Genomic DNA, 72089 nt, shown 5'->3' with positions numbered 1-72089 from the left:
GGAGGAAAGCCAGTTAGAACCACATAGACCAGGTTAGCCTAGAACTCAGAGACCCAACTGCCTCTGCCTCCTTAGTGCTGAGAATAAAGGCATCAAAGACTGATTCCACCATGCCAGCCTGAGATTGGCACTTAAAAAGACCTGAATCAATGGACATAGAAAGACATTAGAATCCAAACATTGACTGACTTTCCCTCCTTCTCTTTTTCTCTAGATGAAGTAAACAGTCAATGGATGCATTTATATCTGCCCAATATTATTTGTAATAATCTTAAACCATCAGCCTAATTACTGTTTAAAGACATCCTGGGTATTTTGAAAAGTGAATGGCTCCTATTTAGGAAGCAAATGGTACTTTCCCAGTCTATCCAGAAAACTGTGCATGTTTTCTGCACTAAACTATTACTTTAAAGATTTAGGTCTGCAAGAATAGCTTTCCTATGTTTATCTGTTTTTAGAAACTTCATCTGAAAATCCAATCAATGCATTTGGCAGGCAGTAGGTTTCACTTTGTTCCAAAAATTTTGCTATGAGTAATAGTTCATTAGACCTAAGAGGATCTTAACTTCACTTAATCTTGTTCTTGAAGGATTTTATAACACTTTGCTAAATTAAAAGTTCTTTCCAAAAATCTGTGTTCATTCCCTAGGACTGCCCAACTATCATTATCATAAAGTGCTTCAGACAGTGTATTTGGTGTCTCACAATTCTAGAGACTAGAAGTCTCAAGTCAAGGTGTTGGCAGCACCATACTCTCCCGGAAAAACAAAGTCGGAATCTTTTCTTGCCTTCTCCAATCTTCTAAACACTGCCTACAAAGGCTGGCTTGTGGATACCTGGTTTCCAGTCATGCCCTGTACCTTTTTCTGACCCTTACACCTGTGCTGTTTGTTTGTGGATGAACTGCAGGTGAGAGACTTTTTTTTTTAATTCAGTTTTATTGTGTGTGTTGCCTGCAACATATTTACACTACTGGAACTGGAGCTACAGACAGTTGTGAGCTGCCATGTAGGTGCAGGGAATGGAACCTGTTCTGCAAGAACAACACACTCTTAACTGCTGTCTCTTGAGACAGACGGAATTAAATTTTTAAAGTATAAAGACCTCAGTGCATTTGGGGATTGCTCCTCAGCAGCTATCCATCACTACCACATAGGAGCCACTGTTCTACCCAGCTCCTGCCCTCCCCAGACACGATTCGGAATCTCTCTCATACCCTCAAAGCTAAGACTTCTTGACTTTGGCAACTTGGAGTCTCTGATAATTAATCTAGAAGCACCTAGAAAACCATCCTCTGGGCAAATTTGTGAGGAGTTTCTAGATTAAGTTATGACTTGGAAAGACCCACTCTAAGTGTGGGTGACCCTCTTATGTGCTGGGATCCTGGGTTAAATAGAAAGAAGAATGCAAGTTAAGCATCTGCATTTAACCCTCTGTGCATCCCAACTAAGGATGCAATGGAACCCACTGCCTTACATTCCTGATGCCATAAGTTCCCTGCCAGGATGGACTATAACTCAAATTGTGAGCAAAAGTAAACCCTTCTTTGAAGCTGATGTCCTAGTTTAACTGATAACCTGACACAGTCTACATTTCTCTGAGAAGAGAGTCGCAACCGAGGGACTGTCCAGATCAGATGTGCCTTTGGGCATGTCTTAGGGAATGGGAATTATTTTGTTAATTAATATAGAAGAGCCCAGCCCAGTGTGAGTAGTCCTATCTCCTAAGCAGATGATCCTGAGCTGTACAAGGATGCACTTGAGCGAGCCAGCAAGCAGTGTTCCACCATGGTTTCTGCTTCAAGTTCCTGCTTGAGTTACTGCCCTGACTCGTCTCAGTGATGGGCTAAGACCTGTAAGTGGGAATAAGCCATTTCCTCTCCTAAATTGCTTTTAGTCAGGGCATTTAATCACAGCCACATAATGAAGCATTGCATCACAGCCATGAGGAAAGTTGCTAAGAGCAATGAGATGCAGCCTTCCATGACCCCTGATAACCAGGTGCAGTCATAGTTCTCAGAGCCCCAGCCTAGAAAGCAAAAGCCAAGGGAATGCCAGCCAGAGACATCAAAGCCAGCCACAGCCAAAACACAATGCACTGAATTCCCTGCCGTCTAGCTCCATTATTTTAAAACTTCTGCTCCCTTCCTAGGCAAGATGATAAACTTGATATTTTAAAACTGGTTTCTTCAATACAATGAGTTACTGGCACAAGATGTATTGATCTGAGTCTTAAAGGGTCTTGCATTGGGGGAGAGGGGACAGGTCTCGCTTTTTTTAAGACCAGAGACTATCGCCAGATGTGTGTGGGAGTGGGCCAGATGTTCCATACCACCCTGAATGAAGCCTATCTGGAAAGCACCTGCCTCTCCAGATTCAGCTTCCACATTGTACCATGAGAAGGTTTGATGGCATTGTTTGCTACCTCCATCAATGGAGGCTCAAACAGTTTAGCCTCATGCATCTGTCTGGTTTGTGTGAATGCCAGGTTTTCATTGAAGGGGTCTGCTCTCTCCCATAGACAGGGGACAGTCTGTATCATTCCACCCCACATTTCCCACCACATCCCGCCCCATCCCAAGTGTGCCTGCATTCCCTCATGCATACAGCACAGTCCACAACACTTAGTACATGGGAAGATGCTCACAGAGGCCACTGCCCATTGGAAGGGGAACAGGCAGCAAGAATTACACTGAAACTGACTGACCAATGTGGACACACACAGTGCTGTCTACCACTAGCACACTGTTAAGACACAGGGAGAGCCTGGAGAGGTGGCCCAGTGATGTAGAACACTGGCCGCTCTTGCAGAGTTCCTGGGTTTGACTCCTAGCACCCATGTAGAGCTCACAACCACCTATTAACTCCAGTTCCAAGGGATATAGCATTCTTATGATTACATGTCCCAGGTGACTATATGATCTCTATGATCATCTGGGACCGTGTTATGCATGCATACATGTAGACAAGATGTAAAATTCTAAAACAAAAAAATAGACTTTGACATGTATTCACAAATATCCTAAAAATTGGATCCCTTACAACTTCAGCAATCCCTTTGAAACATTGGCATCACCAATATGTCAACCTATGCTCTTCCCACACACTGAGATATCACATACATACACACACACATACACACACAAACACTTCCACTGGACTCTAAGGGTTTTTGTCTCATTTTGTAAAAACATATAGGGGTGGAAAAGAGCAGCTTGTAGACTGAGGCACACTCTTTTACCTAATCCAGAACTCACCAACACTCCAGCTTGCTGTGGGAATTTCCTTTCCCTGCCTCTCATTGCTGGTATTACAGGTGGGCTGCCATAACTACCCAGATTTCATGTGAGTTCTGGGGATGTGAATTCTGCTTGTATACTTTCATGACATACTGAGCCATCTCCACAGAACCCCTCTGCTTTTTCACTTGGTCTAGCTTTGGACTTCACTAAGAGCTGTGATTACAGATATTTGCCATGCCTGGCTTAAGACCTCAGTTTGTACACTGTATGTAGAGATAGATACTCGGACTATGGCATGCTACTTGTGCAAAGGCAAATTTCTGTTGTTCCCTGAACAATAGGACTGATAACATCAGCTGGTAGGAACCACATGAACAAGGACTCCAACTCACACTGCATGGCCATGGCTGGGGAAAATTCTAGTTATATGATCTCAATTCTCATATTTTAGGATAAATTCCTTAGGGACATAAAGTAGGAAGCACAGTTCACAGCTGACAGTCATGAGGGGCGCAGGCTCCCATGGTGGGATTCCTCTACTCACTGGGGTTTTTCCATATGGAAGAAAACTAGCACCTAAACATGGGTTTTGGACTGGTCAGGGGCCAGTGAGAGCTGTTCTCACAGCATCAGAGACATCACAGACGGAAAATGCGCCTCAGTCATCCCGTTCAGTCCCGGGAAGGGCATTCTCTACCCAGTCCACATGCAGCCACAGCATCAGCGCATCCACCCTGTCCCAGGGGAGATCTTGCAGTCAAACAGCTCCCCAAGTTGTAAATTTCCTTTCACTCATTTTCTTGTTACATTTTAAGAGGGTTATTTTTTAATAAAAAGAAAAAGTTTAAAAAGTTTCCTGCTTTTTTGTCTTGTTGTTGAGCACTCCATCCATCATCACCAGAGTAGATGTGACCACTTGCCCAGGGTGTCCCCCTTCCCTGCCCCATGAAGAGGCTTCTAGACTGCTGGCAGTCTATGTATCACAGAAGGAAGAGAGGGGGAGAATCCACTCCTGTCATGCTCCAGACTATTTGTATACAGTTCTGTCCTAATTGTCTGTAGTCTTTCCATCTCGGGTGGCCTTAGAGTTTAGCATGTGTGGAAGCCAGTATTCAGCTGTGGGGAGTCATCAGGCATGTTGGGGCAAGTCTTTCCAGTGCTGTGTGACTGCTGTCACCCATGCTCCTGCCAGTAACGCCTCCCTATCTCTGTAAGAAAGGCCAATAAACACATTGCTCCCCAAGTTGGCTTTGGGGGAAAAACAAAACAACAAAAACAGCACTTTGGTTTTATCATGGGCACCCTCTCAGGAGGAGCTTGCACATTTCTTTATGTCTCCCCAGGGAAAGAGTTCCTGAACTGAGCTTTAAAGATGACAGTTTCCTGTATGGGAAAATGCTCCTGGTTAAGACATACATTCAGGTCCTTGAATTCTTTGAATGAGTTATGCTGTCTTCAGACACTAATAGTGAGAGGGAACACATTTTCACAGAAATACCTAGAATCACAGTTTCCTTGAAGTAAAGTAGTTTGCAGGGGATATTCATCACCTTCTGGCAACACACCATCCCAGCCAGACTTCTTCCCCCAGCCCTGTGTAAAACCTTGCTTCATGTGATTTATCTTTCTCTCGAGCCAAAAGGATGATCACCAAGGAAGTGAACTTCTGTGAGGCTTGTCCTCCATGTCTGTGGCTTCTATACCCCACACACCACCAGACGCTCTGCCATTCCCCCTCTACTACAGCTCTTAGAAACTGTCCACTTAGCCAGTCTCTTATGACTCTCTTTGGCCTGGTTCTCAGTCAAATAGTATAGATACCTCCTTTTACACAAAGTGATTGTATAAAAATCCCCGTACCATGTCCGCAGAAGAGGAGTAATCTTGGGTTCTCCAAAAGGTAGCCTTTGTATACAACTAGACTCTAACTACAGATGTGTGTGTGTGTGATCCTGGCAGTAGGACCCGTTCCCATCCCTATTGGACCTCGTTCCCACAGCCAGCCACCACCTCTTCCCAGAATACTTGCAAAGCAAGGTTATGGTTCTCAGCTGTTGGCTCAGTCTCAGCAGACGGACAGAGGTGTGTGTGTGTGTGTGTGTGTGTGTGTGTGTGTGTGTGTGTGTGTTAAGGATCAGGTGACCAGGAGCAAGCCTGTTGACGATATCCCTCCCTAGCTACCAGGAATGTGTGTGCTGACCTGTGAATTTCTCCTACCAGGAGCAAAGCTTATACAAAGTTAAGGACTGAGTGGTGCATGCATGTGTGCATACATACCTACCTGTGTGTGTGCATACCTGTGTGTGCTCCTGCATACGTGCGTGTCAGATGGCTCAAAACATCCTGAGAAGACAGAGAAAATACTACTCATAGATTCTTTAAAAGGATGGGCCAAACTGGGCACGGTGGCACATGCCATCAATCTCAGCACTTGTGAAGCACAGAAACTGGTTTTCATAAAAACCCTGACCAAACAAACAAATATAAAACTAAAAGAGCCTGGAAAAGGAAACAATTGGCTGAATAGGAGCAGCAGCGCCCTCCCCACAAGGATGCCCACCAGAGGGGAGTGCTCATTGTTGTGAATATGGCGGCGAGGCTCACTGGGTCTGCTGTTGTCTGTCTGTATTATTTTCATCATGTGTTTAAGCTATTATTCCAGAGCTATTCAAAACTTAACTGGAGGCTTTTCTTTCCCTGGCCACTAGGTGGTGCCAAAACCCCAGTTGGTGTCCCACTTCAACTGGGGAAACTAGAAAGGAAGCCCAAATGTAGAACAGGGTGGGGGAGACAAATGTCCTGGACCCCAAATCTAGTCTTGGAGTAGTTCCGAAAAGCAGCCTCGTTAAGCTCTGGCAGCCAGGGCCTCTCGTTCATGGAGCTGCCTGGTGCTACCCACCACTCTGACCCTTCTCTCCAATTCCCGGGTTCTTTCTCTTTGTGCGACTGGCTGCTCTTCCCCTCAGGAAGTGAGAGCTGTTTACTGCTTCTGCATCCACAAAGAGGCCTTTCCCCAGAGGTGGCCAAGAGCGGCTCACTCACCGTGTTTACTAGGGCTGGCTGTAAATCCTTCAATACCAGGTCGTCCTATGTGCAACGGGGCATGATGAAGGGGATCGTTCACTGTCCCGGGGAAACTGACTTTCTGTGCATGCTATTGTGAATTCTGAAGGGGACAACGGTATGGGCAGTGGGGCAGGCCTGGTCACTGGGGGATCTGTCATAGGACAGGCTTGTAATTGGCCTCAGGCTGCTGCCATCCCAGGACAAACAGAAAGCCCAGGCACAAGAGAAAGGAACAGCAAAGCCTGATTCCCTGAGAGCAATTATAGTCTGCTTGTGAGATAGTAAACAGCTGCTTCCCACCTGCCTGAAGGCACAGGGCTCAGAGATCTTACCTGCAGCTTCCCCTCCTGGGAGGTAAAAGACAGCACCCACCTAACAGTCAGGGCAGGGCAGGTGGGGGAGCCTTTTCCTCACCCAGCACAAAGGGCCTGACCAACATTCCTACAACCACAGACAGAATACAGATCAGCAAGACAAAAGTGTAATGAATTTACTTAATGACAGATTTATGGATGCCAGAGCCATAGAAAGGAAGCCCCAAAGACTGTGGGGAAATCCCTCACATTTATGCTGCACTGTGATGAGGGATGGACAGCCAGGTTGGAATGTGAGCAGAGGTCAGATGGAGTGAACGTACAAAACCTACAGCATCCCCTTCCTTCCCACACACCGAGGAGATGGGATACTTCCAGGTTTTAGGCTTCTTTGAGGGGAAAGGAGAACTGGTTTCTAGATCTCTGGGGGAGAGGGACAGGTCAGGTGACACATTAGAGAGGGCAGATCCCATTGTTTTGAGAGTCTTTCCTGGGCCACACTGCCTGCCCTGCTGGCTCAACCCTGGCCCAGGGGAAATTCCTCCATGTGCAATTTCCATCCATGTGCTGAGGGAGGAGCTGAAGGGCACCTTCCTCCAGGAGCCCCTTCTGAAAGGCAAGGGACATCAGCTTAGCTATTGTCACAGAGTACCAGAGTCCACTGACAGTAACACCTTCCAGCAGTGGAAGACAGAATCGAGGACCAAGGTGAGCTAACTCCACAGATGCCATCCTGCAGGACACAAAGAGCTCTGCAGCCCCCTTACTCATCATCTTAGATAACTGGTAACTACAGCTTGTCAAGTTGGCATAAAGTAAGTCAATATAACCAACCCCTTTGCCAGCCTGACACACAAACATCGCCGGCAAGCCATCTGTCCTTTCTTGTTCATCCAAGACCACACATTAATATAAATATCATAATATAAAATATTTAATACACTTTAAAAGTCCCAGTCTTTACAAATTTAAAAACTTTAAAATGCAGTGTACTTATAAATCCAACATCTTTTTTAAAGCCTAAAATCTCTCTTAAAATTCAGTTGCGCAGGTGGGTCTCTGTGAGCTCCAAGACAGCCAGGGCTACACAGAGAAATCCTGTCTTGAAAAACAAACAAACAAAACAAAACGAAACACATAAACAAATAAACAAAACAAGGAAAAAATTTCAATCTCTCAACTTTGGGCTCCTGTAAAAAAGTAAATACTTTCTTACTTCAAGAGGGAAGAACCAGGACATAGTCACAATCTGATCAAAGCAAACCAAACTCCAACTGTGTAAATAAGTCAATGTCTAATGTCTAGGGTCCACTCATGATCTTCTGGGCTCCTCCAAAGGGCTCGGGCCACTTCTCCGGCTCCGCCCTCTGCGGCACAAACAGCTGTCTTCTGGGCTCCAGCTGGCTCCCCTCCACAGCCGCTGCTGTTCTTGGTGGTCGTCTGGTGCTACTGCCATCTCCAAAATGCTGGGGTCTTCTGCTGCAACCGGGCTGCACTTTAGACAACAGCCTCTCCTTGGGTCTCTCAGCACCAAGCCTCAGTGTTATCCATGACTCCTTCATGATTTCAAAACTAGTACACCTGGTGACTCTTACATGACGGCTACCAGTATTAGGTGCAGCCTTGACCATCACCAGACACAACTTTTCATGTGCGGACTCTCAGGAAATACTTCTCAGAAGATTTTGCCTCAGTGATGCTGGCTTCTTCTTAATCACTGCTGGTTTCTCAGCTCCAGCCCACCAGCATCAGCTGTCCCAGTCATGCAAAGGTTTTACATTAATGGTATGTCACTTGTTAATCATAGCTGACTCTTCAGCCCCAGCTGACCAGACACCACAAATTTTTCACACAAATGGCCCAGTAGAGTCTTTGCTTCCCCTCTGAAACTTCTTAAGACTGGTCTCCATAGTCTACACTGCTCTGAATATTCTTATCTTCCACAAAGTCCTTCCACAAACCTCCCCAAAACAGATGCTTCCCATCTGTCACAATGGGCTGGGCCCTCCCGAATCAATCACTAATTAAGAAAATGCACTACAGGCTTTCGTACAGGCTGACATTAGAGGCATTTTCTCAATTGAGGCTCCCTCCTGTCTGATAACTATAGTTTGTGTCAAGCTGACATAAAATTAGCCACCATGCTCCCAGACCAGTGGTTCTCAACCTGTGCTGTGGGTTAAGATCCCTTTGGGGTCACATAACAAATAAATATTTGCATTATGATTCATAATAGTAGCAAAACTATAGTTATGAAGTAACAACAGAATACTTTAATGGTTGGGGATCACCATAACACAAGGAACTATAATAAAGGGTCTCAGCACTAGGAAGTTTGAGAACTACTGCTCTTAGTGTTAGGAACTAGCAGCCAGCTGACCCCCGTCCCCGACGATGGGTGGAACGCTCATGGCCATGTCATCACTACATCAGCCTTACCTGGCGGCTCAAGCTTTACCTGGCTGCCAGAGGACTCAGTTACGCATGCGCAAGGCCCCCTTTTAAAGCAAGCGTGCCAAGCGTGCCTCTCTCTCTGGTCTCTCTCTTGCCCCCTCTTGCTCTCTCTTGCTCCCCCTCTCTCTTGCTCTCTCTCTCTCTCTCTCTCTCTCTCTCTCTCTCTCTCTCTCTCTCTCTTGCTTTCGGTTGGCCACCAGCTATCCCCTCTTTCTCTCCCTTCTCTCAATAAACTCCACGTGGGCTCTGAGTCTTGTGTTTGTGTTTCTTAGGCATTAGTTGCATCAAAAGAACAACACTTAGACCCACTGACCCTATTTAATTCTCAAATACATGTTCAAATATCACTGGGTTGGGAGCTTGACCTTCAATATGGGAATTCTAGAGTGGACACAAGAGTTTGGTCGCCCCCCCCCCCCATCATTAGATTAAGAAGCACCAGTAACAAAGGGGAGATCAACTGAGCCTGGGAAGGGTGACAAGAAGCCTTTGTGGCAAATGACCCTTGAGGTGGGTTTTGAGAGACAGATAGGAGTGGTCCAAAGGGAAGCGCATTGAATGAAAAGATCATGCTAGTGTTTAGGCAGCATCAATCTTTCTTAATTATTCAGAATAAAACAGGAACAGTTGAATTAATAATTCAAGAACTTAACTTGGCTCTTACTCCATGTTGCTCCAAGAACAGCTGCACTTCTCCTATAATAGATTTCAGATGTCTAGACAGATAGATGGAATCCTAGCTGCTTTCAGAATGCCAGTGACAAGAGGCATACACAGACCTTGGCAATTTGCAGACGGGAGAGGTGCGAGAGCATCTAGTCTGTCTCTATCCATGTCTGGCTGCCACAGGCTCCTCGTGGGCTTGGCTCACCTGTGATGCTATTGAAGCTTGGACTGAAACCCCAGCAGAGACAGAAAGCAGAGGGGCCTTTCCAGTACCACTGGGTCACAGCAGCCTTCAGAAGCGGTGAGTGCAGAGTGTCTGCAGGGACACCCACGTATTTTATGGACAGCTTCCTTCCCCCTAGTGGGCATCTTGATCTCTGGACTAGCTTGCTCCGCTTGCTTTAAAAAAAAAAGTGTCAAAGACTGGGAGACTCACGTAGTCATTTGTGTTAGAAGATGGAAGTCCGAGCCCATGATACCACCAGGGCTGCTTTCTCCTAGGCCCTCTCAAGCCAGGGGTAGTTGCCACGTCTCCCTCTGTCTTCGTATGGGCTCCCCTCTGACTAGTCTGACTGCATTATGGGCACCCTGACAACCTCATTTAAACCCTGGAAAGACCGCCTCCAGATCCAGCATGTGCTGAGGGATTTGAGAGTTGGGGCTTCAACATGCAGGAGGGTTCTGGTTATAGTTAGCAACTTCACAATGGTAGAGCCAAGCCCGAGCTCCTGGCTTGTCGGCCTGTCTGTCACATCTGCTCCCTACACTGAAAAGTCTTCTCTCCAAGATCTTCTCTCTATTGGACAACTTCAGGGCATATAAAAGAGGCCTAACATTTTTGAGACAGGGAACTGTGAGGATTAGGCTTGGAGGGCTAGGCTGGGCTAGAAGCTGGCTGGGTTCTGAATACCCACCATGCTGGAGGTCTTCAGGAACTTCCACTAGACTCCACAAACACCTCCTTTGGGGAAAGGCTTGGCCAGGGTCTGGGTGCCTTGCCTGTCCTACACTCCATGGAATGGAACTCCTGCTGAAAACTTCAACTCCTTTCCATTCTATGAACAAGCCAGAGTAGGATGAGTGACTGAGCCAGGTGGTGGTGTGCACACCCTTAATCCTACCACTTGGGAGGCACAGGCATGTAGATCTCAGTGAGTTTGAGGCCAGCCTGGTCTACCAAGTGAATTCCAGGACACAGAGGGGAAGACCCAGGACCAAACAAGACAATGCTACAGACATGAAGAGTGGGCATATGTTGTAGAATGCTATTTTAATGTGTGTTGCTTTTGTTTATGCTCTAGATCATTTGTTTAATGATGCAAAGATGTGTTTGATTAAATAAAATTCATCTGTAGTCCAGAGGCTGGGTCAGCAACTAGCTGACAGGAAGTTGTAGGGAGGAACCAGGTGTAGAAGGGCTTATAATGAGGGTCGAGAAAAAGAACAAGAACTTCTTGGGAGATGCAAAGAGGTGAGTTGCTTGCTATTTAGCCTCTCTGGGAAGCAGGATTCTACCTCGACCTTTGAATCTTGAGTTCTTTAGTGGAACAGAAATTTAAATATGTTTCCTTAGTAGCTTTGAAAGGGTCAGTACCTGAGGGAATAGGAGGTTTCCTCAGGCTCCAGCTCTTGCAGCCTAGCTGTTGCTGGTAGCAGCAGAGTGGCAGTTGGTGAACAGGATACCATAGCCTAAAAGGCAACAACCATTAAAAAGAAAAACAATAGGGATACGCTGCTTGGGGATTGATCTTTGTGTGCCCAAACAAGTTTCACTTCACTTAACAAAGTCTGGTTTGCAGTTGTGACATACCACATTAGACCAGCATAGAAGAAAATCTGAAACAAAATATTAGGAGCAGTAGGGCATGATGGTACATGTCTACTGTTATTAACATTCAAGGAACTGAGGCAGGAGGAGCATGAGTTTAAGGCTGGCCTAGGCTATCCAACAAAAGCCTGTCTCAAAACAAAAAAAAGTTATACGCTTGAGAAATGAAATAAAGTCTTACAGCATATGTGAGCAAAGGGGTTTGCAACAAATGCTGGAGTTGCAATCAACTTGCAGCCCATTTCCTACTGGCCTTCCTGTCACAGAATTGCTGGAGCCAACAGCTGGTGCTTGCCGATCAAAACGGGGAGGGACACAATGCAAACACATTACACAGATTGTGTCGATGGATCCTTAAAGTAAGCCTGACCTTAGTGATGTCATCAGTTCCTCCTTTCCAGAATTAAGGAAATTGAGGCAAACATATGAAGACAGTTGATAGCTTGCCTTGCTGGCTGGTGATAAAACAGGGATCCAGCCCTATCAGCTCCAGAACCTATTTCCACAATTCCTAACCTACACGAAGCCTCCCCCAAATTGCCCCCACAAACTAGAGATACTGAAAGTTAGAGCATGAAGCTAGAGAGATGGTGATTAAGTGCACTAAATGCTCTTTCAGGGTACCCAAGTTCAGTTCCCAGCATCCATTCCAGGCAGCTCACAACAGCAAGGGGATATGATGGCCTCTGCTGGCCTGTATGGGCCTACACCCCTGTGCACATACCCACTTTCATCACTTAATTAAAAAAAAAAAATAGATGTGCCACCTAATGTGCCACCATTCCCTGGAGATATCTATCCTTCAGTCCTCAAAAGCACCATGCTCATGGGATCTACCAAAATCTGAACCAGGTGCATGGCAGAGGAGATGAAGATGGATGTTTGCACACTCTGGTGTTGATGAGACAGTGGAGTTCACTTTCTTTCGCCATACCGAGTACTCACCAAGCTTGCCTTACAGTAGGCAAGAAATGTCATGTGATTATCTGGTACCTAACGCAGAGCAGGCAGAGCAGGCACTCTACAGACACTGGGAGGGAAACAGTTCTGAAGTGGTCACAGAACAGTATGGTTACACAGTTCCACTATTTTTGCCTTTCTCACTAAGATTAAACTTCTTAATCTCAATAAGATTAAACTTCAACTACTATAAATCTGTCCTGAATGGTTAGTGAAAACTACTCAGAGCAAACCAAAGCCAACTGAAGAGGGAGAACAAAGTAATGGAAATCTCATTAGATCTTGTAGATGTTTCAGAACTTTGGGGTACATACAGTTCACATTATCGAAATGGTAGCTTTACAAAAATTATTATAGCTCTCCTCCATTGGATTTGAAAAGTGACCTTTAAGAACCCAAATAGGCCAGGGCATGGTGACACATACCTTTAGTCCCAGCATTTAGGAGGCACAGGCAGCCTGATCTAAGACAACAAGAGTTATGTAGAGAGATCATGTCTCAAAAAACAAAAAGATAAACCCAAACAGATGTTGAAGAGCACTTTAAATAGTCATGGTGAATTCTGCCACAGTCAAGAACAACAGAGTGGGCTTGAGAGGACTCAGTAACGTGCTTGGCCTGGAAGGGTGAGGACATGAGGAGTTTGGATCCCCAGCACTCATGTAAAAAAAAGGTGAGCAACAATATTGGGGAGGCAGAGCTGCTGGGACTTGTGGGCCAGTACTGCTGAATCAATGAATTCCAGATTTGGTGACACTGTCTCAAAAAGTAAGATGGAAATCAGTTACTCCAAGGTGGCCTTGAACTCACTATCTAGCTGAAGATGACCTTGAACTTCTAATCCTTCTGCATCTACACGATGGGCACTTGGAATTAGTGTTACCACAGCATGTTTATGTGGTGCTGGGAATCAAATCAGGGTGTTCTATGTTAGGCAAGCTCTGTACCAACTCAGCCACATCCCCAGTCTGCTCTATTGGTTTGACTGTGGTAAAATTCACCATATCCATTCAAAAGTAATTGTCAGTGTTTATACTCAGAAGACTGCAAACAATGCCACTATTCTCAGAACATTTTCATCCCTCAGACCTTCAATTTTACTCAGGGTAGCAATGCTGAAGCTTTCATTTTTCAACTTCCCTTGCAGCTAAATAAAGCTTTGCGAATAAGTTCTAGTCAGTAGCTGTAAGCAGAAACATAAGAAACTCTCCAGAAATGCCTCAGAGGGAAACAGGCATCCCTTTGTCCTTTTCTGTGTCTTTTGCTAGCTCTAATTAGAGGTAATGCTGGGGCTCTGGCAACCACTATAGACTATGAAGTACATTTTGTGAGGCTGAGGCTAGTGGTACAGTCAGATGAGAACATAGGTCCCGAGTAATAGGTGAATTCAGCTCTATGCTGCTTCTGCAAAAGAAATGACCTGTGCAATCCATTCATGCTGGGACAGGGGTGGGGGGAGGGCTGGGGAGTGTATACAGTGGGACCCCAACCCAACTTCACCAGGAAGATTGTCTGCTTTTAAAAGCAGTTCCTTCAGAATCCTCCTAAGTATCTGTTTCAGTGATCATGTGTGGGGTTTACCATGGTCTGAATGTCTCTCCAAAATTCAAGCAGTGAAAACTTAGCAATTTCACATGGTTGAAAAGAAGGGTCTTTGGAAGGGTTAGGTACTAGGTGGAGCCCTCATGAATGAAGTAATGCCATTAAGGGACTTGGGATAGCTGGGTCCCTTTTCCCTTTGGCCTCCCACAGCTCAACAAGAAGGCTCTTACTATATTACAGGAGCTGGCACCTTGATCAGCACTGCTAGCCACCGAAACTACACTGGGTTTCTCTGGGAGAAATGGGGTGGAGGCAGAGACAGAGACACAGACATTCCAGCTCTTCAATGTAAATCAGATTCTCTCAGTTCTATTATACAGAGAAAAGATGGTTGCCACACTAGTTGTTGTTTTTCATTCCAGCAATGGCGCGAAGATCATGGCAGGGCTAGGAGACAGGAGGAGTTTTTCTGTTATTTCTGCAACATACTGAAGAGACACTGCAGGTAAGAAAGTGGACGCGAAGCAGTCTTGGACAAATAGAAATATGGTAGATGTCCACAAAATTATCAAAAATGACTCCTGGTCCAGACAGAAAGTAACCCATGCAGACATAGAACAGAAGCTGATGTATAGATATGGTTTTTAAATGACAAGAAAAATGTTTAATAACAAATATTTCTGGCAATTCTGAGTTCTAATATATACGAGAAAATAGTGAACAATATTTACCCACACGCTTCTGACAAGTAGAGCTGAGCTGAGACTTTACACATAGATCTGCGCTCCATGGGAGTTCTTACCACCCTGATCTCCCATGAGACTTTACACATAGGATCTGCACTCCATGGGAGTTCTTACCACCCTGACCTCCCATGAGACTTTACACATAGGATCTGCACTCCATAGGAGTTCTTACCACCCTGACCTCCCATGAGACTTTACACATAGGATCTGCACTCCATAGGTCTTACCACCCTGATCTCCCATGAGACTTTACACATAGGATCTGCACTCCATAGGAGGTCTTACCACCCTGACCTCCCATGAGACTTTACACATAGGATCTGCACTCCATAGGAGGTCTTACCACCCTGACCTCCCATGAGACTTTACACATAGGATCTGCACTCCATAGGAGGTCTTACCACCCTGACCTCCCATGAGACTTTACACATAGGATCTGCACTCCATAGGAGGTCTTACCACCCTGACCTCCCATGAGACTTTACACATAGGATCTGCACTCCATAGGAGGTCTTACCACCCTGACCTCCCATGAGACTTTACACATAGGATCTGCACTCCATAGGAGGTCTTACCACCCTGACCTCCCATGAGACTTTACACATAGGATCTGCACTCCATAGGAGGTCTTACCACCCTGACCTCCCATGAGACTTTACACATAGGATCTGCACTCCATAGGAGGTCTTACCACCCTGACCTCCCATGAGACTTTACACATAGGATCTGCACTCCATAGGAGGTCTTACCACCCTGACCTCCCATGAGACTTTACACATAGGATCTGCACTCCATAGGAGGTCTTACCACCCTGACCTCCCATGAGACTTTACACATAGGATCTGCACTCCATAGGAGGTCTTACCACCCTGACCTCCCATGAGACTTTACACATAGGATCTGCACTCCATAGGAGGTCTTACCACCCTGACCTCCCATGAGACTTTACACATAGGATCTGCACTCCATAGGAGGTCTTACCACCCTGACCTCCCATGAGACTTTACACATAGGATCTGCACTCCATAGGAGGTCTTACCACCCTGACCTCCCATGAGACTTTACACATAGGATCTGCACTCCATAGGAGGTCTTACCACCCTGACCTCCCATGAGACTTTACACATAGGATCTGCACTCCATAGGAGGTCTTACCACCCTGACCTCCCATGAGACTTTACACATAGGATCTGCACTCCATAGGAGGTCTTACCACCCTGACCTCCCATGAGACTTTACACATAGGATCTGCACTCCATAGGAGGTCTTACCACCCTGACCTCCCATGAGACTTTACACATAGGATCTGCACTCCATAGGAGGTCTTACCACCCTGACCTCCCATGAGACTTTACACATAGGATCTGCACTCCATAGGAGGTCTTACCACCCTGACCTCCCATGAGACTTTACACATAGGATCTGCACTCCATAGGAGGTCTTACCACCCTGACCTCCCATGAGACTTTACACATAGGATCTGCACTCCATAGGAGGTCTTACCACCCTGACCTCCCATGAGACTTTACACATAGGATCTGCACTCCATAGGAGGTCTTACCACCCTGACCTCCCATGAGACTTTACACATAGGATCTGCACTCCATAGGAGGTCTTACCACCCTGACCTCCCATGAGACTTTACACATAGGATCTGCACTCCATAGGTCTTACCACCCTGATCTCCCAACAGAATTCCTGTACTCCCCACTATAGCTCCGACAGGCATGCACTGAAGGCTACATCAGCACAGACTTAGTCTAGGATTTACCTTTAGTGCCAAACAGTGGGAGGAACCCTCAGATGTTATTGCAGGCACCTTGCCATTCCCTTCATCTATGCTCTCACCATGAGCAGTCATGCCCCACCCAGCCAGCCCTGAAGGTTCACCTATCCAGCAGTGGTGGCCATGAGGCTTGCCATACTCCACACCACTTACTCGGAATCTTAAAACAAAACCTACACTCTGTGCCATAACTAGGATCATCCACTTTCACACCCCATTGTTTCTTTGTGAAAGAGGAAAGGATTAGATTACTTCACTGTGGTTTTGATGTGACTTTATTCAAGCTCTGTCTGCCCTGAAAGTCATCTATGAAGACAGATGACTCTATATCAACAGTGTTCTTTCTATGCTCTATATCTGCTGTTTTATCTGGTCTCAACAATCCTTTGTGGCTAACATCTTAGCAAGGTTCTACAAGTGACAAACATGGGGCACAGTTTATTTAAAGTTGTCTGAGGTTGGATGGCTAACCAGTGGTAGAAGGACCCAGCATTTGGTGGCCTGCTTGCAGACTCACTACTCATGGTTCACACAGGGTGGTGCCTAAAAGAGGTTCAGCATTTCCTGGCACACAATGAGCACTCAGCAATCTCCAACAAAATACATCTCGAAGATTCATAGCTACACCTGGTGATAAGACATACATATACACATTTTATGTAACAATGTAACTTTTTGTCACCAGATTTATTTATTTATATATATATATATATATATGTCAAAAAAACTGAGGTCAAGTTTTCCCTTTGTGCTGAATTAAGAAGCACCAGTGAACCCAGTGACACTTTCAGAATTCATGAGGAAATGCAGTAACAAGTACTTCTTGATTGTGTTAGAACTTTCATCATTTGATCACCTCAGAAAACATTGTGCCAGTAGCATTCCTGCTTTATTTTATATATGAGGGTTTATGAAATGTAGAATATACCTTTGTTATGTATTTATAAACCACAAACTAATAGTCTGGATGAAACACTGGCCTGCCTCATCACCAAAAGGCATGTACTGAGCACCTGATCTGACATCAGATTTCTAGTTGCAGCAGCTCTTCCTGGGAGCTTCTCTGCTTGGGTAACAATCAAGTGTAGTTAAATTACATACATAATCCATGTATGTCTCCCCATTTACCAAAAGTAACAGATCTACCTCAGCATACACAAACTAAAAAAAGTATCAAATGAAATCTTTTAATTTTTTTATAATTTTTTTATATGTGCTTGTGTTTTGCCTGCATGTGTGTCTGTGTAAGGGTGTCAGATCCCCTGAAACTGGAGTTATAAACAGTAACTTCAGTTACTGTCACATGGGTGCTGGGATCTCTGGAAGAGCAGCCAGTACTCTTAACCTCTTTCGCCATCTCTCCCACCCCTCAAACGAAATCTTAACAAAAATGCTGCAATTAAATTCAAAGTGATTCTCTAGATTACTTCTTTTGTCTATGTGGCCAGGTTGAAGAGGATTTTAGTAGAGTCCAGGCTCGTCTGGAACTTGCAGCTCTCCTGGGTTTCTTAAGTACCCTGAATGCAGCCACATGCCACAACACCCAGATTTTATCCATGACATCTGAATGAAACATTTTAACTTCAATCACACAAACATTTTACCTACATAATATCAAACTATCAAATATACCAAATGTTACTTTCATCAAAGTACTGATTTTCACACTAATGCTTTGCAAATTCTATGGAACTGGTAATATTTTCAGCCAGCCAATCTTTAGTCTAAAAAGAAAAAAAAGGAGAAACCAGCCTGCCCATAGATAGGCTAACATTCCACAAACCAGTGCTGAAGCACCAGTCAGGAAACCTTACACCTAGTCTTTAATCTCAGCACCTCGAAAACAATTTGTAAGATCAAAACTCATTTTTAGTATTTTACACTAGATTTTACTATCTTGTGAGACATTTCTATCCTTTCGAATGTAGAACCTCGTACACAATTAGGAGTCAGCTACTTTATGCCTATAATTTGGCAGATTTTAATTTCTAGTTAGGTCATTTGGTCGATAAAGCATGTAATATTATAAAGGAAAAGAAATAATGTGTATATAAAGAAAAACTGATGCTAACCTAAGTGAAAATGAAAATCGTATAGAAATGAAATATGGAGGAAGCCATAGTGTCTAAGAATTAGCCAGGTTGGCACTTTTATTTATAGCCTTATTGAGTGACACCTGATATGCTTCCTAGGGGTTTACCTGCTGACCAATGAACCGTCAACCACAAACACAGGGCACACATCCTCTAAAGTAGGAAAATTAGCATTGCTTCATAATTTGGGTATTTCAATGTATTAAAAAAACAAAACAAAACTTTGCCCAATATTTTAAAAATATTGTGGCTTTATAAAGTCAGAAAGCAGGCAAATCACTAAACCTTTTTCATGCTAGAAACAGGTAGACACCTGAGTCATAGAAGGTTAGGCAGCACAGACATGAGAGCGGTGAGAGATTTTATTTGTTTCCTTACTCCCATCCAAATACCTTCTGAGAAACATAAAAGCATGCACACTGATGGTATTATAAAGGAGAGCTATTGGAGCCCCTAAGCTGCAACTCAACAGTAATATAAATAAAATCTTAAATTACGTGAAAGGCTTCACATGTAGGTTGTCAATTTTCATAAAACAGTTATGCCAAGTCAAAATTAACATGTTTAAGAGACGCCTTTAATTTTTCAAACATTTTGATACAATTTACTTCCAATTACCACTTTTTATAGACTTCTCTTGAGAATAAGTACAGTGATAATGTTCAAAAGATCACATGTAGACCACTTGCCCTGTTTAAAAAGAATCAGTTATATCCCTGTGATTCCAATGGTACTGTCTTTTAAAATTCAAATGCACAGCACACACATAATATTTAAAGATTTGTTTTAATTTGTGTGTGTAAGCATGTGCATGTGTCTGCCCATGGAAGACAGAGAATGTTTCAATTCCAACTGGTCTGGAAAATGGGCTTTCGTGAGCCTCCAAGCAGGTGCTGGGAACCTAACCCTCTGCAAGAGTGCTCTCTTAATGGCTGAGCTGTCTCCCCAGTCCCCAGCCATCCTTTAGCCTCATAACTTGTACTTATTTTGATCTTGTCAAAAAATGCTCTACTAGGACCGCTAGAAAATGGATTTAACAGAGATGTGAGGTTGATCTCAACTTCACTTTTTAAGTAGAAGATGATTACAATTCGGCACAATACCATGATGAACAAGTTTATTTGTTTTTAGGATACTATATTCTGTGGATGTGTGTGTATTGTCTATGAATATACATATCCATATGTGAACATACACATCCATATGTGAATATACATATCCATATGTGAACATACACATCCCTAGTGAATATACATATCCATATATGAATATACAAATGCACAGACACCAAGTGACAGCACGTGACTCTTCAAAGATGTTTGAAATGGCTCATTTTCTGGTTTTAAGAAGACAAATATAAGAGGCAAAATTTCCCTCAACTTAAAATTTATTGTGATTTAAATGGTCTATTTCAACTTGATCATTGGTATAATTTTGTGACAAAAATCTGTATGAAATATGCAGAAATGTTACCTTAAAGGACTAGTAGGCAATCACACTTAAATTATAACATAAAAATACAGCAAATCAAACTTTAGAAAGCCTCCTTCCATAGGATACACCATTCTATGACTGAGAACAGTGTGATTTGGTCCTGGAAGGTAGCTCTCATTCACAGGTGATATGTATCAACAGTGTGACTCCACAAAAACTGAAGAGAAATAACATTTACCCAATCCTGATGTTTCTTGACATAAACAAATGCAAGGCGCTTCTGTAGTAGCCAAGGAGGCTAACCCACAGGAGTCAAGGGGAATGCCCCTTTGAGCCAGGCAGCACTGCCTGCACCCGAGCAATGAACAGCACCACTAGAGGACACCAAGCCAGAGGGCAAGGGCTAGAACAAGCAGCAAGCAACCATGAGTGCACACGTTCCAGACCAAATGCAGTGCCAAAGCAAAGGGAGACAGGCAGAAGGCACGTGCTAGGACAGATAGTCAGGATACTGGCAGACTTCCAGCACCTAGAGTTCTGTAAATGTCCCTTTCAATATGAAAATAACAGGGACCCTTGTGTTTATAAGCAGTCCAGCACAGATGCTGGGAGGCACTAACTCAGTAGCTCAGGCGCTGGGCTATTTAAAGTTCTGCCAGATGAGACAGAGTCATAATGGAGCTTCAACTCCATATGGACACTTTACACATTATTCTCTGTAGAATAGGGGTATGCAAACTAATCAATTTTAATAAATATTAGAAATGTTTGTTATTTTGCAAATATAAAGAAAATTAGCTAAATAGAGCAATATAATAAAAATATACACTAGACAGATTCTTTTCATCATGAATACTTTTCACCTTTTTCTTTGAACATTTCAACACATAATTACAGTATCTTTCATTGACTTGCAGAATTTAACGAAAACCCAGTATCACTTAGCTTCGAAATATAAAATACTTTAGTGATAAGAGTTTGAGCTGCCAAGTAATCAAAATGGAAGGTAATGGATAGTGAAATATGTTATAAAGTAATGTTAAAATTCAGCCATCTGAATTATAAACATCAAATTATACAATCCAAATAATTTTCACAAGTGGACATTAGTTCATGAAGAACATAAAAAAATAGCATAACTCCACTTAGCTTACATGTTTCCAGCAACTCCAACACCTGAAAAGCCAGCCGTGTGTGTTTGCCCCAAATCAATTGCATGTTGGCTGTGGTCACTAATTCTATTTTATCCAGTGTTCAATCAACAAGACTTTTTAAAAAAACTTCTTATTTAATTCAGGAAACAATGTGATGTAATGTGTAGCCATCAGTAAGAGACAATGACTGGAGCACGCTACTTGCTTATGTTTTAATAACAAACCAGAGGCAGCCAAGGAGGGTTCCATACAACCAGGTGCCCACATACAGTTTCCTTCCAGACTCTGTCATGAGCATGACAGCAGTCAGACTACCCAAGATCAACACTGATGGTAAAGTCTTCTTGACACTTAGTCTGGAATGAACACTTTCCCCAGGAAATTTGTTTCTTCTTTCTGGATCTGGTGAATCATAGAATTCTATAAGCAACCTATGGCCAGAATGAAAAACAGAATTGATACTTCCACTTTTAGGCACTTTGGTGTTGAAACAAACAAACAAACAAAAAAGTCATCTACTGGATACTAAATACTTGCTGAGCAAGTACAGTTCCTTAGAAAACCCAGGTGAGTGAGGAGCCATCAGAGGTGGCAAGGCAGGATGCTCACTATTAGTTTACAGGATTGTTGTAGTCTATCCTTACCATAAGGGAAGCGAAACTCAGAAAACTTGGTTTAAGCCTTTGATGAGGACTTTGGGGATATATATATGATATGTTTATTTACTTTTATGTGAATGGGTGGTTTGTTTGTGTGTGTACCATGTGCATGTCTGGTGCCTGCCTGCAGAAGCCATTGAAAAAGGACTTAACATACAATTGTGAATCACCATATGGGTGCTGGGAAACAAACCCAGGTCCTCCGGAAGAGCTGCCAATGTTCTTAACTGCTGGGCCACCACTCTAGCCCCATTTTTTTTTTTTTTTTTTTTAAACCTTTCCATCTGTAAGAAGTTATAGCAACCTGATTCATATGACTAATGACCTACCAGCTTCACTTCTTCCTCCCATAAAAAGTAAAGAAAAGGGTTGAGGCTGTAGCTCACCAGTAGAGTGCTTGCCCCTGTGTGAGCCCCTGGATCCCATCTCACAAAAATAAGCTTTCAAAGAAGTTAAAGGAAAGAAATTCTTATGTTTTTGGTTGTGAGCCTAGCCTTTAACGGCTGAGCCATCTCTCCAGCCCAGGAAAGAAATTCTTACAATATACATTGAGTTTTCATCCTGTGGCAGTTTGAATAAGAATGTCCTCCACAGGTGTGGCCCTGTGGAGAAAGTGTGTCACTGGGGGTGGGCTTAAGGTTTCAAAATCCCATGCCAGGTCCACTCTCCCTCAATCTCTCTCTACTGCCTATGGGTAAGGATGTAACTATCAACTATGTTTTCAGCACCATGCCTATCTGCTGCTCCCATGCTCCTCATGATGATAATGGACTAAATCTCTGAAGTTGTAAGAAGTCCCTAATAAATTCTTTTTCCTATAAGAGCTGCTTTGGTCATGGTATCTCTTCACAGCAACAGAGCAATGACTAAAACACCTCCCAAAAGTTCTTATTCCCATATAATTATAAAAACAGGAGAGAAAAATAAAGAATGCAGTTTGTTAATTCTCCCCTCTGACTTAAACATGAAAGGTTATAGCAGCAGGACAGGACATACCGCACAGAAAGTACTCCTATTTCCTTATGGGAACATTCACAGATGACGAGTTTGATGTAGAGTATTTTAAGATGTGTTACATTCATTTATGCCGTGGACCATTTGTGTAATGATGTAAAGATGTGTTGCATTCTTTTATGTTGCATTTGTTTAACTCTGAAGCTGTGTTACTTTGCTGGTCTAATTAAGAGTTAAATGGTCAATAGCAAGGCAAGAGAAAGAGAAAGGGAGCTGTCAGGCAGAGAGAATAAATAGGAAGAGAAATCTGGGAAGAAAAGATTGAGGTACAAAAGAAAGGACAACTCCAGGGGCAGCCACCCAGCTACACAGCAAGCCATGGAGTAAGAAGTAAAGAAAGTACACAGAAATAGAAAAGGGTAAAAGTCAAGTGGCATAAGGTAGATGGGATAATTTAAGGAAAGCTGGCTAGAAACAAGCTAAGCTAAGGCTGGGCAATCATAAGAAAAAATAATGAGAGAGGAGAGAGAGGAGAGAGAGAGAGAGAGAGAGAGAGAGAGAGAGAGAGAGAGAGAGAGAGAGAGAGAGAGAGAGAGAGAGAGAGAGAGAGAGAGAGAAACCCCCACATATGTTTAAGTGTCTATAACACAAACAGGTGGGTATTAAACACTGCCCAGGCAGGTAGGCCACCACGACATAAGCTTTACAGTGACTCATAACAGTGTAAAACGTGAGCATGTAAGAATAGAGTAAGAGTTAACTTGAGTTCATAAAAAATATTCTTGAAACAATACAAACTTTAGTTTCACTTTAGCTGTGCCATTAGCTTTAGAAAAAGCCGCCTAGTTGACCATGTTAGAGTTGTCATTGTACAGACACCATCAGTGCACTGATGTAGAAATGTTGAACTTAATTGTTATACAAGGACAATACACCATTAAACATGTTACACAGGAAGTATGTAAGGTCTTGTTTATGCATGTTTGATTAGTATTTCCTAAATAATGAAAACACCTCTTTTTCAAACTGTTTACTATTGTGAAATTTAGTTGAACTGCAGTTTATGAATGCTGGAAATGTTACCACTTACTTATCTTTTATCTCAAAACGCTCATGAAGCCATTTTTTCATGTGTTCTTGTTCCTCTGGAACTTCATTTTTGTCTATACGATCAAAGTGAATATGAAGTTTGGGACACTGTTTGCAGAGAAAATCTAACAAAAAAGAAAAAAGATTTCAGGTCTTACTATTCTAGAATTCATGATTACATAATGTAACACAGTGAAAACAAAGCAATAAAGACCCAGAAAAGTTGGGAAAAAACTATAAACTTATGACTTGCAGTATTAAACTCCTTATCAGTATACAACACTTACTTAAACCTGTGTCAACTATCACTGGCTTCTAGCAGCTGTACTGGAGAAGCACCCATGCCTCCTCTAGATACAGAAATGCCATAATGAAACCTATCACTTTATATACTAACTTAAAAATTAAGTTGAAAAATAGCTACATTAAAATCGTTTACATTTTACTGCTTTTTTTCTCTTTCATTGTCAAAGTCAGTTCCTTCCTCAAAGTATGTAAGAAAACTGGCTGGCTTTGATAATCAAACTGCTTCATGTTCCTATTGTTTAACAGGAAAATTATTTAATACAAGGGAGTGTGGGGTCAGGGAGACTGCAGATTTCTTTAAAAATATCACACTGTGGTGTGGTGTGCAGACATTTCTCTGAGTGTGTCTTCCTTCTGCCTCTTCCTCCTTAGTGCTGGGATTCTGAGAGCTCTTTTGTATGTGGTGAGTATGCACGACTCTCCTCTCTCTAAAGTGAATACCCTGAAAGGGGCTGGAGTCCTCCACCACTCCTCTGTTCACATGCTCAAATGCTGAATTTGTGACTACAGTTACCTAAACTATTCTCACTCAAAGCCTTTTGCTTGTATGACACAGAGTATAGTTCTGAGTCCTTAAAGGGCACGGTTTCTTCTTGTACAACAATACAAATGTCCTTTCCAACATACTATAAATTAGGCTCAACACCAAAAAAAAAAAAAAAAAAAGGGTGTGTGTGGGGGTGGCATGGAGCCGGGTGTAGTGGCTCGAGTTCAAGGCTAGCTTGGTTTACATAGTGAGTTCCAGGAGGGTCAGAGGAATCCTGTATGGAAAAATAAAACCAAACCAAGCCAAACAAGACAAAAAACAAAAACAAAAACAAAAAAAAAACAAAACAAAAAAAAAAACCACACACAAAAAAGGCTACACTGACCATCACTTTACTCTGGCACTACTTGCTGAGCAGTTTGTCCTCACATCTTTGTAGATCTTTCCAGTCTCATATGTGAACCTCTGGCAGAAAGAAGCCAGGTTAATGATCTCTACAGACTTATCAGAAATGTGAAATTTAGAATTATGAGTCAAATTTCAAATCTATACATTAGTAACCACCAGTAAATGAAATAAAGGAGGCCAACTTCAGGGCTAGACAGTCTTAACACAGGGGTAGCTCAATCAGAAGGATTGCAAATTGAAGTCTAGAGCTAAATAGCAAGACATCATACCTCCCCAGGAAAGCAATGAGTATACTCACTAATTAAAAAGAAAGAAGAGTTTATACCTTACCTGTATCATGTACTATTTAAGCCTCTAATATAAAAAAAAATGTGGACTTACCAGTCATGGACGGTGAGATTGAGTATTTTCCTGACCCTTTCTCATTCCCTTCGTAAACCACAGTGACATCATAAATTGCATCCAAATGACTCTTCATAGAATCAAAAGCAACATGAGTTGCCTTTACTCTTGGTGTCAGCACGTGTTTTAATACTGGAAGGCCTAGAAAGCAGGTGGATTCAGTGTGGTCATGATTAGGAATATATTAAGTTCAACATCTAAATTACTTATCAGCTACCACAAATAAACAGGGATTAAAGTTTATCGCCCTATGCTCACACTTATGAGCTAGCTATTGAGGTTAGAATGTTCTCTTGCATTGCCATCTTTACTTAGGGCAAAATGCACAGAATATATTCATTAAACATCAACACGAAGGAGACACCTGATGGAAGCTGGGGAAGGCTACTCCTCAGGAAGCTTATTACCCAGTGAGACCCCTTCTCTTGGGTTAGCCCTGGCAGGAAAGACACCACTGAGGGTAACAGCATCTTGCCAACTACTCAGTTTTTAGAAGTAGAATTCATCATTGCCTCTACTCTCTTCTGCTGCTCCCTCTCCTTGACTTGAGTATGCACTGAGAATTTCACAGGAAACACCAGGTCTCTCTATAATTTCAACATCGACTAGGGAGAACCCAATTTGAAGTTTCTACTGCCTCTTTCCAGGGAAAGTGGCTACATAAGGAAGAACAGCTACAACATGGTGGGACTGTCCAAAGAAGAATTTTTAAAATGCAGGGTGATGTGGGAAAGAAAATGATTCCCACAACCACATATCTGACTTCAGTCCCAAGGGCAGAAGGAGAGTAATTTATTCACAAACTTGTACCAAGGTCTGAAAATGCAAATAAGCTGGGAAACTTTTCTTGTTAGCTAAGTCCTTCTTTGCTATTATAGGCCATCCAATCTCAGGACTTTTACAGAATCACCCTGTCAAGTTTGCAGGCTGTATATCACCTTGACCAGATTGATTGATCAGTTGGTTGATTGATTGACTGACTGATTAGTGGATGGATGGATAGACCCAGGCTGGCCTCAGATTTATGATCCTCCTACCTTAGATCCCAGGCACTGGGGTCATAGGTATGCACTATCATTTCTGGCTTAACAGTATTTTCAATAGATGATTAGGCCTGGAAGCCCAAAAAAGCACATGAAACGTGGTATCAACATATGAGAAGAAAAATCTTAGAGCAAATTCTTGCCTATCTGCACCTAGTAACATCCAGTCCACTAATGTCTAATTATTATAGCCACACACTTTATCTTGACTTAAAGTCAGATTTTTTGACTGCCTTTGCTCTTCCGAGGTAAAACAAGGATGTCTGGTCTAAGATGTGAATGCAAAAGGTTACTTGGCATAGAATGTGGTTGCTGCATGTCCTGCCTGAACAACAGAATACTTAACTCGGGAGATAGTTACTTGATGTTTTGGGTATTGAAAAGGTAATTATGCTTGCTTGTTTTTGTATCTTGGTAAGGAAGTTTTTTGCCTTCTCCCCTTTTTTTGATGGGAATATACAAAGACTATGCACAATAAACACGGACATTCAGTATTAACTGGATTGCCCTCCTGACTCTATCCTGTGTCTCTAGGTTTTTTCTTCAGTATCTTTACCTGCTGTGCCTCAAACCACACTCCCCTTCTCAGGTATGAACCAGGCAAGTCAGCTGGATCTGAATGAGGCCCCCCAAAGACAGGTTCTTACAGATGGCCCCTCAATGTGGAGCATAAACAAAGTCTAGTTACTACATAGAACTAAGACAAAGCCTGGCCCTTCTGTGATTTCACAGAAGGAAATTCTCATCCTAAGTCAGACAGCACACTGTCCTCCTCTTGTCTTCATGTAGAAAAAACTATGATTTCTAACCAAGTGCTTCTAAATTCTGAAGCATACCCTATCCTGAAACTTGAAGTCATTAGCTAACTGATCCTTCCTAGTGTGTTTATCCAATTCCTAGATATAATCTTAAAGGACTTGTATGAAAATACCACAATTGACCCTTATTTTATGGACTAATTTTAAAGACTAATAATTAAGAAATGAAAATTGTCTCAAAAATGTAGACAAAAATATCCTTGTTGATATCTAGTTCCTGCTCTGGTATCTCTCTGCTTTGTTTTCCTCTACAGGTCTCCTCAATTATTCTGTTCTATAAACCACACTTCAGAAATAGGGTAAATGGGGTCAAAAGCACAGATATACTTGTCATGTGTGATGTAACTAGAGGGCTGATTAAAGACAACCTACCTTCCCTGTAGGACTAAAGGGATTCTACTACACCCTTTGGTCAAGGTTCGCCCTCAGAGACATAGTGGTGGCTGGGTAACTAGACACAAGTTAGAGAAACTTTGGGAATAGGGGCTGTCAATTAAGAAAATGCCTCCCAAAGAATATGCCTGTAGGCCAACCTATAATGCCTTTTTTTTTTTTTTTTTTTTAATTGATAGGTGACATGGGAAGAGCCAGCTCACTGTGGGAGATATTACATCTAGGATGGTAGTCCTGGGTTCCATAAGCCAATAAGCAACACTCCTCCATAGCCTCTGCATCAGTGCCTGCCTCCAGGTTCCTGGCTGTTTGAATTTCTGCTGTCTACCCTCCAACATGGACTATGATGTAGAACTGTGAGCTGAAACAAACCCTTTTCTCCCCTGGTTGCTTTAGGCCAGGGTATTTTATCAGAGCAATGGAAATCCTAAGGTGGCAGAGAGTTTATCAAGTTTAATGGCCAGAGAAATGAGAAAACAAATAAGGTTGTTGAAGTCTCAGAAATGAGAGGCAAAAACAAATGGGCTTAATGGGGCTAGCAAGATGGCACATGGGTTTTCTTCATAACACATACTTCTTAAACATACAGCTATGGTACATAATGAGTTCTGTCTTCGCAGAGTGAGCAAATCCCACCTTCTTGATCTTCTAATATACTTCTCAATATTAGCTGAGCCATTACTAACAGACTTGCGTGCAGTGGCGCCTCATCTGCACTCTCCGATTATTACACATACACTTCTATTTCTGTATATGATACACATATATTTGTGTATGTTTTTTTTAGGTTACATACCAGTCTTTATACTGAGTCACTCGCAAAAGTGCACTTTCTTGGAATAATTGGTTACTTATATTTTAACTTAATTCACAGCATGGGAATATGAGCCATAGCAATGTGAACTAACCTCTGTGACACACACTAAGAATCTGCTTAACTCTAAAAGATCAGTCATTCTTTCATTCAGTTCTTATAAGAAAAACACATTCTCATGGGCTGGAAAGATGGCTCAGGGGTTAGGAGCACTGACTGCTCTTCCAGAGGTCCTGAGTTCAATTTCCAGCAATCATACAGTGATTCACAACCATCTATATTGAGATTTAGTGCCCTCTTTTGACATACACACAGAAGACTGTATACATAATAAGTAATCTTAAAAAGAAAAAGAAAGACAGTCAGACTTATTCTCCATGAAAAAGCTAAAGAAAAGATCATTCTTCTCCTCAAAAAGTATTTTTCTGAATATAGTTAAATTTTTACTTACCCCTTTGAGCAGCAAATGCCTGACTGGCTGAAAGTAGTTTTGTCTGTGTTTTATTATACCTTGTTCCCTCTGGGAAAATCACAAGGTACATCTGTGGGGCACAAATAAACTTTAGTGTGTGTGAGTTCATTGTTGTGACCACTGTCTTAGCAATTCAAATTGTTACTGCTGCAGCAGGGTTTCATACGCTCAGAAACTGTGTATTCACTTACAAATGACCTTTACTTTGTAGAGATTCAATTAAGGCTGACCACAACAAAGACTATAACAATACACAGCTCTACATTTATGGTAAAGTCAATCTTTAAAAATATGAAACTGTTTAGGAAACAGTTTTAAAACATGCTAATAGTCACTAATATAAAATATGGACGCAAAATGCTGCTGTGATTAATGACTACGCCCTCCAATTCCCCAAAATAAACCATGACATGTTTGCACATATTAACTTTACATGTTAGTGGAAGCTGCCATATGCCTGCACAAACACAGAGTGCATTATCATATCCAACCTCTAGTCTTCCTCATTTATAGGGGGGTAGCTAGCAAGGCTAACAGTACATCTATCTTAAAACTGCTTATGAAATTTAGTATTTGCATTTCAAAAGGCTCATACAGTATTCTACTACATAGAGCTCTCTGGGTGCATTTTACATGACTTACTTTAAGTTACCTCATACTCATTACATTAAACTGAAAATACAGTATCTGCAATCAAAATGAAGTAGCAAGATAGATAATAAGTCATCAACTGATGGAAGTTTATATACTTAATATCTTGGGAAAGTAAAAAATAAAATTAAGGCCATGTAATAAGAAAACTCCTACTTGAGAAGTGAGTGGTGTAAAACACTTAATTTGCCAATAGACAAACTCATTAGGAAAACAGAATAATATAGAAAAATAATAGGATAGGGATTCATCAGACAACCATGTTCAAATGATCCCTAATACTATTTCCCTACACAGCTAATATAAGAAGCAATGTTTTTTTTTTCCCCCTGAGCAATCTGTGGATATAAAAGTTCTTCTAGATGAACCTACAGAATATAAAATTGTTCATGAAACAAGCTAGCAAAGAAATGCGGTGACTCATCTAAAAGCTGGTATCCTGTGCAGCAGCATCCCTGCAAGTTTCCATTCGCTTTGTCCCCAAATGCTGGCATTGTGAAGAGCCCCCAGCTGTGGCATTATGCTGAAGGAAGTCACTGAGGGGCAGGCCTCAAGAATTACAACCCAGTTCCACTTCCTGTCCCACCCAGATGTGAGCAAACAGTATCATCCTCTGGTGGCCTCAGCTATGTTACAATGCCACCAACAAGGCAAGGGTCAAAATCAAGCTTTCCCTTAAGCTGCTGCTTATTAGAAATTTATCTGGGGCTCTAAGCAGAGTGGGTAATATAGAACATAGCACAGAGAGTGGTGTTGTTGCTATGGTAAACCTGACTCCATGGCTCTTAGGCATTTTGGTCTTAGGCCTTCAGAGATGTTTGAGGATAGAATTTGGAAGATTTTGTAGCTATTATGTAGAGCACCCCTAAAACACTGTAACCAGAGCTTGACTGGCCAATCTGATGGCAGCTTAGAATATCAGGATGAGAGAAATGCAAACAGTGGGCCAGGTTCATGATGGTTCAGAAGAAACAGTGAAGATAGAGGTTGTGCCAAGAGACTCCTGTTGTTACATTCTAGAAAGAAGCTGACTGCATTTTACCCATTTCCTGATAATATGAGTTAGGCTGAATTAAAAAGCAACAGATTAATTTGGTAAGGGAACTCTCAAGACAATAGTATCCAGGTTCTGGTATTACTACTGCTCACCACTCTTGGTCAGACTTACAAGGAGAAAGAACAGAAAGATGTGGGGGGAAATGTGTGGTTTGGGAATGAAAGGAGAGTGAGCAAGTTACAGACAAGGGAAATGTGAAGGAATCAGCTATACTAGATACAGGTTAATGCTGGTACAAGAAAACCTCATGTTCTAAGATGCCCTCAGGGCAAAAGACTCCATCCATGGAAGGGTTCAGCCTATAAAAAAAAAAAAAAAAAACAAAGTAATTTGAGTTCAGAGTTTGAACTGAGAAAGCCTCAGCAGGGATTGTCTCCTCAAAAACACTCAGGAAAGCATTTTTTGAAGTTACATTTCAAAGGCCAGTGAAGTCCAAGGGGACCAGGCTGTTTTCTTGAAATAGCATCAGATCTTGGTAGCAGCATCAAGTAACATTAAGAGTAAAGTCTCCTGAAAGCCCATCAGACAAACATGTAGCAGGGTTGGATTCCCTGCATGGAACTCCATAGTGGGCTGTTCTTTTCAGAGACGAAACAGAGAAGGAATGATCTGGGGGAGAGGGGAGATGTGTGTATGAGGGTAACTGGGAAGAGTGGAGGGAAGGGAAACTGCTGATGGGATATATTGTATGAGAGAAGAATAAATTTAAAAGGAATCAGGCAAAATAACTGTTTCTAGGGCAGTTGCCAAGGATGAGCTACTTCCAAGTCTTATTCCAACAATCTTTTTCTGAGTTTGTCTGTTATACTATGTAAATAAGGTCAACTACTCCATTAATTGAAAATCATGATTTTTTTTCTTTGTACCTCCTCCTGTATTCATAGTATTTCTCTTCCCCCCTTTATTAAAAATAGATTCATCTTGGCAGTGGTGGCAAGCCCACTTAAGAGGCAGACAAAGGCGGATCTCTGAGTTCGAGGCCAACCTAGTATACAGAATAAGTTCCAAGACAGCCAGGGGTAGACAAAGAAACCCTGTCTCAAAATAAATAAATAAATAGAAAATAAGTAAACAAAAGTTTTTAAAGTTGGCTACATGAACTAACTTCTTTGCCACTAACCAAACATTGGTTTTTGTTTGTTTTTTATCTTCTTTAGTTGTCATGGACATGAGTCAGGTGGTCACAGAGTAGGAGATTAAACCTGAAGTGTGCCAGGCAAGAAAAGAAAGACCAAAGGGCAGCCTGAAGCGTCTGGGCTCTCTTCTCAACTGAGACTAGTTGGGCTGGTCACAGAGAAAGCCTGACCAGCTACATCACACAGACTATTTTCAGGCTTTTTGCTACTACCAACATTTATTTCCTTATCTGTTGAGCTCCTACTGAAAGATGCAGTTTCACTCTTGAAATAGAAGACTGAAATTCTTTTTCCCCCTTTATGGGGAAAAGTTCTATAAAATATTCACTTTATATGATTTTTCATTAGGAGACTCTTTGCTTTGTTTTTTGTAAACCTTAAATTATTCAATAAAAATCCAAATATACACAAACAGGAAGCAGTTACTCTTCTAAAACTAATTCTAACATGAAGACTAGCTCTTTGGTTCTCACATGTAAGGCTGTCAATGAACCGCCATCCTCTGTAGACTAAAAGACATATGCTTGCTCTTCCTGAGCCTAGAAAAAATCCTATAATCGTCAGTAGCGATCTTTCCTGACATCCAAGAAGATAGTTTATCATGGGTAAAATGCTTTCAAATGACTTAGAGTTTAATTTCTTAACTTGTAAACCGAGTTAAGGAATGGGAATGGCACTCTTACTGGTGTTCCAGCATTCACGTAGCTCTGAAGTTTGTTTCTCATTTCTTTTTCATTAAATTTGGCACTTCGTTTTACATAAATTCCTCCATGCTGGTACATAAAAAAGAAAAAAAAAATTACCCTTTAAAAAGCTAATCATCACAGTCACAAAAAGGGCAACTTTACTCCCAATGAGTAAAAAATAAAATTACATTTCAAACTCAAGCTACAGTTAAGATTTAAATATTACCATCTCTACAATTTGTAACCAAAAATTCTATTTCTTCAGAACACAAGTAAAACTCTGTGCTGCACTGTCCTGGAAAGTACACAAACATTTAATTTTGTCAGCAGTTAAAATATTCTTTCTTTCTTTAAAAACTTTTATTCAAAAACTTTTGTGATGGATCTTAACTCATTGATTTCTACTGTCATTAAAAGTATTCTTAAAATGTTCACACTCCCAGGACCGGAGAGATGGCTCAGTGGGTAAGAGAACTTGTTAACATTTCAGAAGACCAGGGTTGGGTTCCCAGCACTCACACGGTCACAACCATCTCTAACAGTTGCAGGGAATTTGGTGTCTTCTGACCTCCACAAGCACCAGGGATACATATACACAGACACTCAATCATAAAACAATTTAAAAACAATAAACAAAAGATGCCACTAGCCAGGACGAAAGGACATACTTTTTTTGTAATGTTTACAGTTACAACCTTTAGGAAATTAAAATATGGACTAAACACCAGAAATACTATACACAAAACACTCAGTCACGTAAAATAAATTAAAAACAATAAAGGAAGGAAGAAATGAAGTGGGAAGGGAGGGAGACAGGGAGGGAGGAAGGAAGGAAGGAAGGAAGGAAGGAAGGAAGGAAGGAAGGAAGGAAGGAAAGAAGGAAGGAAGGAAAAGGGCTACTGACTAGGAGGGAAGGGCATAAAAAAATGTCTATACTTACAACCTTTAAGGAATTAAAAAATGGACTGAACTACAGAGATTCATGTGACATCGTTACAGACTAATTTTTGTTCCCCCCAAATCTTATATTGAAGCCCCAACTTCCACAGTAACTATAGAGATAAGGTCTGTAAGAAAATAATTACAGTTAAGTGAAATATACTACTTAGGGCCCTGCTAGTGGAACACACACCAAGAATGCATACATGTGGAAAAAAGGCCAGCTCAGAAAACAGGGAGAAGGCAGACTTCAAGCCAAAAATGTAAGCCTTAGGAAAAAGCAGCACCACCCACAACCTGATCATAAGGAGACTTTCAATCTTCAAAACTGTGAGATATGTACTCCTTCACATGGAACACTTCATATATATACTGAGCTCAGTATCTGGTTTTATTTTCTACAGATCACTAACTACTTCTGAATGAATTTATTTTTTTAACTTTTAAAAAGTAATTTATTTTTATTTTATTTTATGTGCATTGGTGTTTTTGCCTTCATGTATGTCTGTGTGTGTTGGATACCCTGGAACTATAGATACAGACAGTTGTGAGCTGCCATGTGGGTGTTGGCAATTGAACCCAGATCCTCTGAAAATGCAGTCAGTACTCTTGTCCACTGAGACATCTCTCCAGCCCCTTCTTAATCTTAACATGATTGACTGTCAAATTCTATACCTTTTAATTTTCTATGTGACTTCTAGGTATTTGTATTTCTGCTACTCCATTTAACTATTTGGAAAACCAGACATGTAGAGATTCACCATTAAGAGTAAGAGCTGTGGAGACAGCTTAGTTGAGAAAGCATTTGTCTCAAAAGTATGAGAACTCAAGTTTGGATCCCTAGAATCCATGAAAATAACTGGGCACAGCAATTCATACTTGTAATCTCAGTAACAAGGAGGCAGGAGGCAGAGACAGGTAGATCCTGGAGCTCACATGGCAAAGACTAGGAGACTGTCTCAAACAAAAAGTGGAAGGTGCTTGAGCAGTAACACCCACAATTGTGCCCAAAAGTGTCCCCTGACCTCTATATGATCAATATGTGCATGTGAACATGCACATGTGTGCATGCACACACAGAATTCTAAATAAAAATACTTAAATTTAAGATAAACCATTAAATGCCATTCTGTATTGAGGATGTAACTGACTCAGCAGAAGGCTATTTGCTAGCACACATGAGGTTCCATGTTTAATCACTAGTACCATAAAACAAAGAAAATCAGGTATATTTTCATTAAATTGTATTCAATTTGAAATGAAAGAGCAAAAATAAAGGTTACCTGAGCAAAGTAAAACCCATACAATGGAAGCCATTTTAACCTGTCTTTCAGCACGTAACGCACATGTCCAAGGGCATCCTGTCGTGCAGCCAGCATGTCCGCAATAATCCAATCAACTGTAAGACAGAACTCAGTCAGGACATCACCAGCCAAAGTCAACTCCAACCTTCCCTTTGAAGAAACAAAAACTCTTCTTCATGGCACCTGTCTTCACAATACAACTGAAAACACGACTATGGGGGCAGAGGTAGAAGGATCACAAGCTCAAAGGCAACCTGGTCAACAGAGCAAGTTCAGACCCAGCAGAGCAACACAAGACCTGGTTTTAAAATAGTTTTTTTTTTTTTTTTCTTTAAACATTTTTTTTTTAATTAATTTACTTTATATTCCAATCCTGGGTCCCTTCCCTCTTCTCCTCCTGCTGCCCCACCCAACTCCCATCTGCTCCTCAGAATGGGTAAGGCCTCCCCTAGGAAGTCTACTAAGTCTGTCCCATCATCTCATTGAGGCAGGACAAAGGCACCTCCCCACACCCCTGTGTCTACGCTGGGCGATGTATCTCTCTATATAGAATGGTTTCCACTAAGTCAGTTTGTGCATTGCAGTTAGGTCTTGGATCCACTACCAGTGGCCTCATATATTGTCCCAGTCACACCATTGTCACCTACATTAAGGGAGTCTAGTTTAGTCTTATGCAGGTTTCCCATTTGTCAGACCTGAGTCAGTGATTTGTCACTAGCTCAGCTCAGCTGACTCTGTGGGTTTCCCCATCATGGTCTTGACTCCTTTGTTCATATTATCTCTCTTCCCTCACTTTGATTGTACTCTAGGAGCTTGGCTCACTGGTTAGTTGTGGATTTCTGCATCTGCTTCCTTCTGTTTCTGTAAGAGGGGTCTAGCTTCTCTGGGATTGTTGACTGTAGGCTAGGTATCTTTTGTTTTTTGTTTGTTTTTGTTTCCCCCCTATTTTTTGTAATTGTTTGATCCCGCAAATTTCAGAGAATACACAGATAATCCCATTATCTTGATATTCTCTGAGTGAAAAAAATCTATTTTAATTTATGATGACCTAAAATCCTGGTGCCATGTCTAAAGGCAATAGGAGGAACAGTCATCAAATTAAAAATTTTTCATTTTTTCAGGAGCCCACCTTCTGGTGGCCTGCTCAGAGCCTCCTGGGGACCGTGGGGGGTGGGGGACACTGGGTGGCCTCTCAAGTATGTCCCAGCAAACCAGCCCATCCAGAGTCTGCCAGAGCCCTAGTCCAGCCACCACCCATTGGAAGAGGAGAGCCATCAGACTGTTGGTCCTGCTTGCACCCACTGGAAGAGAACCTTGGTCCCATACCCATCAGGAGAGGGAGAGACCTGACCGGTATGCACTGGAAGGGATGGGTAGAATACAGTGTAAGAACACAGTGAACAACAGAAAGATCAAAATGATGCCACCAGAGTCTAGAGACTCCACACAAGCAAGACCCAAACATCTGAACACAGATGAATCAGAAGAGAATGACCCTAAAAACATCTTCATGAAGATAATAGAGACCCTAAAAGAGGAAATGAGAAAATCCTTTAAAGAAATAGAAGAAAAGACAAACCAAAAACTGCAAGAAACAATTCAAACAGTACAAGGTTTGAAAGCCAAAATAGAGATAATTAAAAAAAAACACAGTCTGAGGGAAAGCTGGAAATAGAAAAGCTGGGTAAACGATCAGGAACTACAGATGAAAGCATAACCAACAGACTACAAGAGATGGAAGAGACAATCTCAGGCACTGAAGATACACTAGGAGAAATAGATTCATCGACCAAAGAAACTCTTAAGTCCAACAAATCCCTAACACAAAATATTCAGGAAATATGGAACACCATGAAAAGGCCAACCTAAGAATAATAGGTATAGAAGAAGGTAAAGAAACCCAACTCAAAGATACAGAAAATATATTCAACAAAATTATAGAAGAAAACTTTCCCAACCTAAAGATAGACTGCCAATGAAAGTACAAGAAGCTTACAGAACACCAAACAGAGTGGACCATTAAAAGAAAAGTCCCCTTGACACATAATAACCAAAACACTAAACATACAGAATAAAGAAAGAATATTAAGAACAGCAAAGGAAGAAGGTTAAGTAACATATAAAGGCAAATCTATCAGAATTATATCTGACTTCTCCATGGAAACTCTGAAGGGCAGAAGGTCCTGGATAGATATTCTGCCAACATTAAGAGACCACTGATGCCAGTCTAGACTATTATACCCAGCAAAGCTTTCGATCACTATAGATGGAGAAACCAAGATACCCATGACAAAACCAGATTTAAACAATACATATCAACTAATCCAGCCCTACAGAAAGTTCTGAAAGGAGAACTCCAACCCAAGGAAGTAAAAAACATAGGCAATAGATAATCCCACTTTACCAACAGCCAAAAGAAAATTGGGGGGAAATCCACACACAATACCACCACCACCAACAAACAAGAATTAATAATCAATGGTCATTAATGGCTTTAATTCTCCTATAAAATGATGCAGGCTAGCAGAACGAATACAAAGACAATCCATCCTTCTGCTGCATATAAGAAACACACCTCAACTTCAAAGATAGATGTTACCTCAGAGTTAAGGGTTGGGAAAAGATTTTCCAATCAAATGGACCCAAGAAAAAGGCTGGTGTAGCAATCCTAATATCTAACAAATTAGACTTTAAATTAAAATCAATCAAAAGAGATGGAAAGGTCATTTCTTATTCATCACAGGAGAATTCCATCAAGATGAAGTCTCAATTCTGAACATCCATGACCCAAATACAAAGGCACCCACATTCATAAAAGAAACATTACTAAAACCCAAATCCCACATAAAACCTCATACACTTATAGTGGGAGATTTCAACAACCCAATCTCAACACCAGAAATGTTCATCAGACAGAAACTTAACAAAGAAACAAAGGAACTAACAAAAGTTAGGATTTAACAGACATTTATAGAACATTCCATCCAAACACAAAAGAATATACCTTCTTCTCAGCACCACATGAACCTTCTCTAAAATCAACCACATACTCGGCAATATAGCAAACCTCAATAGGTACAAAAAAACTGGAATAACCCCCTGTATCTTATCAGACCACTATGCTTTAAAGTTAGAATTCAACAACAACACAAATTGCAGAAACCCTACAAACTCATAGAAATTGAACAATGTGCAATTGAACCATTCCTGGGTCACGGAAGAAATAAAGAAAAAAATTAAAGACTTAGAATTCAATGAGAATGAAGATACAACATACCAAACTTAAGGGACACTTTGAAAGCAGCGCTAAGAGGAAAGTTCATAGCATTAAGTGCCCACATGAAGAAACTGGAGAATAGTCAAAATAGAGAATTAGCAGCACAACTGGAAGCTCTAGAATAAAAAGAAGCAAACTCACCCAGGAGGATTACACACCAGGAAATAATTAAATTGAGGGCTGAAATTAATAAAGTAGAAATTAAGAAAACAATACAAAGAATCAGTGTAACAAAGAGATGGTTCATCAAGAAAAATCAACAAGATAAACAAACCTTTATCCAAACTAACCAAAAGGCACAGAGAGAACATCCTAATTAACAAGCTCAGAAACGAAAAGGGGGACATAACAACGGACACTGAGGAAATCCAGAGAATCTTCATGTCATACTTTGAAAATCTGTACTCCGCAAAATTCAAAAATTTAATAAAAATGGACATTTTTCTGGATAGATATCACTTACCAAAATTAAATCAAGAACAGATAAGCAATTTAAATAGACCCATAATCCCTAATAAAAGAGAAGCAGTCATCAAAAGTCTCCCAACCAAAAAAGAAAGTCCAGGACAAGATGGTTTCAGTGTAGAATTCTACCAGAAATTCAAACAATAGCTAATATCAATATTCCTCAAAGTGTTCCCCACAATAGAGCAGAAGGGACATTGCTAAACTCTTTTTACGAGGTTACAATTACCTTGGCACCAAAGCTACACAAAGACATAACTAAGAAAGATAAATACAGACCAATATCCCTCATGAACACTGATATAAAAATACTCAATAAAATACTGGCAAATCAAATCTAAGAATACATCAGAGAAATCATCCAACATGACCAAGTAGGCTTCATCCCAGGGATGCAGGGATGGTTCAACATACAAAAATCCATCAATGTAATTCATCATATAAACAAACTAAAAAAGAAAAAAACTACAAGATCATTCACTAGATGCTAAAAAAGCCTTTGACAAAATCCAACACCCCTTCATGATAAAGGTCTTAGAGAGATCAGGGATAACAGGAACATACCTAAACATAATAAAAGCAAACCAACAGTCAACATCAAACTAAATGGGTAGAAAGTCATTGTGATTCCTCTAAAATCAGGAACAAGACAAGGCTGTCCACTCTCTCCTTATCTCTTCAATACTGTACTTGAAGTACTAGCTAGAGCAATAAGAATACAAAAGCAGAGCAATAAGAACACAAAAGCAGATCAAAGGGATACAAATTGGGAAGAAGTCAAACTTTCACTGTTTGCAAATGATAAGTTTACATAAGTGACCTGAAAAACTCTTACCAGGGAACTCCTACACCTTTAGCAAAGTGGCAGGATACAAGATTAACTCAAAAAAAAAAAAAAAAAAAAAAAAAAATCAGTAGCCCTACTATATACAGATGATAAAGGGGCTGAGAAAGAAATCAGAGAAGCATCACCCAACACAAACAACATAAAATATCTTGGGGTAATACTAACCAAACAAGTGGAAGACCTATATAATAAGAACTTTGAGTCTTTAAAGAAAGAAATTAAAGAAGATTCCAGAAAATGGAAAGATCTACCATGCTCTTGGATAGGTAGGATAAACATAGTAAAAATGGAAATCTTGCCAAAAGCAATCTACAGATTCAATGCAATCCCCATCAAAATCACAGCACAATTCTTCACAGACCTTGAAAGAAAAATACTCAACTTTATATGGAAAAACAAAGACCCAGGATAGCCAAAACACCACTGACTTCAAACTCTATTATAGGGCTAGTGACACAAAAATAGACGTAGACCAATGGAATTGAATTGAAAACCCTGATAATAACCCATACACCTATAAATACCTGATTTTTGACAAAGAAGCTAAAACTATTCAATGGAAAAAAGAAAGCATCTTCAACAAATGGTGCTGGCATAAATGAATGCTGGCGTGTAGAAGACTGCAGATAGATCCATATCTATCACCATGCATAAAATTTAAGTCCAAATGGATCAAAGACCTTAACATAAATCCAGCCACACTGAACCTCTTAGAAGAGAAAGTGGGAGGTACCCTTGAACAAACTGGTACAGGAGACCGCTTCCTGTACATAACACCATAGCACAGACATGAGGAGGGCATGAAGGAGCAGGAACACTGAGTCAGGGAAAGAATAGAGGAGAGTAAGAAAAGAAACACAGAATTAGAGGGAGCCATGGTAGTTTTAGGGAAATCTGGGCAATGTCCAGAGTTCTATAAGGATGAACCCAACTAACAATCTAAGCAATGGTGTAGAGGCTACCTTAAATGCCCTTCCCCTATAATGAGATTGATGACTACTTTATATGCCATCCTAGAGCCTTCATTTACTAGCTGATGGAAGCAGAAGCAGACGCCCACAGCTAAACAACAAGCTGAACTCCTGGAATCCAATTGTAGAGAAGGGGTCAAGACCAGGATGGAGAAACCCACAGAAACAGCTCACCTAAACAAGGGGGATCTCATGGACTCCATCCAGCCTGATAGCTGGGAAATCAGCACAAGGCTGACTCAGAGCCCCTGAATGTAGGTGTTAGTTGGGAGGACTGGGCAGTTTATGTGGCCTCTAGTAGTGGATCAGTATACATCTCTAGTATACTAATAAACTTTGGAAGCCCATTCCACATAGAGGGATACTCTTTCAGCCTAGGGCCTGCTCCAAATGATATGACAGACTTAGAAGGTCCCAATGGAAGGCCTCAGCCTCCCTGGAGAGCAGAAAGGGAAAGAGATTGATTGGTGGGCGGGACAGGAGAGGGTGTGGCAACTGGGACTGACATGTAAAACAAGCTTGTTTCTAATGTAAATAAAAAAAAATTATCAAATAAAGATAAAAGTTTTTAATTTTTAAAGAGAAAACATGATTAAAATGCTTAAAACAAAGCCAACTCCAGACACACTAAAAATAAATAAACCTGAAATCATGAAGTTATCTGTTCCCATTTCTTAAAAGGCCTTTTATTTCAAGGATGAAACATAAAAGCTGGAGAGATTTTGCTCAATGGTTAAAGACACTTGCTGTTCTTGCAGAGGACACAGATCTGATACAAACATAGTGGCTCTGTTTCTAACTCTAGTTTGAGGGGATGTGAAGCCCATCTCTGAGTTACAAGCACACCAGGCATATACATGGTACATAGATACTGGGATGCATACATATCCATAAAAAAAAAGCCCAACTATTTAAAAACTTACAAAATATTAAGTAATCCACTAACAGAATATAAAAGGAATAATGTCAGTTTTAATTAAGGCTAAAAAACTAGAAATGTTTCTTTTTAATGAAGAATGTGAAATTATAAACAAAAAACAGCAAATGAAACAAGTACAGCTAAATATTCTATATACACGATGTCTGTCAAAAGGCCAACCTGCTACATCTTTACTATGACTTCCTGGACACAGTGTTCAACGTTAACAACACCCAAACAAGGATCTCATGTGACTTAAACAGTGCTAGCTAGGTATGTATTCCTTACTCAGCTTTTGAAACTGTGGGTTGCAATCCCATAAAAGGTCACAGAACTGATTTTAGGAGTTGAATAAACTTTGAAATACATTTTTTTAAACAATGATTAAAAATTAAGTGAAAATCAAATGCAGAATGAATCAGGTATTTCTGGCATCTCTCCCCGATGCCGTATTGTGCAATGTCACTATAGCTTTCGTTTTAAACATGCAACACATGTGCTTCTTAATGCACATACTGTCACACCATGCAATGCCAACTTCTTAAATACAAATGCATCCAGATTGTCTATCATCTTTAATAAATGCTAAAATTATTATGTATTTAAAAATAAATCTCTCTACTATTTATTATCAGTAAATGCTTGATCACATTTGTACTTATATACCTGGGGGTCACGTAAAGCTTTCTCAGGTGAAATAATGGGAAATAAGAAAATGTCCTGAAAATCAGAAAAATTTAAATTTAAGACGAGACTAAATGGCTGCTGGAACCTCCCATGAGAATGAAAATTTCAAGGTGAGAGATAAGAAAAAGACTGCTAGGATTTAGAGAGGAATTCAAGGGTATGAAATAGGGATGTTGTTGAGAATCTGAAATGAGGTGTATTCAGGGCCATCAAAATGGGAACAAATGGAGTCAATTAGAGGAAACAATATTTAATTTAAAACAATAAATGATTACAATAAATCCAACAGTACAGGCCTGTAGTCCCAGTTACTTGGAAGACTGAAGCAGAAAGATCATGAACTCAATCAAGGCCCACGAAAGTAACTTAGTGAGACTAAAACTATGTTTCAAAATAAGAAAGAAAAAAGATTGGGGGTATACCTCAGTAATGGAGTACATTTCAGTCCTGTGTGTGGTCCTGGGCTCTATCCCAGCATGAAAAAAAGTGTGTGTGTGTGGGGGGGGGGGGGGTGATGAACAAACTATAGGAAATATAAAGCCTGGAGATTAAAGTCTTATCAAAATGGAGTATTTCTCAGAGTTATAGTATAATTTTTGACCATTTAAAAGTCTTTCCTAATGCACATACAAATGAAATATCCTAAAATTTATTCTTTTAAATAATGAATAATAACTTTCAAGAAAAATCTTAATTAACTAATTTTAAATTAAGGATTACAAAAGTTATTTCTAGTTACATCTTGCAAATATAACCAAGCCTATGAAAAGAATATCTAATATAAAAGTTGTCTATATAAAAGAGAAGTGACTCTGTGAAGGCTCTATGACAGTGGTTCTTAATTTTCCTAATGCTGTGACCCTTTAATGCAGTTCCTCATGCAGCGGTGACCTCCCAACCGTAAAATTATTTCATTGCTATCTCATAACCATAATTTTGCTATTGTTATGATTTATAACATAAATATCTGATATGCAACCCCAAACAGGTCATGACCCACAGGTTGAGAAACACCAATCAATGTCGTTTCCTGGCTAGTGTATGTCCTGGATATAAATGAGATAAGCAGCTTAAAGACAAATTGATATCTTCTCCTGATACTTTTTTTTTTTTAAAGCTTAGGGAAATAAATCCATTTTTATATTTAAATAAACAAGTGTGGGTAATTACACAAGACTGGACCAACAGCAGCCCTGACACTCTCAGAGATGCCCCGCTGTGATTCTTACACTCTCTTTACCTAACTAGTCAACCCACACTAGGCAGCTAGGCTCAAGAAGCCTCTGGAAGCCTAGAATTACATGCAAATTCTTACAGGAGCAGTTTTCTCAGAACAGACTCCATACCTTCCTCTATGATATACAGACTATCCTGTAAATGCAATTCAAAGTTATTCCACTGGTATTGAAAGACCAAAAAGTAAAGTTAAATGAAGGACGGTCTGACCTGGAAAGCTAACCAATATCTGTTCCTTGGAATGACCCTCAGAATGAGGAGTCTTCCAGTATGCTCCCAAGTTGTGGGTTTTTAAAAGGTGCTCAAAATGTAGTCCTCTCGGTCTGTGGTACATGTATGTATGACTCAGCAGAGTTCTTGCTTAATATGCAAGGAGCTCTGGGCACTATCTTCAAGTTGATGAGGAAGAGAAGAGAGGGAGAGGAAAAGGGGAGAGGAAGTGGGAGAAAAATGGGAAAAAGGAGGGAGGGAGAGAGAGAGAGAGAGAGAGAGAGAGAGAGAGAGAGAGAGAGAGAGAGAGAGAGACAGAGAGTGTTTGTCAGGCAGTGGTGGCATACATCTTTAATCCTAGCACTTAGGAAGTAGAGGCAGTTATCTTTGAGTTTGAGGCCAGGCCTGGTCTACAGAGTAAGCTCTAGGTCAGCCAGTGCTACACAGAGAAACCCTGTTTGCAGGTGGGGAGTGTTCTGGTTGGGACTTTATCCTTGGTACTGCCATTTTGACTTCAGACTCCATTTTAACTTAAGGGTAAAACAAAGTTCAAGTTCCTAAGCCCTAGGGGAGCTGGGAACTTTTCAATAGCTGAGCCACCTCATTCCTAAACCACAGAAACGGTCATTATGCCAAGTATAGTTCTCTAGAAACATGATTATGGCTGTTCTTAACAACGGAAGAAACAAATAGATCTGATTGGTTAGACTGAAAAGCTTGCATTATCTGTCAATTAATGAAACCTGTAGAAAATTAACTGTAACTTGGCAACAAATGTTTGTGGTTTCTGTGCTTAAATACTTGCTTCCACTGACATTGGGGGGGGTTGATCAATCAGACCCTCTCCTTCCTTCCTTCTTTTATGCTGCCCTGCATTAAATCTTGCCTTGCAGTAACCTCTTTTGTTTGCTTGGGCTGATTCAGAGCCTCAGACTACAACATCCTCAACCCTCAAAGGCTGGCTGTTTCAGATATCAGTCAGTCCTATAGCAGGTCTGTTGGAGGCAGAGAGGGAAAATGTCCCTCTAGACTAAGAAAGGAATTGGCTTAGTCAGTGTGGCCTGGCTTGAATCTCTTGCTTCCCAGGTTACCTTCAAATTCCAAACACCAAGTAGGATTCTTACCTGGTGCTCACTTACAAAGCTTTTCCTGAGGTCTGCCCTGAAGGAACACCCATAATGGCCAGCATGGACAACAGTGCAATGATGACCACAGCGCCCTCCTCAGCATACCTCTTACTGCATGGCCCCCACATGCCCTTGTTAGGACTGCAGTTGTTAAGGAAAGGTTACTCCCTTAAATTCAGAAGAAAGAAACTGATGGGAAACTCTACAAAAAGAAACCTGCATGGGATCAATCTCTGGTCAACAGAAAAAGCAATGTGTCATCGCCCACACCCTGCCTGAGGCCATTTGGACATTTTAGACAGGTAAAAACTCCCATCACTCCCATTAACAATAGGAAGTCAGGCTGTGGTGAAAAAGTCAGCACGTCTGGACAGGCCAATTAGAAGCAGACAGTCATCCTGGGCTGTTTTGTGGTTCTGCTCAAAGCCAAATGCAGAGTCTGAGCCAATCTCATAAATGTGACCCATTTGATACCAAAATCCCTATCAAGCTTTGAGCTTCTGCCACTGTCCCATCAATCTGAATGAAATTACCAGTGTGCCAAACAGAGAAAAAATGGTTTCAAGTCCTTTATCCCTGCATTGTCTATGAACAAGTAGTATAAAAGCAACAAAATCCCAACAAGTTGGATGATGGCAAGACACAAGTACCTTTCCATTCAGAGTATTATCATTGTTTGGGGTGTTTTAGCTTCAGCTTCTAGGTATTGTAACTTTCAAAGCAATAAAAATGAAACATAGAAGGTATGCAACCAAAGCAGCCAGGGTTTGGAAAATACATAAAGTGGATGTTTGGAGGAAGTGAGTTATTTGAGAATTAAAGCACACATTAGCCAGTCATATGACCCCTGGCTCAGGCTCTGCACCTGTCAGACCCCCAATTTAGAGGAACTTCATAAAGAGACCACAGGACTCAATGTATAAATTTCACAATGTATTGGTAATCACTTAAAAATACACAGTTTTAAGTATTTGACCTGCTTGAAAGTAAATAAGAGTTCTATATTGGAAACTAGTTTTATGCCTTTTCTGACAGAAAAATCACAAGCTAGAGTTAAACCAATAGGATTCAAGAGGCAACAGGAACTACAGATGTGACACTGCGTCCGGGAAATGAGCGGTCACACACCAGCATACCAATAAGCAACTTAAGAATCAAAACTAAAACTATAAAATGAAAACAGTGTAGTATACAACTGGGATTCATTACTTCAGAGACTGAGGCAGGAGAATTCTGAGTTTGAGGCCAGCCCAGGGAACATAGTAAGAATGTGTCTCAAAGTAAATACAAAGCTAGACAAAGAATTAGCACTTAAAATGTACACACTTGGATCCACCAATCTACTTCTAGAAATACAACTTGCAAACAAAAAAGTAAATAGCCCAAAGAGCTATTCCAGGAAACGGGGGAGAAGTAAGAAAATGACCTACTATGTGCAAAAGAGAAGCCTAGAAAAAAATCCATACCTTTCACAATACTGACTTTATCAAAAAAAAGAAAAATAAAATTTCACAGCAGATACCAAATCTACTGAAAATTCACATGTTAACAACAACAAAAAACCAAAAACAAAGCAAAACTCTCTTTGTTTAAATATAAAAGATTAATATTTTGAAGGCTGAAGTTAGGGCTCAGCAGTTAAGAATACTAAACTTACAGTTTAGTACCAAAACCCACACAATGTAGTTAAAAGCCACCTGTAACTAAAGCTCTGGGACAGATCTGATACTGTCTTCTGGCCTATACAGGCAAGTGCACTCATGTGATCAATCCCATAAACTGACACATGTATACATAATAAAACTAATAAATGACTTTAAAGATGAGCTGGAGGTGTAGCTCAGATGGTACAGTGCTTGCCTAGCATGTATCAAGCCTTGGATTATCTCCAGCACCACATAAGCCAGATGTACAAAATATCTGCAATTCTTGTGCTTTGGGGTTGAGGTAGATACATCCCAAGCTTAAAATCATTCTCAGCTACTTAGAGAATATGAGGCCAATTCTGGGTTACATGAGATCCCATCTCTAAAACATAGGTATGCATGTATATTTTAGCGTTCATTTACCATCTATCTAAAAACCCAAATTTCATGCAAATGAAATACATACCTGTGCTTTGATGATTTGCTAAATATATTACATTTTCTTTATTTTTTGGCAATTCTCCATATAGCAATATCTAAAAGGAAAGACAAAAAAAAAAATCATTACTTTGTGAATTTAAATCATGTGCATGAAATTACAAAACAAAAGAATGTGAAAGAAAATTTACAAGCACACAATATAACTGGCTCTATCCATGAATAACAAACATCAGAGTTCTCTTGAGAGGCCCACATGCCATAAATAGCTCATGCTTATAAAGTACTTAGATATAGGACAGGTTAATGATCATAAAGTAAGACAGAATGACTGATATACCTGTAAGAAAATCTACAAAACTTATTGATTGCTAATGTTTAAAACTTCACAGCACACTAGAAGGGACAGGCATATACATAATAACTATAATGAGACATAACTCAGATATTATGAAAACACTATGTATTCTAAGAATCTGTAAAAAAGCTGGTATATCTGTTGGGTATGATTTTAGCAAATGATATGAGAAGTTCTCTGAACATAAGACCAAATGAATGCCATGTGTTGGAGTCTTGTTAGTATACCAGTGTGTAGAATAAAACTAAAAAACTACAAGACTAGAACAAAGAGGCCAGTTCTCTGAACTAGAACATCAAGTCAAGATCTCAAGCAGCCCAGATTGGCCTCCACCTCCTGAGTGCTGGGACTACAGCATGTGAAACCATACCCACCTGGATACATCGTATTTTTAAACCAAGTGATGAGGACAGGCTTTCACTGTAATAGTTTTGTTTTGTGATTCTTAAGTATTCAATGATAAAGAAAGGAACTTTAAGGGAACAAATGACTACTAATGCTCAGAGCATCTTTATTTGGTTACTTATACTTTATCATTAAGGATAATGCAAAAGTTAGCTAAGGCTTTGGGGTCTACAATGTCTAAAGAGACTACCTTCTTGGTTGTGAAACTACTCACTAATAACAACAAAAAGAAAAAGGCATTAATAAACCCTTTGTGGAAAAAAATACAGCTACATGATATAAAGTTAGGATGTCAAGGACTTAGACTAAGGTTTCTTCTTTCTTAGAAAACTGCACAGTGAGTATGTTCATATGTACCCAATTATTTCTAATGAAGCCTACAAACAGCATAAATAAGTAAAACAAGTAAACAAATAACCAATGGTTAGTTGATCTGTGCAGGGTTAATACATAGGTGACCAATCACCCTTCTCTTAGCAATAAACTAAAACTATTTGAGGACTATTGGGTACACGCTGGATTTAGAAGAACTACAGATACATGGCAGTGTTTTGGGGATGGATGGATTATACATACATACATGGGAGGGGGATAAGATATCTAAGGTTCTTTAGAGATAGGTCTAGTTTACATGCTGAAGACAACACTCAAACCATCCAAAGGTGCCTTTCAGCCAGATGTAGTGGTAAATGCCTGAAATCCTTAACACCTGAGTGGCTAAAACTGGAAGATTAGGAATCTGAGGCCAGACTGGATTACAGAGCAAAAGCCAGTTACACACTCTCTCTCTCTCCTCCCTCTTTCTCTCTCTCTCTCCCCCCCCCTCCATTCCTCTCCATTTCCTGTGGACGGTTTGGTTGAGATTACTAAAATTTATCTTTTGAATGTAGATTGCAAACAAGCTACTAAAAGGCAGTTTCACAGGATTAAAAGACATAGAACTTCAAGGTTGTCCTTTATGAGACTACATCTTATTTAAAAACAAAACCATAAAGAGGAATGAATAGAGAAGAAACCACAAAGCGAGTGCTACCCCCCACTTAGTCATAAAATAACACCACAGCTGTGGCCTTCACTCACTGGTAGAAAGTCTGCCATGCATGCTAGAGGTTCTAGGGTCACCACATAGCAACACACGCATGCACGCACACATTTTACACTCAGTGAGTTAAGGCACGGAAGTAAAAACTTTCTTGCAAGAAAACAAAACAAAAAACCAAATCAACCTCTTGATCAGTTAATGGCAAATGTTTCGTGTTGAAGACAGAATAAACCAAACCTGAAGATCATTTAATGGCAAGGTCAGCTTAAGATTCCACACTTCTACCTTTAAAACACACAACTGACTACTATTGTTTTTGGACACAAGCATGATTGTAAAGCATGACAGAAAAGGCTAGCTATTCTTAGAGAGTTCCATTTCTACCAGTGAATTTCTCTAATCTTAAAGAAAAAAAAAAAAAAAAAAAACAAGGAATAAAAGTAGAACTTAATTCATGAAGCTGGAAATGTAGTTCAGTTTAGTGCTTTGTCCAGTGTGCAGAGGGCTCCTGTTTACTAGATACAGTAATGCACACCTGTAATCGCAGCACCAGGGAGATGGAGGCAGGAGCACCAGAAATGCCAAGGATCCGCAGCTCTATATCATATATTGAATTTGAATACAAGAAACATGGGATACAAGAAAGCCCATCTCCCAAATAAAAACATCCAGAACTTAATCCACACCCCTTTTAAGAATTTTTATTTTTCCTGAGACAGGGTTTCTCTGTGGTTTTAGAGGCTGTCCTGGAACTAGCTCTTGTAGGCCAGGCTGTTCTCAAACTCACAGAGATCCGCCTGCCTCTTCCTCCCGAGTGCTGGGACTAAAGGCATGCACCACCATTGCCCAGCTCCTTTAAGAATTTTATCTATGTATTTATTTATATAAACATACAGAGACTCAAGTGTGTATGTGTATGTACATGTAGACTTTAGCTTTTTTACTCATATGCACAATGGCTTACTGAAAGGGCAGCTATTGCCAGCTGAAATGTGAAGAGGTCAAAAAGCATTATGCCAGAGGAGCTATCTGAGCACTGACTCAGATATCTTCTAACTATTTCATTTAAACCACAACTGTTTGGAATCTACAGAAATAAAGTCAGACTATAGATCAGTCCTTGATGTGTAAAGCTGCAAAAGATCTGAAAACAAAAAGTAAAGGACAAACTAAATCTTAAATACATGCAAAATATTGTAAGTACTTAGAGCAGCTATTAATAAATTAAGACAAGAAGGCATAAATAGCATTTCTGTATCTAATATACACAATTTTAAAGATTCTACATTTCTATAGTTCCAAGAATGAATAAGCACTTCTAAAATAATTCAAATTTCTTCCATTCTTTGAACAATAAAGATTAAGATGTGCTTTTACATTTATTAATATGAAGGGACAGAAGCTACTTTTAAGACTTAAGTTTAATTATACATACATACATACATACATACATACATACATACATACATACATACATGGGGGGAGGGACACGTGCATGCAAGTGCAGGTGCTATTCAGAGTCCAGAAAAGGCATCTATACCCTGGAGTTCCAGTTATGGGTGGTTCTGAGCTGTTGGACCTGGCTTCTGGAAACTTAACTCTAATCCTCTGCAAAGCATTCTTAACCACTGAGTTATCTCTATGGCCCCACAAGTTTTCATTTAAAAGATAGAGATTTTAGCTGGAGGAGGGGTGGGAGTGGTGCGCCGATTTTAATCCCAGCACTCATGGCAGAGTCAGGAGGATCTACAGAGTTCCAAGACAGCCAAGGCTACACAGAGAAACCCTGTCTTGAGAAATGAAATAAATAAATAATTCACACACACACACACACACACACACACACACACACACACAAATGAATGAAATTTTTAGGGGTGGGGCTCAGTGGGCAATGTACTTGCCACAGCATATGGACTGACTTTAGATTTTCAGTACTCACAAAAATGCAGGCATGCATGGTAGCCTCCCTGTAATCCCAGCTCTAGGGAAGTATAGACAGGGATCCCTGGAGCAAGCTAGCTAACTACATTAGTCAAATCAGTGAGCTCTAGATTCAAGTGAGAGACCCTGCCTCAATATATAGTATGGAGAGCAATATATAGTATGGAGAAGACATCTAATATCAACATCAACCTCTTGTCACCATGTGTGCCTGCATACAAGTACCCACATACATGCAAACATGCATATTATACACATGTACACCACATATATGTAAAAACAAAATTTCAAGATGTTATTACTACCATTTTTTAAATATTGTTTTATGTGTGAGTGTTTTGTCTGCATGTATGTCTGTACACATGCTTGCCTGGCACCTGAGAAGACAGAAAAGGTCATCTGATCCCCTGCCATTGGAGCTACAGATGGCTGTGAGCTCCTGGAGATTGAACCTTGGTCCCTCTAAAAAAGCAACCAGTTACTACTATTTCTCTAGCCCCAGTTACTACTATTTTATTAACAAATACATAACTAAGTGGGTGGTTGTAGTGTTTTCAAGTTTTAAAAAGCTAAGAAGCCAGGCACAGTAGCTCATAATCTCAGCATTTGGGAGATTTCATCAAAAGGATTATATGAATGTGAAGCCTCACTACGTTTACACAATGAGCTCCAACAGTCTTGTCTACAGAGTAAGAATGGAAAAAATATTTTTAAAGGGTTAAGAACTTACATACAATCTACATTTAAAAAAAAAACCTGTAGATCACAATATGCTCCTCACTCACTATGATCCTCTCTGGGGCAACTCTAAGAGTTACTACTCCTTACTGATGCCTTCCCACCTTCAGCCCAACCACAACCTTTGTTCACCATAGCTGTTTTGCACCACAGCATGTCCTATTCACAGTCTTAGGAGAGGGCCAAGGACACCTTGTACAAGCTGACTTACAAGTTTCAATTCCCTGTGGCCTGTTTTCTAGCCTAGAGTTGAGCACCCAGATAGTTTCCAACAGACAGATGTTCATGGAAGCATTAAGTTTACACTTTTGTGTTGCACCACTAAAACTGTCTCCTTTCAAAAATAAAAGAAATTTTAAAATAAATATAAATAAAACATGCTAAATATACTAGAGACTTTTAAAGACACCATTCTGTGAACCTTCTAGTTCTCATTTACTTTAGTAACTAATCAAAGTATTTCACAAAGCATTTTGAAAACATGTTTTTAAATTTTATATGATTATATAAATAACTTTAGGTTCATCCATTTTTTTTCCCCCTCAAAACTCATCTAAGGCCTGTGAGATGATTCTGTATAAAGACACCTGCCACCAAGCCTAATGACCAGAGTTTGATGTCTATAGCCCACATGGTCTTGGTCCATGGGCCCAGGATGGTCTTGAAAGTTCCTGCTGACATTTTGGGCCTATAGGCTAAAGAGAGATGCCCCAATGTTGCAGAGGAACCTTGGGTGACTGTCCAGTCAGCGAGATGTCTCTTTCAATTCTAGAGTTTATATTATAGCCTTTTGAGGGTCTTTGATGGAACTGAAGAGAGACAGTTATGGTTGTGGTTTTCCTTAGTTATGCTAAGTTACACATAAAACTTTAGGCTCACAAAAACAGGATAGATAGAATATTTTCTTTAAATATTGTCAAATTCTAGTGGACTAAATACTGTTAACTATAGTTCTTGCTGTGAATATATGTTTCTCTTGTTGGTTGGTGAATAAAGCTGTTTCAGCCAACGGACAGGCAGGCTTTAACCAGGTGGGAAATCTGAACAGGGATAGAGAAAAGTAGTAGGCAGAATCAAGAAGATAACCATGTAGCTAACGGGAAGGTAGGAAGCCCAGGCATTCTCTGGTAAGCCAAGACCATGTGGAGATACACAGATTAATAGAAAATAGCTAATAATTAAGAGATCTAGCCAAATAGAACCTTGAGCCACTGGACAAACAGTTTGTAATTAAGATAACCCTCTATGTGTTTACTTGGGACTACATGGCTGTGGGACCAGGCAGGACAAAAACTTCCTTTTACACCAGTCTTTCAAACTAGCAAACAAATGTTTCTCTGTTCCTTTGCAGTCCCAGAATTCTTTTACATTATCTTGCTTTACCCATCTCATCACATTCCTGGGGGTTCTATAGTTCCAGTAAATGAAAACTTTGCTAGGTAAGCACTTAAACATCTTAGCAAACCATTCTAGAGCCCCAATTCCTTAAAACTAAGATTTCTCACATGGCCACAGAACCTCTAGAGTGGGACTCCTTGAGAGCTGTTCTGCCCTTTTTGTTCAAAAGGAAGGTGATTCTGCCTCTACTGACAGTCCCAAGAGACTACAATCTTCAAAAGAAGACATATATACATTGTGACATATTAATTTCCTGTCAAACAATATGTTAATGATGTAAAAGGTAGGGTGTGATGATGCAGATGAGGACAGCACAGATTTGAGCTGAACCTTAAGTGTGCAGGAAAACATTTCAAAAGTACATTCTAGAGATTATTTTGATAATGCAAAAAGGAGCAGTTGGGGTAGAGTGAAACCAGAGAATGGCACAGCAAGGCAGGAAGGACTGAGATGGCCTTAAATGCCATGTCTGAAGTCCTCACAGTAATTCTAGTATCACATTCCCTCTAGTATCAACTGAAAACCACTTTGCCTAGCTCAATCATGCAATTATGTGACTTGAAGTGGACATTCAAAGGAATTTGTCATCAGCAATAAAGCATACCTGAATAATGCAAGGAAGAAGTTACTCTGAAGAGCCCCCTTCCCTCTACTTGGAAGAGGTGGAAAACATCTACCCAACAGTTTCAATATTTTCTGTGATTGTTTCTCTGCACTTTTTATAGCACTAATACTCCATGAACACTGAACTCATTTCAGTCACCTCTTGCAAAAAAAAAAAAAAAAAAAAAAAAATCTTCAAATGCAGCCCTAAACTGGATTGTCATGAACTGCCTAGACTTGTTTTCTATCTATGAAAAGCTAAGAATGGTGCCTACAGTGTAAGGATGAATGATCTTCATAAACAATACTGGTATACAGCAGCATTCACTAAAGGCTTTGCTAACAACCATAAAGTCATATCTGCTTTTAAAAACAGATTTTATTTTTTATTTATTGTGTGTATGTACAGATGTATTGCTACGTGCACATGAGTGCAGGTACTTGAGAAGGCCTGAGGCATTGGATCCCTTTGGAACTGGAGTCACAGATGGTTGTAAGTCACCTGGCATGGAGCCCAACTCTGGTCCTCTGGAAGTGCAACACCTGCTCTTATGTTCTGGCCATCTCTCTAAACCCCAATTTGGCTATTTTTGAAACAGACCTGGGAGGATTCTTGTCATTCTCACCACATGTACTCTTTTACTACCCTGACCAGCATCTCCACCTGGATTGCTCAATAGCTTCCAAACTGACCCTTTTTAGAATGCGCGCACACACACACACACACACACACGCACACACACACACACAAATGGCACTTACTCAGAGAAGCTTTACACACACACACACAAATGGCACTTACTCAGAGAAGCTTTCTAAAGCCCTACCCTCAGCCCCTAGGGTAAACAAGGTCACATAACACAGTCAATGAAAGTCATCTTGTTACTGCTTGTCTCCCCACTAAAGTATGAGCTCCACACATTTCTTCACCCATCAGACACCAGCACAGCACCTGAAACAAAGGGCACATAAGAATGTTGATACAGGGATACGCAGATGAAATCCTAAGTTCTGAGAACCCTTTTGGGAATACTACTTAGTGCTTGATACTCTAGCTATTAATATCAACCACTGTCTAAGAAACTGTAAGATGAGAATACAGAAAGAATTAACCTCTAATTCCATTAAGTGTCAACTCCTCAAAATTGTATCAGTTTACAAAAAAAAAAAGCAGCCAGGCTTTCCTCATGAGTACATCATGAGTACACAGTCATATGTAACACCACAATAAAAACCCCTCTAAGATATTGCTGTCATGGAGGTATCTTCCCCAACTCCATTGTTTATTTAAAAGTCTTGGAAGTGTAAGTTTCATACCAATCTAGTTACAGATATAAGGAAGATGTGCATAGGGTAAGCAGACAAGGAAATGTGGCTTTCTCAAAATGTCCAATTGTTTTATTGCATATGTGATGGTTTGAAAGAAAATTGCCCCCAAAGGGAATAGCACTATTAGGAGATGTGGATTTGTTGGAGTAGGTGTGGCCTTGTTGGAGGAAATGTGTCACTGTGGGAGTGGGCTTTGAGTTCTCCTGTGCTCAGGTTACTTGACTTCCTATTGCCTTATGATCAAGATGTAACCAGCACCACGTCTGCCTGCCTGCTACCATGATGGTAATAGACTAAACCTCTGAAACTGTAAGCTGCCACCTCAAATATTTTCCTTTATAAAAGTTGCCATGGTTGTGGTGTCTCTTCACAGCAATAAAAAGGCTAACTAAGACAGTATCTGTTATCTAAAATAGAAAAATAAGGCATTAAAAGACTATACATACAAGGTAGAGGATCTGGGAAGAACTGGGAGAGGAAAAAGAACATGGTCAAATATATTGTATGACATTCTCAAAGAATAGATAAAAACATTATTTTACAAAGAACTTCACAAATGAAACATTAAATACTAGGTTTGTTTTATGTTTATACAAAATATAAAAATAAAATTTTCTCCAAAGCTACGCAGAGGAACCCTGTCTTGAAAAAAAAATTTTTTAAATAAATAAATTTTTATTACATTTTCCTAAAATTGTCTTGTAAATCTCCTAAGGTTAGCCAATTTCTTAGCCAGACTTAAGTTGTGTTAAACTAGAATTACACTTTGAAATGCTCAATTTCCTGACATAGCTCATTTTACTTAAGCAAAGGCACACCCAGGTCCACCCAGGTCTATTGCTCCCTGCTAAGCGAAGCAAGTGATTTAGTGTGTTTAAGAATCACGAGGATGATAAATAAGCAAAATGGAACAAAACTGAGGGCATAAACAACTAACATTTTTTTAAAGATCATTGATAGTGGAGTGTGGAAAGAATTCAGACCCAATACAAGGGTCAGACTGGAAAGCCTGTGAGTCCTCTTCAACTCTAAGTAAACATATTTCATCCCAGGAGTGTAGCTGCCTTCAGCAAGATTCAGATGCAAACTTGACTCAGGAAGTTTAGAATGCTTGATAAGTCAGAAAGAACAAACCAGCATTATAAGGCTGCCAGGTAGAAAGCCTTTGTTTCTGAGAACTTGAAAGAAGCTTCTGTGCAAGGTACAAGGGCTAGAGAACTCTGCAGTCTGTGCACATTATTCAAACAGCAGCAACTCAGACCTAAACACTACCTGTTCCCAGTTCTTTCAAACTAGTTTATATTGCAAAGCAGGTCCAACAAAAATTTTAAACTTATTTTAGATAAAGGATCTCAGTCAAAGGCTGGTGGTGCAGGCTTATAATGCCAGCTACTCTGGAGCCCCAAACAAGATATCCAGATTCACAGTTGGCCTGAACTATAAACTGAGACTCCATATCCCAAAATAAATATGTAAATAAGTGATAATCTATTTGGGCCAGAGGGGATTAGCGGTCAAAGCCATTAATGGGAAATATAATTTAAAGTAAATTCTAATTGTTAATAACAAATTTAAGCAGAAATATAATGGTGACAAAAATTTTTGCCAGTTATTGAAGAGATGGCATCATATCACTAGATGGCTAGCCTGCAAATACCAATAACCAGCTTTTATTGGATTTCCTTGCAATGAGAAAAGACTTGCAATGCAGAGACTTAACACTTAGAAACATGAATTAATTCTGGAGTGTAGGTGTGAGTGGTGTGTGAACATGTGTATGTGTATGCTCACTCCTAGAGGCTAGAGGAGGATCTCTGGTGCCCTGCTCTATCACTATCTTATTCCCTTGAGACAAGGGTCTTTACTAAAATTGGAACTAGGGAGGCAGCCAGCAAGCTCCAAAATCCTGCTGTCTCCATCCACCACAGCTGGGGGCACAGGCACACACACCATGCCTGGCTTCTTACATCGTTGCTAGGAATTTGAACTCAGGACTTATGTATTAACTTTCAAGCCTGGGACAAATAACTGAGGTGCCTATTTAACACATCACATCAGACCTGGCCTCCAGGTTCTCCCAACATCCCCCAGACCCTGCCTGTTAGAAGGTATGGCTGTCATGCCCCGCCCTCTACCTTCCAGCCCTGGAGCTGGGTTGCCCTTCCCCTAGAGGCTCTTCCCTACATAATCCAGATATTATGGTTACCCACCCCTTTTGTACCTTTGGCCTCCAGGCTGCTGCACCTAGTTCCCCTCTCTCCTCTCTCTGTTCTCTTCCCCTTCTCCCCACATGGCCCAGCTTAGTCTGGTCATGTCCCCACACCTAGGTGCAGTCAGGTATGGGCTACACAGAGAAACTCTGTCTTGAAAACAAAAACAAAAAGTTATGTCACATCTAAGTTATAAGGTCTGGTTTGAAGGGTTTGCTCATATTGTTGGGTTTTGATGCACTATCAGCTATTAGGAGACAGTCATTTCACAATCAATTAAGAAAGGGTTAGAGAGTTGGCTCAGCAGTTAAAAGTACTTGCAGAGTACCCAGGTGAATTCCCAATACCCACATGGTAGCTTCACAACCACCTGAAACTCCAGTCCCAGAGAATCCAATGCCCTCTTTTATCATCTGTAGGCAGGAACATGGTACACATACATACATGCAAAACACTCATAAACACTCATAAACACACACACACACACACACACACACACACACACACACATTCAGAGAGCACCAAAACATGAGCAAGAAGCCAGTTGTTATTCAGAATCAACTTGATCTGAAAATTAGACAACTAATCATATATTCTGCTTAAGGAATGTATGAAGTAAATTTACAAATTCATAAATAAGAAATTGAAGGATTACAGAAAATTATTTAAGATAACCATAGCAGAGGAAGCCAGCCTTTTATCTGTATATCAAAGAAAGCAAAAACAAATACTAAGCTACAAAGCTAAACTAAGAAATAAAAACAAAATACTGAGTATTTAGAACTCATTGTTGTAAAGGACTAAATAGTGGTGCCAAAACCCTACGCCCTAGGCTTTAGAAGATGTGCACATTCTCTTACTTTGAAAAGGTGTCTCCAAGACTGGCAAGATGGCTCAGCAGGTAAAGATGCTTGCTGCCCAGCCTGACAGCCTAAAGTTAATCCCTGGGACTTACATGGAAGGCAAGAAGTGACTCCTGAAAGTTTTCCTCTGATCTCCATACACACACCATTAACACATGTACCCACACAAGTAAATAAATGTTTTGTTAATTCTGTTTTTAACTAGTCTTGATGCTGTAACTAAGAATCCTGAGGAGATCAAAATTGTCCTAGATTATCTAGGTGAATCTACAGGTTACAATCCAATGACAAACGTCACCACAATAAAAGGAAGATGGAGATTTGAGATAGAATAGGGGAAATGACACTATGAGGCAGATAGGGATGGGCCTCTAATCAAAGAAAATAGCCAGCATCCAGAAACTGAAAGAGACAAACATCCTAGAGGGAATGAAATTCAGCCTAAACCTTAATTTCAGACCTCTGGCCTCTAGAGCTATAATAATAACCTGATCTGTTTAAGCCACTAAGCTTGAGGTAATCTGTTGTAGCCTCAAGAAGAAATGGACTTTTTACAATGTTAAAGAGACTACAGTTGCATTTCTTTCCCTTAAGATTAAAAGTAATTTTAAAGTATGTGTACTGAGGGGTGGGAATATGTGCAAGTATGTGCTAGTATATGAGGTCAGAGGTATCAGACCCACAGTTAGGGTTACAGGTGGCTGTGACACAGCCAACATGGGTTCTGGGAAGCAAATTTCAGTCTACTGTAAGAGCTGCTGGCATCTCTTCAGTTCTCTGGTCCCCTTTAAATGGATTTTAGATTAGTAAAACTTCAAAACATCCCACTACTTACCCTCAAGGGATGATTGGTGAAGGGGGCTCACTTCTAGCAGTGATAGACTACAAGAACCCAGAGAGCTCTATCTATACTGGTATGGGCAGATGGCTCAGTGGGTAAAGCACTTGTTACACCAGTATGAGGACCTGCAATCAGATCCCCAGAACCCGTATGAAGCCACACATTGCTCCTACGGTGAGATGGAAGCAGACACAGGATAGGATCTGGAAACACAAATGCCAGCTGAGCAGGCACACTCGTGGTGAGCAAGGGATCCTGACTCAAAAGTACAAGGTGAAGATTAATGCTCAAGGTGACCTATGACCTCTATATGTATACCATGGTACAGCGTCCCACAATCATGAATACAAATATCTATGTACATGAAGTACATATGCACATGTACATGCACACAAGTTTTTTTTTAAACCTGAAAGGATATACAAATTATTCAGATTTTTAGCAACAAATATGATCTCAAAAATGAGACTAGGAAAGATCTTATGTTTACACAGAATCCAATGTAATATCCACAAAATCTGCTTTTAACAGCAAAAGAGCCCCTCACATACACACCTCAAGAGGAATTGGTTGATGAGTAAGAGTTTGGATACAGCTGCCTGGAGACTATCCTACACTGTACATATTTTTTAAAACTATTGCACATAAGATTATCAATATGGCTAGTGAGCCAACGTAGAAAAAAGTGTATGTCTTAAACTTTTGTGACCAAGGAACAGTTAATTACTTTGATTTTATTTTGATCTATATCCTATCTAACCATATTTCTTCCTCATGTGTAAATGTGTTCCATGTCATCACAAACCCCTTTTAAATTTCATATACTAAAAAGTTTAAACCAGGCATGGTAGCTCATGCCTCTACTCTCAGCACTCAGAAGATAGAGGCAGGCTGACCTCTGTAAGCTGGAGGACTATGGGGTCTATGTAAACACTCCCACCCACCAGCACTACATGGTGAGAACCTGGTTGGTTTGTTTTTAAAGCTTGATACAGAAAGAGGAGAGGAACTCATCTCCCCCCCCCCCCCTTAATCTTAGTTTTAAAAGTGACTCCTTCAAGTGATGAACAAAGGGGTCAAGGCCAGGCTGGAGAATTCCACAGAAACAGCTCACCTGAACATTGAACAAGGGGGAGCTCATGAACTCCAGCCTGTTAGCTAGGAAACCAGTACAGGACCTATCCAAACCCCCTGAATGTGAGTGTTAGTTGGGAGGACTGGGCAGTCTATGGGGCCTCTGGTAGTGGATCAGTATTTATCCCTAGTACATGAATGGATTTTGGGAGCCCATTCCACATAGAAGGATACTTTCTCAGCCTAGACACATGGAGGAGGGCCTAGGGCCTGCTTCAAATGATATGGCACTTTGAAGACTCCCCATGGAAGGCCTCACCCTCCCTAGGGAGCTGAAAAGGGATGGGTTGGGGGTTGGGGGAGGACAAGGGAGGAGGGGAGAAGGGGAGGGTGAGGGAACTGGGATTGACATGAAAAACATACTTGTTTCACATTTAAATTAAAAAGGAAAAAACTAAAGGAATGACTCCTTCAAACCCAAAGGCCTCAAATCACCTCTACAATAGCAGCTGCTGTAGCACTAGGGTATGTTCCTTTCATAACATTCACACTCGACTGTCCTCAAATGCATGTCCTCTCTCCCAATCAATAAACCTGCTAACTTTGCTTCACTCTGACTCATCCTGAATGTCTCTGCAGCAAGAACATGGGCTGCACTTGAGTAGAGGTCCCTGAGGCTCTGAGTGAGGGGTACTTGTCATGTGCAAGGTCACCAACCTTAAGTGGCATTTGCAGCTGTCCCAACTGCTATCGAAAATATGTGAAATTAAATACCCACGATTAAACCATGCATCCATTTGACAAACTTAGTGAAGTCAAAGTGAGGGAGGAAGCCATTAGCTTAGAATTCCTGAAAATTCTGAATGACACCCTATTCTAAAAGTCAGCTGCTCAGAAACCTTGACGTGGAACAGTGATTTTATCTGCTTCCTAGGAAAACATTTAACAGATAGTGTGATTCCTAGCCTCTCCTAATTCCCTTCCCCGGACATCATTTCCAACTGGTGCAAACTCAAATCAGCGATTCGTCCCCAACTGCATCAACAGACACAGAAAAAACAAATGATACAGCTCCATTCTGCCCACCCTGAACATCAGTGACAACTCAAACAGAGCTCTTCCTTCGAGCTGAAAACGAAAAATGCAACGAAATCATGTTAGGAGGGCTTCTCTCCTTTGATTGTTTTCCAAGTTTTCCAAGTTCAGTCTCCACAGAGAAGAAAACAAGTAGCGGGAAGAAAGCAATCTGACCAGTGATCAGTCCCACACTAGAGCCCGGTGGAAGCTGGCGGAGAACTGTATCCACAGCGAGGCTCCTATTGTAACAACCAATGTATTCACTTCCTCGCCAGGCTCTCGCTTTTCAGCCGGGGAGGAAGGCGAGGCAAGAGTTGTCCTTCACAACTGTCACTTGGGTCAGCGTCTAGAGGGCTTGCTAATCTAAGAGACCTCGGAAGTGCAGATGCAGCCAGTCCCACCATCACCACCTCCGACTCCATGCCCTACTTTGCCAGGCACGGAGACCGGCAGTAACAGCCGGCCGAGGCGGGGGTGGAGGGGTGGGGGAGCGGGGCGGACCCGGGGACACACTCAGCCCTCTGCAGGACGTTCCAGAAGGAACCCCAAAGTGAGAGACCCAGAAACTTCCTCCCACCCACTCCACCCCACCCCCCGCGGCGGGAGGGAGGCCGGCTGCGGCGGCACGTGCTCGCCGGCCTGAGAGCGGCGCCGTCCCGGGCCGCGCCTCACCTGGACCCCGGTGTAGTTCTCGAAGAAGAAGAGCACCATGTTCTGGTAGACGCAGTAAAGCCGGTCGTCCACGCGCTGGTACAGGCGGGCGGGCAGCAGCGCCGACAGCACCCGCCACAGCGTCCAGGCCAGCAGGTAGGTGGGCGCCGAGCCCAGCAACAAGACGCCCGGGAGCAGGTAGCGCATAGAGTACGTGTGGAGCACCAGGGACAGCAGCATCCTCTCGGCTCGCCAGCCGCGACTCCGCCTGCCTCCCTCGCCCGCCGCCGCCGCCGCCGCCGCCAGGACCTCAGCCACCGCCGGCCGCCCGCCAATCACCGCGCGGGGCCGGCCGCGCCGCCGCCCTCCACCCTGGCTCCGCCCCCAGCATGGGCCGCGGGGCCTCGGGACCCGGCTGGGACTGTGGCCACCTGGCCCGCCGCCGCCGCCACCACCGCCACCTTCGCCGCCGCCACCGCCACCGCCGCGGGAAGGGCACGCCTCGGCTTGTCCGGCGCGCTCGCCTCGCTCCTCCGCGCGAAGCGCGCCTGTCAGCGAGGAGGCGGCGAGAGGCGGGACTCCCGGGCAATAAGACGCCTCCCGATTGGGCAGCTTGTGGCCGTAACACACGCTCTGATTGGTCCTGGCCTGTTCTCGTCACTACGCATGCTCGGCTGGGGATGTAGGTTGTGAATGAGCCCGGGGAGAAGGTGGGCCCGGGCATGTGCGAGCGTTCAGCATTAGTCCCGCCTGGAGAGAGCGGCGTGGAGACACTAGGATGCTCCCTGCAAGACAAGCATTGAGCCGAGGTGGCGGAGCGCAGGAGGGGCTCGGCGCCGCAGTGTGCAGGCAGCTGCAGCGCTCCTTTCGGCCTGGCCGTTGCAAAGTGAGGCCGGGTCAGTCTCCCGTATCCTCGGTTCACCTTTCACAGTACGGTCTCCTCCCTTTCTTAGATCTTTCAGAGCTGCACACTGGCTTTACTTTGCAGCTTCTTGACCTTTAACTTGTTTGTGTTGCGCTTCTTCCTAGTAGTCTACGTTTCTTCTTTGTTTTTCAGCGTGTGGAGAAGTACTTTCCAATACATGAAGTTCTGTTCCCGCCAAAAACTAGAAGGGTTAAGGAGCCATAAAAACTTATATACAGAGGCCCGGGTCCTTCTGCCCTAACTAGTGGAGAGCAGACGACCCCATCCTAGAAGGTGTAGAAGAAAACGGGCCTGTGTGCACATTAGGGCCTTATAAAGTCAATTGTAAATTGTGTGTGTGTGTGTGTGTGTAAATGCGTTGATATCTGTGAGTGACCCTGAGGTAATTACTGCCTCTGTTTTCTCCCTTTCCGATCCACACCACTGAATCATCTTCCCACCACGTTTCTACTTCTTGTTTTGCAATTCATCTCTTGCCCCAAGTTACTTAACCATCACCTCTGAGATGGACTCAGGGCGTATAGATTGACTCATGTACATGCATAATATGTCAGAAATAGATGGACATGTTTATGTGTGTTCACAGTATCGGGATTTATTGAATTACAATAAATGCCACAAGTGCCATAGTTACATTGACACCAAAGAGTCCTGCTTTACTTGGTAGCCTTGGCTAAGGCAAACACAGGTTCTTTTATTGCAGTTTTAACCACTAATATTAACCCTTACATCACACACATCACTCAGTAAGTTTATTTCTGTATGTTTACATATGTAGATATGTGTGTTACACTGACTACAAAAGGTTAAAAAGGGGCAAGCTGTTTAAAAAGTCATGGGAATCCAAAGCTGGGAAACTGATGGGGATGTAACAGTCTCTATTAAATTATGAGCCACAAACCCAGCTGCAGGAAAGAAGCTGCTGTTGTTGGGCCACTGTGTGAGTCTGAACCAACCTGAATGTCTCCCGATATTGGGGTTCTCTGCCTGTTGGCCCATGACATACGATAGATAGTTAGATGACCTACTTGGGGCATTGGCATCATAGAATTAGATGTCAGCCTTTGCCAACAGAGAGAAGATTTCCAATAGTTATGTACCGGAGGTCCTCTCTCTTCTCAACCATAAAGCTTGCATTACTAGAAATCGCACTAGAAATTTCATTTATAGGAAAAAGACATATATTAAACCCTTTGTATAGCCTCAATGACTGTTTACCTTGTCAGATTATAATCCTGTCTATCTCTGTAGCCCCAATTTGAGAGTCTAGAGATCTTGATCAGATTTGGTTTTGTGGCATCAGAGAAATCTCAAACACCACATAGAATTAGCAGATAAAGAAAGGTGTTTATTGGGAGTGAGGAAACACATGAACACAGCAGACATACAGGAAAAATAAAAAAGACTACAAAGCCGAGCAGAGACTCAGCCAAAACAAAAAATTTAGTCTCTTCCTGGGATTGGAGTTTTTTAAGCCTCTGAAGAGTCTTTCCCTAATTTAGGATTGCTCAGTTGAAGAAATACGGAATGGTTGATTGCCCAGAAACTGTTGTATAATGTCACCAAGACTTGAACTTGTTGAGCTAGTCAATCAGCAGGGGTCCTACTGACAATAGATGAAAGTCAGGAAGGCCAAGAAGAAGCTGGCCATCTTGGAAATTCTCCACCTTTAATACCTAGCCATGCCCCTCTCCCTATCTGCCTACCAGGGAGTCTATCTAATTCCCAATCTTTCAAACTGTGTCTGTAAAACTGATTTCTTGTTACTGAGAGGTAACTCTTTATATTTGCTCCCATAAGCCTAAAACCTCACCTTATCACTGATGACTCAAGAAAGAAACTCGAGGACAGTTAGAGTTGGAGAGGAAAGAAAGGGTAGGCAAACAAGATGTTTTTTGAGCTGGGGTCAAGAAAACAGGCATGCTTTGTAGCTCCTGTACTACGATCTGTTCCACAAAGGCCTAGAAATTGAAATAAAGAGACAAGACAGCAGGTCATTCATTCAGTGGCAATGTCTGAATGCCGTTTATTGAGGGGAAGAAACAGGCTTAAATTCTGACTTACAGCACAGTGAAAAATAACAGGATTTTTAGGTTTAGCTCCTCCCTACGAGGTGTGTTATCACAAGGTGTGTGTTATCAAAATGGGAAGAGTACCAACAACAGCTTTGGGTCAAAGAGTTCCAGCCACCAGCTTTAGGCTTAGTCAAAGTGCCTTGTGGGTCCATGCAGGGTCCTACAGGTTCCCCTTTCTTTTAATATAAACTAACACCTGTCTTAGGTGGCAGAGGACGTCAGCATAATTCCTTACCCATCATTGGATAGGTCACACAGGCCCATAACCCTCCTGGCTTAGGTTGGATATTTGCCCCCTTCTGCCTTACCAGTCTGGTGAATAGTTTGTCAGTCTCATGTGGGCAGAGGCATTTTCTCTTGAGCCAAAGACAGAATCTGTCTTGTTTGAAAGTTGGCCTGGGCCTGTCTAATGCTGTGGCGAAGTAACACCAAGTGCAAGGGCTACGAATCCCAGTGAGAGAGCTTGCCGAATCTCTAAATAATCTGCCCACAAGTTGAAGTCCTTGTAAAAGGTCTTCTGCACTGGCAGGTGGTACTCAGGTTTCATTGATGTTAATGACCTGTATGGCTAAAGCATGTGTTCGTTAAAAACTCATCACTCCAGGATCCCTGGAGAAAAGTAACTACCACTGATGGATTAACACAGACATGTGTGAAAGAGAGAGAAGAAGCCATATGAGCCTCTCACAAAAAATTCAAGTGTTCATATAGGAGGCTAGTTTGTAGATTTAGTTTTAAAATGCCAATTTGTACTAGATAATCAAGTGTGTTTTGGGTGACTAAGGCTTCAGCCAAATCACCTGATAGTTGATCTACTGTGCTTTCAGTATTTATAGATTGGGAGAGGGCTATCCTAGAAACTGTTGCTTCAGTGGCAGAGGCGGCACAGGCAGCCTTTCCTCTCTGCTGCACAAGTTGGTCATCTGTAGAGGTCTCCGGCATAGGTACTACCTGGGGTATGTGGCCCATGACAGCTGTTACTTCATATGTCCAGCAGACCTGCTGAGAACAATTGAAACTTCCTCCAAAATTAGTAGCACTAGTTACGACAAAAAAGAAGGGAACCAGAATACAAGTGCCTGAGATGAAGATGAAATTCTTATCTTTTGGATCAAAGTGTAAATTTATAGCCGCTTGACCCAAACTATAGTTAGTGGTCAGGAAAAAGGGCCACATAGAGCTACTCAGACCCACAGGCATCAGAATGGGTAGATTCTTGATGAAGGCCCATTGGACCTTCTTTCTGGCTGCTACAATCACAGTCCCTCCCCATATAGCGAATCAGATGCTCAGATACCCAAACAGGGTTATATGCATCTTGTGGAAAGACACAAACTGACCCTCAGACCCATACTAGAACTGGGTTGGGGCCACACCATTGTCCAGCAGTGACATTCTTTCACATAACTAAACCATAGTCAGATGACCGAAGGTGCCAATGCCAGTTGACCACAGATGGAGCAAAACCATCAATAGTTAAAAATTTTAAAATATAAAGGACAAGAGAAAGGTGATTATGAGAAGACCCTATAAATTCCCCCTTTTTTGTTTCATGAAGATAGGCTTTAATTGTGCAATGTGCACGCTCCCCCATGGCCTGACCCTGAGGATTGTAAGGGATACCCATCTTATGTGAGATAAAAAAAACTTTTTTTTTTTTTTGCAAAAGGAGTTGAAACCCTGGTATAAGCAGGGCCATTATCAGCTTTTAATTGTCTGGGCATTCCCATATAAGCAAAAGCTTGTAAACAATGGCTCTTAACATCCTTAAGCCTTTCTCCAGTATGAGCAGAGGCAAATATGAAATGGAAATAGGTATCCACAGATACATGAAAAAATTGTAGTCGGCCAAAGGAAGAAATATGGGTAACATCCATCTGCCAGATATCATTAGGTGTGACACCCCAGGGGTTAACTCCAAGGTGTGGAACTCAAGGTAAGAACTCTGCACATAGGAGATAATTCTAACTACATTAATTTTAAAGTGGAATTTAAGTGACCCTGCATTAAGGTGGGAGGTTGTATGAGATTTTCAGGCTGCTTCATAACAAGATTCTTGCATTACCATAATGGCATTATCTGTTTTAGTATTAAAATTAGCAATGGCATTTCCTTCACCCAAAGGGCCAGGCAAATCAGAATGCATTTGGAGATGTCCTACAAAAATTGAATGAGAGTCTCCATAGTAGCCTTTGTATGGCTAGTAAATGTTTCTGTACACGAGAGACCGGAGCTATATAAGCAGCAGTTTCTAAGGGGACCAAACTAGATCAAACCCTATTTATACCTCCCAATAATTTTTGAAAATCATTAAGGGTGGTCAGTCTGCCCAGCTTTAAAGTAATCTTTTGAGGACAGATACCAGAATATAACAATTGATGACTGATAGGGAAATTCTTGTTGTACCTTTTCTGGGGCTAGTTAAAGATTATGTTGCAATTCTCCAAAAGCCTCATTGGATCTGGGCCTCCTTAACATCTGGGCCAGCTAAAAGAATATCATCCATATAATGTATAATATACAAGAATTGAAATTTCTCCCTAATGGATACAATGGCCAAAGATACATAAATTTGACAAATAGTGGGACTATTGGCCATTCCCTGAGGCAACACCACCCATTGATATCTCTTATAGGGCTCTTTAAAATTAATAGAAGGAATGCTAAATGCAAATCACTCACTATACTGAGGATGCAAGGGAATGCTAAAAAAAAAGCAATCTTTTAGGTCTATAACTAATAAATGATAGCCTTGAGGAATACCTACAGGGGAAGATAAGGCAGGTTGTGTGGCTACCATAATTTGCATACAATCATTAACAGCTCAGAGATCTTATAGGAGTCTCCATTTTCCAGATTTTTTTCTTTACAACAAAAATTGGAGTATTCTATGGGGAAGTGGAAGAAACAATATGTCCTGCCTCTAATTGTTCCTTTACAAGTTGATGTGCAGTCTGTAATTTCTCAATAGATAAGGGCCATTGCTCCACCCATACTGAGTTATCAGTTTTCCAGATAGTAGGAATGAGAACAGGCTGTGTAGCAATAGCCCCTAAGAAAAATTGCCCAACCCAGAGCGATCTCCGGCTCTTCTGATAATTAAATTTTTGGATGCAACAGACTGAGAGTCACCTTGGAGGAACTTACCCAGTCCTCTTCCTTGTACATACCTTGGTCAGCTAGCATATTTTGAACAGGCTCAGTAGTAAAGACCGCTCCCATGGCCTGAAGCACATCTCTTCCCCAAAGATTAACAGGGATCTGACTTAACACAAAAGGTTGAGAAAGACCTGTATGCTCTTTATCATCTGACCATTTAAGAAGCTGAGTGTTACATTTGGAGCTACAGCAGTACCCACTACTACTACTCTACTAAAGGCTATCAAATCATCCATACAGATTCCTTTGGCTCTCAGGCCATGTTGGCTTTGGCCATTTCCCTCCGACCCACTCTGGAGGCCAGCTGTGGGAGGCACAAATTACCAACCCTTCCAATCAAGACACTGACTTGATGTCTTTTTTTTTTTTACTATATCCCAAGCAATTAAAATAGTACCTTTTGTTAGGATTCACACATTCATAATCACACTTCATACACACATTTGTGTGGCCACACCATACATACAGAACATACATGCTCATAAGCTTCAGAAATTCTTTGTTTTAATTGTTCAAATTCTGCTTCCAAAGTATCTTTGTCATCATTAGTTATAGTAGGACTACCATCTCCTAGTTGAGATCCCTCTTGTTCTGATAGATTTCACAGATTCTAAATCTTGTACTTCTTCAAAAGTCCTAATCATCTCTGCCACTTTTTCTTTTACTTTATGGCAATAAATTCTGTATCTGTCTTGTTTTAATCCTGGTGTCCTGTCTTTTCAATAGGGCCACTAATTGTCCAGTGAGAATTTACTTAGAGTTACTGGCACCCATCCTTCAATACACCCTCATTCACTTACTTTGCCGGCCGGCCTCCGAGGGCGATCTCTTAGGTGGTCCTTTCTTTCCCCCATCTCGGTGGGACCTCCACTTGTAGCACCCGCGCTACAATCTGTTCCACAAATGGGACAAAGGCCTATAGAGATTGAAATAAAGAGACAAGACAGCAAGTCATTCGTTCAATGGCAATGTCAGAACGCCGAATGCCGTTTATTGAGGGGAAGAAACAGGCTTAAATACTGACAGCACAGTAAAAAACAACAAGATTTTTAGGCTTAGCTCCTCCCCACGAGTTGTGTGTTATCACAAGGTGTATGGTATCAAAATGGGAAGAGTACCAACAACAGCTTTGGGTCAAGGATTTCCAGCCACGAGCTTCAGGCTTGCTCAAGGTGCCTCGTCATTCAGGGCCCTACAATGCTTCAGCAAAGGAACTGGGAGCTGTGTTTCTAGAGAGTTCTTTAGAAAGTGAGAAAACATGGGAGTGTCAAAGTAAGCAAGCTTAGGAGTTTGGCTGGTGTCTAAAAAGGAAACTAGAAGGAAGAGAAAATGTTATGGTTTCAAGTGGGCAGGCTTAGCAGTGAGGGGCTGTAAACAATTGAGGTCTTTGGCTTTGCCTGGTCAAGAGAGGCTCCTGCTGTCTACATCAAAATGTGTTATTAGCCACTGACAGTTTATGAAGGCGGTGGTGACCATTAACCATGCTATTGGTGTCATTACCACGCTGATATGTATATGTCCCAAATGGGTCTCCAGACACGGAAGGCACCTAGTATCTGCATCAGAAAGGATGGAGAGCATGCCATTTTTACCATAGGAAGCTCACACAGATGTCCCAAATGGAGCCTGGGAAAGCAGCTGATGACCAATGGCCCCTTTGATTCCCCTTGTCATTACCTAGCATCCCCAATCACTTGAACATGTTTGAGTAAAGTTGTCATAGCAACCTTTGTAACTTTTCAAAGATGATGAAACTGCCAAACTCACTGAATAGTTTCTGAATATCCCAAGCATAGTGTTTACAGATCATACACATTTTTTCTGAATGTCTTGTCTTATATTTTTTTAAACATAATATTAACAAAATTACCTCATCTTGAAGAAGCTATGAGTTCCTGACTTTTTAGTGCAGTATGATAAGAGAATGGTCACATTATTTGGAAAGACTACTAAAATGTGCTCTCTCTCTCTCTCTCTCTTTCCCATTTTGCCAAGTACACATCTGAATGAGGCCAGATTTTATTCATTTGCTGTTGCAAAATACTCACTTCAAAGGGAATAAGAATTTATTCTAGCACCAAATAAGATTGACCATGGCAGGGAACACAGATTTGGGTACTACCAAATACCATTCTTCAACATGGTAACAGTTTCATGATGTTTTTATAGAAACTCAACAAAGAAAGTGATCAATCAAGTTTTCAGATTCTTAGGTGGATGCATAATGTGGTCAGGATATAGTAAAATGGGCAAGTCTGCTTTGGGCCTCAGATGTTGCCTGATGATATTGGTAGCCTTTGGATTATGGAAGCTACAGGTCATGATTGTACATTACAAAAGTATTTACCTAATAATTACAGGGATGTTAGGTCATACCAGTGGGCAGTAAATGGCTATCTAGAGATCTAAGGATAACACAAGATAATTGGGCTCTAGATCTGCAGCATTCCAGTTCTCCACAATTCAAGTAAGTTCTAATCAATCAATCAGCCATATAGAGTGTTTAACATAAATGTGCCCCCCCAACCCCTGCCCAGTGTCATTTCACAAACCAAAGAACAACACAGCTGCAGTCTAACTACAGAAACAGATATGGACATCCAGTGTCGTCTTTTATACCTGGCAGCAAAAAAAAACAAAAACAAAAAACAAAACAAAAACAAAAAAAACCATAAGCAGAACCATCCTTCTTCCTCACTTTTTGTTGTTTTAAAGTATAAAAGATTTATTACTCTTTCTAAAAAAATATTATAAATGACATGATGGAGGAAGCCATTTTGGAGGTTGTCTTATTTTGAGATAGTCTCACTGGTACCCAGGCTGGTCTCACACTCCCGAGCTGAAGCAGTCAGTCCTCTCAAGTTCTGGGACTATAGACACATACTAGTGTGTCTGGCTTGGGAAGTCAGTTTTTTAATGAAGATGGCACGTAAAATGCAAGACAAAGGGGGAAAAATAAGATTTTGATGAAATTCTCAAGTCTGTAACATTCCTGCCAGGAACCCTAACAACACAAGAAACAAGGTTACTTAATCAGGTCAATCATGGAACCTACCCCTCCAGTTATACAAACAAACAAACAAGAACAAAACAAAACCAAAAAAAGTTTTGCATTAATTTGACAAAATACTTGACAGAAACAAATGAGTAAAGTTTCATTTGGTTCCTGGTTTCAGAGGATTTCAGTCCATGGCAATAGGGAAGTCTGAGGCTGTCACACCTGAGGAAGCAGAGAACAAGGCCAGAACCAGGGCAAGGCTATACTTTTTTAAGGCCTGTCTGTACTGATACACTTCTACCAAAGAAATTCAGGAGCCTCCCGGAATAGTACCACCAGCAGGAGAACAGGCATTGCAAACCTGACCCTATGGGGACATTCAGATGTAGGCCATAACAATTATTAATCCCTGTTTGAGGTAGGCTTTTGAATTAGCACTCACTCTGCCAAATATGTTAAAACTTCCCACTTATTCTGTGTATTACCTTGATTCCTTACCTATAGAGTCAAGCAGGCCCTAGAGACAATGATTAGTACTTATGTGCCTGATGATGATCTGGAGTCTACTAACAGATTTCTAAGAAACAAGGTGGATAAGGTCTGTGTGGTGGAACATAATGTCAATAGTAAGACACAAAACAGTTGAAACTATTTATAAGAGCAAGTGATTTAGAACAGTTATTTGTACAGTAGAGTGGGTTATACAGTAGCACCTTTAAGTTCTAATACTAAAGGATGCTCAAGATAGGACACTGAAGTTAGGAATGATACGACAGTCATGCGAAGATAAAAGACCAGAATTCCTTACTAAGGAGGGAAGGAGGTCAATGATCAACATGTCCAACTCTTTACCCCACCCTCTGCCCATCAGCAAGCTCTACTGGTTTCACCATGATAAGACACCCTATCCACCCCTGTATCAGTGACCACACTTCCCAGATACCAGTTGGTCCTTATCTGTGTGATTATAACCGCCTCTGAACTAACCTACTTGGGCCTACTTATATACCTATTGCACTCTATTCATTAAGTTCTTTACATAGTAGCTGGTGGGGGCTAAATCATGCTTTCCCAAATTGTGCATGTAAAATTCTCCCTCCCTCAAGTACCTTGGAAAGTGGCCTTATTGTATAAAACGTCTTCATGAAGGTAGCCAAATTAAAAGGAGGTTATCAGGGTAGGTTCCAGTCACTTTAACAACTAAACTTGGGGATACAGACTCTCAAAGCTGGTGTCCTCAAAAAGAGGCACAAAGATCAAAGCCATCTCTAAGCTAAAGAGTGAAACCAGGAACACGCCCTCCCCTGCCAGTCCTCAGAACTCTATCCTGCTAGAGTCTTGCTTTCCACCCTCTACTCCCAACATGGCAACAGTAGACCTCAAACTGTGGTTTGAGACCCAGTATATGGTGCTTGGTTACCCATCCCTAGCCAACAAATGCAGGAGGCACAGGTCCTGTGTTACTTCTATGCTGGAAATGCTCCTGCCTCAGTAAAATCTCAAAGTCCTGACTCCCTGCAAAGCTGTGTTCTGCGTCACCTCTATACTGCATGGTATGGCTCTGTCAAGCTTTCAGGTGCACAGCATCTACCTATTCAGGACCGAGGCATCCTCCATTCTTTAGTTTTTGTTCCAGCAGTCTGTTCCCCAGGAAGATCAGGGTATAAGCAGTAC

At 41.3% G+C, this 72089-nt stretch overlaps 1 protein-coding gene and 1 non-coding gene across 2 annotated transcripts; both read right to left on the bottom strand.

Moving 5' to 3' along the window:
- Nucleotides 1–21482: 21482 nt before the first annotated feature.
- On the bottom strand, nt 21483–61692 carry Agpat5 (1-acylglycerol-3-phosphate O-acyltransferase 5). The gene is made up of 8 exons (XM_051182083.1): nt 61280–61692; nt 46754–46823; nt 34882–34997; nt 32657–32746; nt 29109–29199; nt 25569–25730; nt 23988–24111; nt 21483–21715 (listed from the first exon to the last, which is right to left on the bottom strand). The coding sequence occupies exons 1-8, from the start codon at nt 61496–61498 to the stop codon at nt 21490–21492; spliced, it is 1098 nt and encodes a 365-aa protein (XP_051038040.1). The 5' UTR covers nt 61499–61692; the 3' UTR covers nt 21483–21489.
- LOC127220521 (small nucleolar RNA SNORA79) lies at nt 35856–35998 on the bottom strand. The gene has a single exon (XR_007834387.1). It is a non-coding gene; the product is annotated as a small nucleolar RNA SNORA79 (small nucleolar RNA).
- Nucleotides 61693–72089: the final 10397 nt, after the last annotated feature.

This window comes from Phodopus roborovskii, unplaced genomic scaffold (assembly GCF_943737965.1).
Source record: "Phodopus roborovskii unplaced genomic scaffold, PHOROB, whole genome shotgun sequence".
NCBI lineage: Eukaryota > Metazoa > Chordata > Mammalia > Rodentia > Cricetidae > Phodopus > Phodopus roborovskii.
This window is presented reverse-complemented; position numbering and strand designations above follow the sequence as displayed.

What these genes read in the sequence shown, in the direction of transcription:
- Agpat5 (XM_051182083.1), bottom strand. Translation starts at nt 61,498, where the DNA reads ATGCTGCTGTCCCTGGTGCTCCACACGTACTCTATGCGCTACCTGCTC. An exon ending in ACGTGAATGCTGGAACACCA is followed by an intron (nt 29,200 to 32,656) that starts GTAAGAGTGCCA and finishes TGTGCCCCACAG; the next exon opens with ATGTACCTTGTGATTTTCCC. An exon ending in CGTTTTGAGATAAAAGATAA is followed by an intron (nt 21,716 to 23,987) that starts GTAAGTGGTAAC and finishes TTCTGGCCATAG; the next exon opens with GTTGCTTATAGAATTCTATG.